At 38.1% G+C, this 72089-nt stretch overlaps 2 protein-coding genes across 2 annotated transcripts; both read left to right on the forward strand.

Annotated features, from left to right (window-relative positions):
* The first annotated feature begins 23826 nt into the window (after positions 1-23826).
* Positions 23827-45304, forward strand: LOC115269207 (ras-related protein Rab-34). Its single transcript, XM_029877681.2, has 4 exons — positions 23827-24505; positions 24572-24767; positions 24829-25042; positions 45221-45304. Exons 1-4 carry the CDS (start codon positions 24138-24140, stop codon positions 45289-45291), a joined length of 849 nt encoding a protein of 282 aa, XP_029733541.1. The 5' UTR covers positions 23827-24137; the 3' UTR covers positions 45292-45304.
* Positions 45266-59925, forward strand: LOC109398050 (dynein axonemal intermediate chain 4). Its single transcript, XM_029877603.2, has 3 exons — positions 45266-45612; positions 45746-46030; positions 58032-59925. The coding sequence occupies exons 1-3, from the start codon at positions 45358-45360 to the stop codon at positions 59820-59822; spliced, it is 2331 nt and encodes a 776-aa protein (XP_029733463.2). The 5' UTR covers positions 45266-45357; the 3' UTR covers positions 59823-59925.
* Positions 59926-72089: the final 12164 nt, after the last annotated feature.

The following is a 72089-nucleotide window of genomic DNA, read 5'->3' on the forward strand; positions in this document are numbered from 1 at the left end:
TCTTAAGATCTATATTGCATTAGTTGAATTTATCATCCATAGCAACTGTTGGGATGTCTATGACCCAAAATAAAATCCGTAATACGTCATTCAGAATAGTAACTGTTATACAATGAATCAATCGCCTCAAAACTTCATGATACAAATTGTAATATATTAAACTACCTACTTTTATAGCTATAATTATGGCATTGTAGAATTAGCAATACATGTCAGGAGAAGTAGCTTTCTATCTTGATTGTGAATAATCATATTGCCTATTGTCTATCTACCTAATGACTTCCGGCTGTATAGATATAAATAGCCTGCACCACCTAGAATAAGCCTCTTTTGTATTTCATCCGTTTAATAAACTACATCGGTAAGTTAGCAGTGCGGTCTCGTCTCTCATTCCCTCCGTCATACAGAACAGCTGGCGACGAGGTAAACGGTAACGCGTGTGTAAAAGTTGTGTCTACGTCGGTCGTTGCGCGAAAGTGAAGTCTACCACGTGGTTGTGAAGCAGTGTCTTGCGTAGTCCTAGTCGTGGAATAGTGAAGCCATGGCCAACGTCGAGGGTGAAAATTCGAAAGCCACCGTACTGGTTATAGTGAATCGTGGAGGAATGATTGGGAGCATTGAGCCGTACGTCCCCGGTGAGTGCTTCGAAGAGTACAAAGAGCGTCTTGAACTTTTCTTCGAGTTAAACGAAGTGTCCGCAAACAAACGCGTCGCGATGTTGATCACGTTGATCGGTCCGGAAACGTACAAGATTTTGAAATCGTTAGTGATCCCCGCGGAACCTAAAACAAAAAGTTTTGAAGAACTAGTGTCCGCGTTAAAAGGCCATTTTGCGCCAACAGTGAATGTGATCGCAGAACGGTACAAGTTCCACCAGTGTGTCCAAGCGTCATCAGACACCATCGCGGAGTACATTGTTGCGATAAAAACACGTGCTCAGTCGTGCCAGTTCGGAAATTTCCTAGACGATGCGTTGCGAGATAGGTTTGTTGTTGGAATCCAAAGCTCAGGTTTGCGAGCAGTGCTTTTGAAAGAGAAGAACCTAACGTTCCAGTCCGCGTGTGACTTGGCATTGAACTTCGAAATGGCCGTGTCCGGGAATACCACGTTGCAGCATTCGTCGCAGCAGTATGTGAAGAGGTTAGGTTTCAAACAGTCACGTGTTAGGAAAGAGAAACCTGCATCGCAGTCTGTGAAAAGTGAGATCCGAAAAACGTGTCACCTGTGTGGGAAGTCCCATGAACTGAAAGACTGTCCGGCGCGTAATTGGGAGTGTTTTTCGTGTGGGAAAAAGGACATACGTCGCTGGTGTGCAGATCCAAACCGAAGAAAAATGTGAAGAGTGTGCTGAAAAAGTCGTCCAGAATCCACGAGGTGAAGCAGAAAGTGTCCGATAGCGAAGAAGAAGAGAATCTATTCGCTATGAAGCTGATCGAAGAATTGGACTGTCCCGAAGAATCCGTCAGCGTCGTCAGTGAAGTCAGCAAGCCGTCCAGTAGTGCGAGCCCCGTAGCCAAGATGGAGGTGGTCATCGAGGATAAGTCGGTCGTCATGGAGGTCGACACAGGAGCTAGTGCGTCTGTCATGCAAAAATGCACTCACTCCAATGGGAAATCCCATTTGTATCTGTCATCGTGTGCGTGAAGAAGTATAAACAAACGTGTTTTGTCTCGTTTTTTCTCACGTTTGCCATACGACTCCCGCCAGGCGGCAGCACTGCGGCGCTGTCAGGGCCTAAAGCAGATTCAGCAGCTGCCTCTACACTTGATTTGTAGTTCGAATCCGAATTGAAATTGTCCTGATTCGGATTCGAGCTACTCAGTAGATGTAGGAGGCAGAGGCTGAATCTACGGAAGGCATGATGGTAAGTAAAAAGTGCGTACGAGCAAAAGTGCCGAAAAGTGCTACTTTTCAGCACTCTTAAGAGTGCCGAAAAGTAGTACTTTTCGGCACACTTGCATCAGGAGTGAAAAGTAGGCCATTTCAGCATACTTCAGCCAACTGAAATGTTCTACTTTTCACAACGTAATTACAAAAAGGTATTTATCGCTATTCAGTGCAATTCCGATCCAAAAGTGTCCCAAAACATTTGTAACTCTAACAGGAGATAAGATTCAGATTAGTGGTCAGATTAAGCTTAGGGTTAGGCTACCAGGAAGTTCACGTGTTGTCGAGTTAGAACTTGTCATTTGCGAGTGCAAAAAGTCGTCCGTCTCAAAGATGCCATTGATTGGTCGTCCTTGGCTCGATAGTTTAGTCCCGGAATGGCGACAGTTATTTGATTTTAGTGCGTCACGAATCCAAGTCGTGAGCCGTCCGTCTGTTGATTTTCCCAACATCCAGAAACGATTTCCAAATGTAGTTTCTCGGAGTCTGTCTGATTGTATCGTAGCATATACCGTCCCTTTTGGAATCCGCGAAAGAGTTGAAAATGAGCTAGAGCGAATGTGTCGTGAAGGTGTGATAGTTCCCGTCAAGTCTAGTCCATGGGCCTCTCCAATTGTAGTGGTGCCAAAGTCTGAGTCCGTCCGTATTTGTATCGATTGTAAAGTCACAATTAACAAGTACATCGAAACCGAACATTACCTCCTTCCGCGCAGTGATGATCTCTTCGCTAGTTTAGCCAATTTCAAGTATTTCTGTGTCCTTGATCTCTCCAGAGCCTATCTACAGCTCAAGGTGTCCGAGCAGTCTCGTCAGTATTTGACAATCAACACACACAAAGGGTTGTATCAGTATACACGATTGCCGTTTGGTGTGTGTAGTGCCCCTTCGATATTTCAGTCCGTAATTGATACGGTGTTGCATGGTGTACCGGGTACAAAAGTCTACCTAGACGATATAATTTTGGGAGGTAGGACCCTGGAAGAGTGCAAAGCTCGTCTTTTGGAAGTTCTTAGTCGTCTCAATGAGCATCACGTAAAGATTAATCTCGAAAAGTGTAAATTTTTTGAACAGTCAGTCGATTTTTTGGGTCATACGATAAGTTCCGATACCATTCGTCCGAATTCGGAAAAAGTTGCAGCGATTGTAAAAGCCCCTGTGCCTAAGTCTGTTGTGGAGTTGCAAGCTTATTTAGGTCTGTTGAACTACTACGGTAGATTCATCCCAAGATTGTCCGAGGAATTGAGAGAGCTGTACAATCTTCTTAAGAAAGATACCAAGTTTGATTGGAGTCCCCGTTGTCAGTCCACTTTCGAGAGAAGTAAACAGTTAATACTCGATCATGATGTCCTTACTCTGTATGATCCGGAGAAGGAAATAGTAGTCTGTGCAGATGCAAGTCCCCTGGGTGTGGGTGCAATACTATCTCACGTCGTTGATGGTGTAGAACGTCCGGTCCTCTTTGCGTCTAGTACTCTCTCTCCTGCTGAGCGTAATTATTCTCAACTACATCGAGAAGCACTTGCGATAATATTCGCAGTGACTCGATTTCACAAATATTTGTACGGGAATAACTTTACTCTGTGTTCCGATTCCGAAGCCTTGAAAGTGATATTCAATCCAACAAAAGGAACATCCGCTGTGTCTGCGTCAAGGTTACAGCGTTGGTCAGTCACGTTGTCTATGTATCAGTACAAGCTTGTCCATCGTCCGGCACGAGAGATGCGTCATGTTGATGCCTTGTCTAGATTACCATTGCCAGATCGTACATGTATTGATGATGAGTCGATACACCGTCTGTCTGAAAACTGTCCCCTTGATTTTGAAATGATAAGGGATGAGCAAAAACGTGATCGGTTGGTAAAAAAGTTGTTCGCTTGCGTCCATGAGTGTTGGTCTAAGAAAATTCCTGATTATTTGCAACCTTATTACAAGATTCGTAATAACTTCAGCATTGAAGATGGTGCTTTGTTCTACTATGATCGCATTGTGATACCCGCAAATTTGAAAAACAGTGTTCTTGTCGTTGTCCATGAGCCACACTGTGGTATAGTGCGTATGAAGATGAATGCGAGGTCGTATGTGTGGTGGAAGAAAGTCAATGACGACATTGAGAAATTCGTTGCTTCTTGTCTCACCTGTCAGCAAACACAAAATTCGAAATGCTCGAAGGATACGGTTGAGTGGCCAGAGTCGGTACGTCCGTTTCAGAGAATCCATGTGGATTTCTTCCATTTCGAAAGGTTCACTTGTTTGGTTATAGTTGATTCTTTTTCGAAGTTCATTGATGTGAAAGAAATGAACAAAACCAATGCCGCTTCTCTGATAAGTAAAATGAGGGAGTTCTTTGCGTACTTTGGTTTGCCTGATCAGATTGTATCTGATAATGGTTCGCCGTTTGGTTCCAAGGAATTCGTTGAGTTCGGAGAGGGAAATGGTATCAAAATGATTCGAATCCCCCCTCATCATCCCGAGAGTAATGAGTTGGCTGAACGAGCAGTTCAGACTGTCAAGGGAGTTTTTAAGAAGGTTTTTGTTGATTCGTCAAACTGTCGAAAGTTGCCCATGTCCGAATTGATTTGTAAGTTTGTTATTACATACAACAATACCCCCTCTACAGTGACAGGAAAAGCTCCAGATGACATGATCTACTCGTTTAAACCTAGAACGCTATTGAGTAAAATGAATCCGAAACAAAATACAAATCAGATTGCTAAAACAAATTGTAAACCAAAACTAAATAACGAGGAACTGAAGAAAAAGGTAAATGAAGAAGTATTTGTAACTAATGAAAAGATAATGTACAGAAATGTGTTTAAAAATCATGTTAAATGGATACCTGCTAGAATTGTTAAGAAAGTTAGTTTTTGTACATACCTGATTAATGTAAACGATAATATTAAATATGTCCATAGGAATCAGATTAGGAAGTCCAGGTTAGATGATAAATTTCATCCTGACTATTTGATTCACAACAATACTTTTGTTAAAATTGATAAACAAAATGAAGATTGTAAACCAAAACAGAAAAGAAAAAGAAGTAGTGAAGGAAAGCTGAAATCACCAAAAAAGGTCAGAAGGTCAAGTAGAGTTAAGAGAGCTCCGCTGAGATTTGATTTCAGAAATTATTTGAAATATTGATGGTTACAACGAAAACTTCAAAAGTGGGAGGATGTAATATATTAAACTACCTACTTTTATAGCTATAATTATGGCATTGTAGAATTAGCAATAGATGTCAGGAGAAGTAGCTTTCTATCTTGATTGTGAATAATCATATTGCCTATTGTCTATCTACCTAATGACTTCCGGCTGTATAGATATAAATAGCCTGCACCACCTAGAATAAGCCTCTTTTGTATTTCATCCGTTTAATAAACTACATCGGTAAGTTAGCAGTGCGGTCTCGTCTCTCATTCCCTCCGTCATACAGAACACAAATAAAAAAGTTATATGAGAAATTTAATCCCTCAACACCCCACCAGTTCATGAAACTAAACTTTTTTCACAAAAAATGTTTGTGTACGAAAACCACCTTAGTTAGATCAAATATTTTACCCTAGTTTCGTTTAAAATGAGTTGTAGAACACCTTACGATTAATCACATATTTTTCCTAATAATATTTCTGACCTCACGAATGAATGTTTCAATGGTAGTGAAATTCAGAGAAAGCAATGCCGTTCTATTTTTAATGTCTAGTGTCCAGTTAAAAACGTATTTTCATGAGTGGTAATCCTTATAGTATGCCTTTATTTCCTAAACACATTTGAAGCGAATTTGGAATAAGTAAATCAATTTTTATACGGTTTGGCGATTTTTCAAAGTAGTGTGTAAAGATGAATCCCTTAACACCCCATTTTACGGTATCATCGATAAAATATGAGGGTCACCTCTGACAGATGTGGTGTATTTTCCTTCCAAAAGCGATAAACCTAGTTTTTAGCACGATTAAATTCAAATAAAATATCAATTTGATAAATACCACTTAGAGGATGAACTATGCGCATGTGTGGTCCCAAAATGCCATCTGGTCCACTACTAAAAATATCTCCGCAAAAACTGGTCCCAGTTTGATATAATCACTTATGATCGCGTATGGATTGGCGTTTTATGGTTTGGACAGTTTTCTCTCTCCTTGATAACCGATTTTACAATCCTGCTTCTCGACCATTATCACTACCAAAAGCCATATCGAGATGAACCATAAAAATCCTACACCTCCCGGTTTTTGTTTTTACAACTTTGGGGGAGACTACATCCTTCCTCTCTTCTTCGCACTAAATAATCGTGTTATTAAGCTACCGCCAGGGTGAGGTGCGGCGTGGCTGCCACCCCGGAACACCACCCGAATTGTTTATGAATAAATTAATAAATAATTAAACTTCCAACTTCTTTGATCGATCCTCCGCATGAAAGATGTCACATGATCCCGGCTTGTGATCGTCGCTGCTCGTTACGAGGCTACTACAGTATGGCAGAGCGAAAAACAAGAGTGAGTTTTATTGCTTTTTAATGGTTTTCAAATTGCCGAATTAAATGTATTTTTGGAGCTTTGTTTTCCAGAGGTCCGAAACGGATGGACTGTTGGTAGTAGCATTTGGTGGCGGTGTCACGCAAGGAATTCAAAGACCTTCTGCGAGTTTCATCTTAGTTTATGTTGGTTGGTTGTGTCATCTGTTATCGACGTTTGGTTACTCAAAATGCCTTCTAATTATACAAAACAGTCGTTAAAACCCGTCAAGCCATTTCGCAACAGTCTTTTACGAGTAAGTTTCATGTAGATTGATGGAGATTAGCGCTTTTAATACTTTGATAGCAAAATGAATGCAACATTTTCTAAATAAATCGATAACGAGCTGTTATGATACCGAACATGCAAAACTGATTCGTCATTTAAATTCCTGCCAAGTTAATTGACTATCCAAGATATCTACTACTTAGACATAGTAATAATACCGAGAACAGATACACAGACTAGAACAAATTTCACTCAAAAAGTTGTTTAAAGCATACCCCAGTCGACAGCAGTATCGACAATATGTTTTGTTTATTGTCAATCATTACCGACAATACTTTCACCGAGTCCGACCTGGGTCACCTGCACTCACCCCACGTCTCCACTAGACAGAAATGTCTTGCCATTGTGCTGCCAGAAAGAGAAAACGTAACAGAAATGATTAACACCGCTGCTTTCCATGCAAACAACGAGAGAACATTTCTGTCATGACACATCTGTCCAGCAAAATGGCAAGACATTTCTGTCTAGTGGAGACGTCGGGTCAGTCACTCCACACAAAAGCCGAGAATGTTAGACGAGCCCCACACGGGCATCAATACTCCATCAATATCGATACTTTTTGTCAAACTCATGGTTTTCCTAATGTATTTTCGGAAAATCTTTCGATTAAGCTGAAGGTTTGATGAAAATTTCGACAAAAAGTACCGATATTGATGAAGTATTGATGCGGACCCTACACGAGCATCAATACTTCATCAATATCGGTGCTTTTTGTCGGAATTTTCATCAAATCTTCAGCTTAATCGAAAGATTTTCCAAATATACGTTGGAAAAACCATCAGTTTGACGAAATTTCTGACAAAAGGTGCCGATATTGATGGAGTATTGATGCTCGTCTGAGCCCGCTTATATTGATGGTTTAGGGAACAAATCAATATATTGATACCGTCTGAAGGCACCATCAATATATTATTGCAAATATTGCGGAAATCAGAAAAGTTTCGCGTTTTAATATTTTCCCTCATTTCCCTTCTATGTTCTATCGCGGTATACGAGAGCAGACGAAGCGAAGTAGGTTTTGTACTTATCACCGTGTTTAGATCGGCATCTAAAAAACAATCGACTATTGTGTGGTGCGCCTCAGTGTGGGTGACTCGGCTCGGATTCGGTGAAAATATTGCCGAAAACTGTTGACAATAAAAATATTGTTAAGAAATACTGCTGTCGTCTGGGGCCCGCTTGAGAGGAGACAATAGGGGAAATACTGAAACGCGGAATCAGACTTTTTCTGATTTTCCTTAAGAGGAAACAAGCCATCGTTTAGCATAAACTCAAAAGCAGTTTTCTCGCTGAAATCTCAACCAATGTTAATAAAAATTTATCATTGCACTCTGGCCACCATCTGGATAACAGTGAGATAATTTTCAATTACAGTTTTGTGACTTAGAGGAAGAAAACTACTTTATAATAATTGATGATTGCTGATGACTGAATGATGGTTATTTGAGCCTTATTACATATTTCCATCAATATGTTACCTTCACACGGCATCAATAAATTGATGGGTTTCTTCAAAACATGGGCGGCGCTTCAGGATTTGAATCCTTACTTGAGTAGGGATGCAAACCATATTACGAAAAAATAAATGAAGCACTACAAATGCTTATTGAAATAGAACATATTGTAGTACAAATCTATATATATAAAAATGAGTTTGATGTACCTTTGAGGCAACAAAACTCACGAACGGGTGAACCGATCAGCATGACTCTTGCACGGTTCGGTTCGTATTCGTGGTGGCTGTGTTTATATGTACAAAAAGTAACGAAAATCAACTTAAAAAGTAAGAAAATTGTTATAGTATTGATTTTCCATGAGCTGGGAAGGAAATCAACACGATCGAAATGAAACCAATCTAGAGTGCGGTGATATTTTGAACTCAACAGTTGTCAAACCACCACAAGACGGCAAGACAAAGTTTGCCGGGACAGCTAGTGCGTAATAAATTAGGACATCACAAATGGACAAAACAAACACAACACAAAACATATATTTTGCCCTGTTACCCTGGTGGATAACAATTTCCGATGTCAGGATGATGAGGTTTCATTAATGTTGTTGGTCCATCAGTCTATCAGCAGGTTGCCTTTTGTTCGCAGCATTAGTTGCTTTCATATAGCTTGAGTTTTGTCTAGGAATTTCTAATCCTAAGGGGGCATCCCGATTCGGGAGTCATCACTAGAGTTCTATGACAAGAAGTCTGTGCCAAGGAAAGGTTTACATCTCTAGTACTTAATCACGGCCCGAAATGGCCTGAATGTTGGCAATCGAAATAGGATTGCGGGCCTCTATTCTGCCAGAGCCCTATAAATGTGCATCAATACTAGGGGAATATTTACAAGTTAAAACAGCACATTTAACACAAAAATAAAACTTGTAATAACCAATATGTACAGTGTACACGTTGGCACTAGCGTTGCCAATCATCAGATTGCTATAGATAGTGGGTGAATTAAAGCATTATTGCAAGTGATGAATCACAACAGCAGGCTTGACAGAAACTCCCTCGCGAGAAAATGAGGAAGCGATTTTGGCGATTTTCTGAGGAGTGAAAATAAAACTCAGAAATCACAACGCAAATCCTCAACAGCACCGAGCGCGAGCTTGCCGCGCAGCGAGGAGTTCGTCCAACACTCATAATTTCTTGTTGTATTTCTCACGTCCACTCACACTCAAAAGCTCGCGAGTTCCACTCCCATACAAAGAAAGACTTTCGAGGCGAAAAGCGCACTCAAAAACCCGAAAAAATCATCGACTCTTTTTTCGTTCCCCTCTTCCTCGCTCAGTTTTTATTGCCTCTCTGTTTGGGGTTCGTTCGCTCCCTCGAGACGAGGCAAAACAAAAACACCGCTCTAGAGCATGTGGCAAAACTCTTTTGATTTCGAGGAGGATTATCAAGCCTGCACAACAGTACCTATAAGTAACTCTCCAATTGCACCGGCACTGTGTTGCCATTTATGATGGCGATGAAATATTCTTTACGCAAATTTCAGATTGCACTTGTATGTCTGTTCTCTGTGGTAATAATGAGCAATAATAATAATAAAAAAATAATTATTTTAAGTTATAATTAACAATGGAAAGTAATGAAAAGCAATGGCGATCGTTCTTAGGCCAGGTACTGGAATCTATCCAGAGTGCAAAGTTATAATCTGGTTTTCTCCCCAGTGAGGCTATCCAATTGACTGTGACTGTACGGGAAAGCTCGATCCATGCGTCAGATACAACACGGACAAACAGACGTAACACTTGCGAAACTTCCATCGACCACGTTTTCAACGATGATTTCAAATTGTTCATAGTTGTAGCTTTCCCAATCAGAGGCACGCGCATTGGTTTTCTTTGCGTTTGACGTTTCGCACTAGCGCCTTCTGTTGACGATATTGCAGAACTCAGTGTTTCATGAAGTGAAACATTTCCACCAGGTGATGGTAGTGTGAAGTGGGCGATGGATCACCAGATAATTAGTTATTGGTTCATACCTGATTCAATAATTACTTGGCTCGGATAAAATTTAACTTTCTGATTTACTGACTATCTTGGATACTTCCAATGGTTATTTTAACAGCAACCGACTTTTGGCGCTAAAGCGAACTACTTCCCTACTACTTTGCTCTTCGCTTGGTTCGAGTTCCAGTAGCCTGTCCCTCTTACCTTTTCCCTATTTCCCTTTGAATTTCCCTTTTTGACGTGGATTGTGTCATGGCAACTCTTCCCCTTTTTGGCTCATTTTGTGTTGTATTAGGTCTGTTCAGTGTAGGGTGAATGTGTATTAACAAATTTTGTCCTGATTTTTTTAATAAATATCTAACAACTTATAACAAATAACAAATTAAAATTGTTAGGAAATTTTACTAAAATTCTACTAACAAATACTAACAATTTAACAAATGTATTCTTAAGAACTAACAAACAGAATTAGCGATTCTAAACGGTAACATCCTTTAAGAATTTATTCATGAGTTTCTTCAAGACATCCTTGAGGAACTTTCCAGGATGTTTTTCAGAAACTTTTCATCTTATTCTTTCAGGAGTATTCTTCAGAGTTTCCTCTAGGAATTTTCCACAAGCTTTTACACAAAATTTCACTTTAAGCAATTCATAAGATACCTTCAGAAAATCTTGAGTCTGCGGCTTGTCTTTAGACACAATTAAAAAGAAGAGTAAAGTCAACTGTAGATTGCTGAACCTGGAAATCTTCAAAAGTTTCTCGTAAAGATTTATACTTTCTTTGTACACACTCGATTTTTTCCTGAAATTATATGCTTTTGCAATTGATCAATGGCATATTAGTTTTGGAATGTGCAATGATTTATAATTGTTTCTGAGATTTCTACATTTATTTTGTTTGTATTTTTTTTCTAATATTGTTTTTTTTTCAAGAAGTTTTTCGGTTGTTGCTCCTAAGTCTCGTCATTCCTTCTTAGAGATATTTTACATTTTTTTTCTTGCAATGCATTCAGAAATTTCTCATGGATTTCATTAAAAAATTGGTCTCAAGAGCCTTACAGAAATTCTCCCCATTATTGTAGGAAAAACTTCAGAAGGAATCCCACAAAGATCTCCTAGAAGAATTCCAGGAGTAATCCTAAATGATAATCCTGAAGGAATTTCAAAAGAAACTCCTGGAGGGATCCCAAGTGGCTATCCTAACAGAATTACTGATGGAGCCCATGGAAATACTAAACACTTGTAGGTAGAAAGCACAGAATGATTGCTTCTTGAGAATTGTGCGTCTGAAGTTCTGATGCAATGTTGAAGCGAGATTTCAAGACGTTTGTCCTTAAGATATACCAGCAAATCTGGTAAAATTCTTGTAAAGGGTAACATGTACATATCTGTGAACTTCTGAAAAGCTTCGGACAAAACTCGTGCAAGATATCACGGAGGAACTTTTGCAGGAAGTCTTGAAAATGCGGAAGAGTTCACGATGAAGCTTCCGGAAGAATTCCTGAACTACTACTAACTACTAAGAACTCTCGTGGGAATCACTTTGAGATATTACGAAGGAACTGTAGGAAAAATTGCTGGTGAATTTTCTGGAATATTTCTCGTAGGGACAAAAATCTTAGAAGAAGTAATCGTGCAAATTCTGGAAGAATTGCTTGAGAAAATGCTGAAAGAATTATGGAAAAATACCTGGAAGAATTCCCAGAGGTAATTTCAAATGCCAAAATATTTCCCTCAGAAATTTTCGGAAGCATTCTTGGACAGAAATTTAAAAATAATTCGCACGGGATCTTGCGTTGAAGATGCCGGAGATACTGACAATAGAATTCCTTAAAGAATTTCAACACGAATTTACGGAGAAACTTTTTTTAGAACTTCCAGAAACTTTTGACGATTTTCTAGAAAATCTTTTTTGGTAAAAAAATTAGGATGATTTTCGAAGGTATTTCCGGAAGAATTCCTGGAGAAACTTCAGTGAGAATTCGCAGGGAAACTTCTAAATTGTTCCAGAAAGAACCCAGAGCTCCTAGAGGAAATCAAAGTGGAACTTCTACAGGATTTTTTTTATCTTTATTCACGAGATTTTTAACCCGGGGCTAGTTCATCTCGGGATCCACGCTTTACTTCCCTTCGGAAGGAATGAAGCAAACACATTTAATGAGTTTGTCGGAGTGGGTGGGATGCCAAGTCCACTCCACTTCTAGAGGAATTCCCAATAGAACTCCAAATGGAATTCCCAGTTTAACTCCTATTGGAATTCCCAGTGGAACTCATAGAGAAAGTAGCGGTGAAACTCTAGATAAATTTATAACGAATTTCGTAGAAGAATTCCCAGAAGGAGTTCTAGTGGAATTCCTGGTGGAACTAGGAGGAATCAGTGGTCGGATTCTTCCAAGAAATTTCGAGTAGAAATCCTAGATTGATTCTCGGTTCAACTCCCAGAAGAAAATCCTGGTGGAATCCACAGAGGGATTCCCGGTGGAACTTCGTGAGGATTTTCTAGTGAAAGTTCTAGAAGAATTCATTGTGGACCTCTTAAAGGAGTTTCCTACAAACTTCTGGATGAGTTCCCAGGAAACCCTCTGAAAGAAACCCTAGAAGATTTCACAATAGTATTGTGTATAAAACTTCCAATGAAACTCCTGTAGATCCTGGAAGAATTTTGTTTCTTCTTAATTTGTTCCACACATTTATTGTTCTCGAATTACGAGAACACTTTTATATCCCGGAATTGCTAGTTTTCTTCGGAATCACTAGATTTTTTCCGTAATTTCAGGAACCTCCGATATCTTCGGAAATCCGATTTTTTTTTCAGAGAACAAATTTGTCTGTCTGTCTGTCTGTCTGTCTGTCTGTCTGTCTGTCTGTCTGTCTGTCTGTCTGTCTGTCTGTCTGTCTGTCTGTCTGTCTGTCTGTCTGTCTGTCTGTCTGTCTGTCTGTCTGTCTGTCTGTCTGTCTGTCTATCTGTCTGTCTGTCTGTCTGTCTGTCTGTCTGTCTGTCTGTCTGTCTGTCTGTCTGTCTGTCTGTCTGTCTGTCTGTCTGTCTGTCTGTCTGTCTGTCTGTCTGTCTGTCTGTCTGTCTGTCTGTCTGTCTGTCTGTCTGTCTGTCTGTCTGTCTGTCTGTCTGTCTGTCTGTCTGTCTGTCTGTCTGTCTGTCTGTCTGTCTGTCTGTCTGTCTGTCTGTCTGTCTGTCTGTCTGTCTGTCTGTCTGTCTGTCTGTCTGTCTGTCTGTCTGTCTGTCTGTCTGTCTGTCTGTCTGTCTGTCTGTCTGTCTGTCTGTCTGTCTGTCTGTCTGTCTGTCTGTCTGTCTGTCTGTCTGTCTGTCTGTCTGTCTGTCTGTCTGTCTGTCTGTCTGTCTGTCTGTCTGTCTGACCCTTATGCATTCGGAAACTACTGTACCTATCGGTGTGAAATTTTGTATGTGGGTATTTTTGGGGCCTGGGAAGGTTCTTAGCTTGGTGTGAGACCTCTCCGGTCTCTGCAACGGGGGGCTCCCGTACAGATAACTTTGCGGGGAACGTCCCTAAGGAGCTGTATGTCAAAAAACACAGTAGGCAGGCAGTACGATGTTTTCCGCGACAACTAGTTTGAATGTAAAACAAACACAGATGAAACCGAGTGAAAGAATTATGGCGTTCCGATTTTTTTAGAACTGTCATATCTAAATATAGCATAACATGTGAAAAGAGCCTAAGAGCTTTTTCTAAACAAACATGTTTCGTTCTCTGTAGGGCCCAATTGCATCCACCCACGACCATCAGCTACCTTTAACAGATAGTCTGAAGTTTGCTCTTACTGATAAGGGTGTTGATGTGCGTGGACCAAAACATGAAACAATCTACTAATCTAAAAAAATGAGTCTTCCTAAGCTAAAATGATGGAAAAGAAGCAATTCGAAGAAGCAGAAATAAATCAGGTCCTTACTTATCATCTAGAAACGAGTGACTTCATTTCGAACTAATGGAATAGATTCTTTTCTCAGCTAAATTGAAGAAGTAGCAAACCAGTTCAATCCATTCACTTACCCTCGGTTGCGACCCAAAGCAGAGCACTTCTCGGTCCAGTACATATGTATTAGAGTGGGTCAACGTTGTATGGAGAAATTTTAAATTTGATCGTATCAATCCGGAACAAAGCTTTTTCAATCTATATTAGCTTTCAAAACAACTGTGCAAAATTTGGGAGTGATTGGTTGCTTCCCCGTATTCCGCATTGCGATTGAAATTTGTATGGAAGTTAGTATGGGAAAACGTACTATTTCGCATTTTACCCATAACTTGAATTCTTTTGTCCAATACTATGTAACTAATGACGTAAAAGTATAGCCTAGGATATGCCGAAAAACTTTGCCGAAGACCGCAAAGTTATCCGATGCTAGTGAAAAAAGTTATTCGCCTGGTAAATTGGGCCAAAAATTGAGATTTTATTATTGATGTTATTCCTTTACATGTTAAATGTTAAGCACCACCGGGCAATCTGTACGTTATAACTTTTTTCACAAGTGTCGGATCACTTTACGGTCTTCGACAAAGTTGTTCGGCATATTCTAGGCTATACTTTAACGTCATTAGTTAGATCGGTTTAGACGAAAAATTTCAATTTATGAGAAAAATGCAAAAAAGCACGTTTTCCCATACTAAATTCCATACAAATTTCAATCGCAATGCGGAATACGGGGAAGCAACCAATCACTCCCAAATTTTGCACAGTTGTTTTGGACGCTAAAAGGAATCGAAAACGCTTTGTTCCGAAAAATCGACTTTGTTGACCCAGTCTAATATGTATGTATGGTTGAGTTGAGCTAAGAATCAATCATTTTAATTGAACAAGTTATGAAATGTGGTGGCTTCCTCCGCTCTTTTGATGCCGCCCAAAAGAGAAGTCGTGCGCGCGATGCGATGGCAGCTTGCAATGCCTAGCAGACGATACAAATGCCTTGTTCCATCGCCGAGGAGAAGATGTGAATGATTTGTTTCTGCCGAGTGGGCTGGAAATTCCGTCGGCAAGTAAGGCAAATATATCAACCTAATGTGATGCTATTTTTAACAAGCTGTTGTAGTACGGCTTAAGAAACTGGTGGCGAAGTAGCCCGAGTCTGCTTCTCGTGCCATCGAAAAGTGTCATAGATGTTCTCAGTAAAAAGGGGTGCTCTGCATTTCGATAATCTCTAACTGTTACCAAGGTCCTTTTGAGAATAAAAGTTATCGCTTGGGAACTGGGTAGCATGATTCGAAATGTTAAGTTGAAATTTTACAGAATCGAGCATTGGAGTTAACTTTACCGGTGCTCACCGAATAAAAGCAATGACGCCACCGTAAATGGGCTTTAACATTGTTACAGCAGTGGAGTTATGTCACAACAAAATGGAAATTTTTAGCAATTTTTTGGGAAAATCAAAAGTTGCTCCAGAAGTTTCCTTAAGGATTTTTTTTACAAATATTCCACAGACGCCTTTAAAAATTCCCAAACAGATTCCTTCATAAATTCTTCCAGATTTTTTTGTAGAAATTTCCCTGGATATTCCTTAAATAATCCTTATAATATTCCATCATAAATTAGTCCAAAGATTGATTCAAACTCCACAAAGATCTTTCATGGATTTCTTCCAAAATTAATTCATAGATTCCTTCAGAAATTGCTCCATGAATTCGGTATTAAAATCTACCAAACGCTTCATTCAGAAACTCTCCAAGCGATTTTTTTAAGAAATTCATCCAGGAATTCTTTGAATAATTTCAAACATTCCCTCTTGAATTTCTCCAGAAATTTCTCTAAGAATACTTTTGGGATTTTTATGGGTTCCTTTCCACCAAGAAATACTTTGGATGTTCATCTAGGGTTTTTTTTATGAACGTAAATTTCTCCTGGAAATTTCCTTCAGAATTTCCTATAGGGATTCCTTGAGAAATTATTTCGAACATTCTTTCATTAATTCATCCACTGGATTCTGTAGAAAAAAATTTCAGATAGGAATTTTTCCAGAAATTCCTACAGGAGTTCAAACGGAAATTCCTTTAAGACTTTCTCCACATTTTCCCAGGAATTTATCCGGCATTTCCTCAGAGGATAACTCCAATGATTTCACCAAAGATGTTTTAAGAAATTTGTTCAAAAATATTTCCTATGAATTTCCACGGAAATTCCTTCTGAATTATTTCAAGATTTTTTCTAGGGATCTTTACTTTTGCTTATCTATACGTTTGTTCAGATTATCGGGAAATTTTCAGAAATTCGTCCACTGATTTTTCCAGGAATAGAAAATCATCAAGAATTTAATTAAAGGTTTTCTCCGTGATGTTTCTAAAAAGTTTTTTTAGAAATTCCACCAAAGATTTCCTGGGAAGTTTTTACATGTATTGAGCATTGCAAGGATTTCGCGATGATCGTGCAAATGTTCAATCAGTGAAAGAACAATGTTCACACATTCAAAAACAAAGGAAACAGCGCGTAAACAAACCGATTATTCGGAACACCACCCCAAAATGCGCACCCGCTGTAGCGGCGACTGCAACCAATGTATGCTGAAACCGGTGTGAACATTTTGTGGTGGTACAATTATGTTTGCCTGTGCGTCGGATTAGGCGCAAGATCGTCAATACTTGAAGAATTTCTTTCGGATACATTTAAATATTTCTCCAGAAATTCGTTCAAAAGTATAATACCTAAAATTTCAACAAGGATTCTACTAAAGTTTCTCCAAAAATTTCATCAGGGTTCCTATAGAAAATTCTGGCTGCGATTCTTTCTGAAAATTTTTGAAGATATATTTTTAAAACTAGTAGTTAGTATATTTTTAAAACCAGAGACTTCTTCAGAAATTTGGGGTTTCCATCAGAAACCTCATCAAGGGATTTCTTCAAAAGTTGTTCCATGGAGTTTCTCAAAAAAAATTCTAAAAATGTCTTTACAAATTCTAAACGGATTTCTTCGTAAATTCGGAAACATCAGAGTTTCTCCAAGAATTATTGGAGAAATTCCTTCAGTAGATCCTGCAGAAAACTCTTCAAGGATTTGTTTTTAGAAATTGTCCCTGATGACACCAGCAACATCTCCAGTGATGTCTTTAGATATTCCTGCGTAATTTGTTCAGAGGAATTTCTGAAAGAATCTTTGAATTTTTGTGGAAAAAAATCTCCTGCAATTGCATTTTTTGAAAGAATTCTTTGAGAAATTTCTGGAAATGTTTATAAAAGAATTTCCCGAAACATTTCTAGAAGATTTTTTAGCAGAAATCCTTAAAAAACTCATGTGTAAATTCAGACATTATTTCTGAAGGAGTTCTTTCAGAACTCTCTCTCTCTCTCTTGTTGGCGTAACGTCCTCATTGGGACAAAGCCTGCTTCTCAGCTTAGTGTTCTATGAGCACTTCCACAGTTATTAACTGAGAGCTTCCTCTGCCAATGACCATTTTGCATGCGTATGTCGTGTGGCAGGCACGAAGATACTCTATGCCCAAGGAAGTCAAGGAAATTTCCCTTACGAAAAGATCCTGGACCGACCGGGAATCGAACCCGTCACCCTCAGCATGGTCATGCTGAATACCCGTGCGTTTACCGCCTCGGCTATATGGGTTCTTTCAGAACATTTTGAATATATTTATGAACGAATACGAGCATGTACTATTGTACTCATGTATCACCTCTTGAAGGAATTTCTTGCGATATCTCAAGATCAATTTTATTTGGAACAATGCTGTCTTCGGCAAAGTTGTTCAGTCTGTCAAGAACAATCTGATGATTCACCAAATAGTTTGTGATTTCGTCGCTAGTTGACGCTAGTCGTCAAGTAAAGTTTGAAACTTCTCTATCTGGGGACCCAGAGCAGATAGAAAAGTGTCGTATTCGGCAAAGTTCTTCAGGAAATCAAGAACAATCTGATAATTAAACATGTAGTTGGTGATTTAGCCACTAGGTGGCCTTAGTTGTCAAATAAATTTTCAAACGTCTCTATCTCGCGATCCAGAGTAGATAGAAGAGTGTAGTCTTCGGCAAAGTTCTTTCGGGAGTCAAGAGCTATCTGATGATTGAGCAATTTATTTGTAACTGGGGAAGTTTTTCGGCTTCGCAGTCATCAAACGCAATCAAACGACTAAATATCGTTCTTCATCCGACGTTTCGGTGTTTATTACACCTTCTTCAGGGAATTCTACAATTAAAACGAGACATCATGAGCCAATTATAATAAGCTAAATAACATTAGACCTCACAGAACTCGCAATCTTTCTCGTTCTGTGGGCTCGGTTTTAGCATGATCCGTCTAAAATTTCCAAAAAAGTGTTAGCAAAAATCCTACTAATATTATAAAATTACTTTTACACTTTTTTACACATTATCCACCACTTGACATACTCTCTGAACAACAAAAAAACGTTTTTTAAAAAAAATTGAATTCGGAAACAACTTCACTATCCAACCAACGGTCATTTTGTCCATGTAACGATGGTGGATATTGTTTGGACCAATTGTGGGAAATAAGTAGGGGAAACTGGTGTGGATCTAATGTGTAAATCTAGCTATTCGTGTGTGGTGGTGTTTCTTGAGTTGGACTGTTGATTTTTGAGTGTGTGTAGGATTCCAACATACATTGAACTTAAGCTGTCGATGTCAGATTTCTTGTTTACTGTATGAGGAGTGTTTATGATGCTACATACTTCTAGGATTGGTAGGGCTGACTGTCAATTAATTTGTTATTTCGCCGCTAGGTGCTAATTGCCATGTAAAGTTTTAAAATTCTATATCTTGGGATCCACAGCACATGGAATAGTACTGTCTTCGGCAAAGTTCTTCAAAAAGTACAGAACAACCTGGTGATTCAACAACTAGTTGGTATAGTTCGCCACTCCATGGCGCTAGTTGGCGAATGGAATTTTGAACATCTAGGTTTGTGTGTAACGACTGTTTGTAGTAATTTACAATTTCGGATTTCGGCTTATGCAGTCTTTGGTTTTAGTGTTGATTGTTTCTTATCTTCGCCGACGTTTAGGTCCTCGGATCGGACCTTCTTCAGGGCTCGATAAAAATCAACTGGTCAATTTATAAAAAACTTTTGATTTTTGGGACGTCAGGTCTGAAAGGGTTACAGCTCTTATGGTGGCGCATATCATATATGGTTGTTGGATTAGATTGTGGTCAAGTGGTTTTATATGCCAGTGTTTGATCGGACTAAAGTCGAACTAAAATACGGTTTGGTCACTGGATTTAGCAAGAGATCTTGGGGGTTGGCTGAACGCTATCACAACTAGTGATTGTAAATTTTGAACATCTCTATCTCGGGATTCAGATCCGATAGAAGAGTGTCTAATCAATTTTAATCTGTTCTCGCTCGGGATCCAGACCAGGGTTTACAATCGTCGTTCTCTTAACCGCCGCGCAAAGAAAAAAATCTTAAAATAAAAAATAAAGCACTCGACACTGTCGAGTCGACAGAACAACATTGACGACCAGCGTTTTTATCGCCGGCAAAGGGTTTCACGCCCAAGTAACACACTTGTCACAGAAGAGTCACTGCGGCGTAGGTTTTTGTTGCGCAGAAGTCACCACGACTTGCTTCTAGCAAGTAAGTGTTTATTTGTTAGAAGAAAGTCATAGTGACAATTCTGCGCAACAAAAACCTGCGCCACCGTGACTCTTCTGTGACAAGTGTGTTACTTGCGTGACGAACCTCAATGATAAATAATCGACCTCCAACGTTTTTGTCGTTCTCTTTGTTCCTTGTAAACGAGTGACGATCGCCCAAGCAAATGCTACCAGGTAGTAGCATTTATTGGCGTTTCAGCGCGTATGATGATGAGGCACAGTAATAGTTCTGTTAGTAAGAGTAATCCCAAGTAACACCGTTGCTACATAAGAGAGATCCAAAGCAGATATAAGAGTGTTGTTTTCGGCAAAGTTCCTCAGAAAAGCAAGAGCAATCTGGTGATTCAATAATTAGTTGCTGATTTCACTACTAGGTAGCGCTAGTTAGAAAGTAAAATTTTAAACTTCGCTAGCTCGAGATCGAGAGCAAATAGAAGAGTCTCGTTTTTTGGCAAAGTTCTTCAAAAAGTCAAGAGCAATCTGGTGAGTCAACAATTGGGGATTCCATCGCTAGGTGGCGCTAGTTAACAAGTTTAGTTGTAAACTTCTCTATCTCTATGTCCCGGAAACGTTCTTCAGGAGGTCAAGAGTAATCTAATAATTTAGCAATAAGCTTCTGATTTCGCGGTGAAGTTCATCAGGGGGTCAAGATTAAATAGATGTTGAGCTAAATTTTTCGTTGTGAACTTTCAAAGTAGGTGTTATCTGTGGAAAATTTCTGTTTTACACTGAAGTTTTCCGGAAATTCAAGTGATCCTATTTTTTCTAGATTTTGTTAAATGTAAAAGATGAACCAGCCTTGGGCTGATAACCTCTATAATAAAATAATAATAATAATAATAATAATAATAATAATGAATTTGTTAAATGTGAACCCTATTTGTGAAAAAAAAAACTTATAAAATTCTGAGAGCATTCGTACCAATTTATACGATTATAAATTTAAAAAAATCCCCTAAAGTAGGTAAAGAAATGAAAAATTTGATGGTAGTTGCTAAGGTAGGGAAGTGGAACCATCTCGGTAGGGGTCCTATTTTGGGCACTTTTCTGCTATAACTCAGTCAATTCTGAACCAATTGACACAATTTTTGGAACGCGATGAGATACGTATAATATCTAACCGTGTACGAAATTTCAAGTCAATTGGTTTGGAATTGACTGAGTTATAGCGAAGAGTGACTAAAATACCGGCCGCTGCCCAAGTGGTTCGCTACCCTACTAACACATAAGGTAGATAAAGATGCGACAAGCCGGGCTCAACAGCCGAGGTACGCTTTTCACAAAATCTGGTGTGTGCTTTGCGGACGACATGGACATTATTGCCAGAACATTTGGAACGGTGGCAGCCTACACCCGTCTAAAACGTGAAGCAGCAAAAGTCGGACTATTTGTGAATGCGTCCAAAACAAAGTACATGCTGACAGGCGCATTCGAACACGACCGGGTCCGTCTAGGTAGTAATGAGACGATAGATATTCCTTCGAGGTGGTGATGTACAAGACGCTGATAAGACCAGTGGACCATGCTCGAGGAGGACCTGCAAGCACTCGGAGTTTTCGATCGACGCGTGTTAAGGACGATCTTCGGCGGTGTGCAGGATATTGGTGTGTGGCAGAGATGGATGAACCACGAGCTCGCTGCACTTTACGGCGAACCCAGCATCCAGAAGGTGCCCAAAACCGGAAGGATATGGTGGGCAGGGTAGGTTGCAAGACAGCCGGATAACAACCTTCAAAGCTGGTGTTCTCGACTGATCGGGCTGGTAGAAGTGGGGTGGAGCGCAGAGACCACATGACCTGGCGAGCATTGGGCGCGAACGAGGATGGAGAGCGGCAGCCACAAACTGAGTAGGGGTAGTCGGGGTAATTTGGACAATGGGGCAATTTAAGCGCCACTAGAAAATCACTTAAAATCTAGTAAATTTTAAAAAATCCACGTAGGAGCTCCAATACTGGCCTGATATTGAAGCGATTGAAACATTAGAACGAAGTAATGGATCACTGAAATAACTAAAACGGCCGCTATCAAATGAACAGATGTTTGACATAACTCGACTGCTGTCACAATGTTAATGTCCATATACGGTGGCGCCTTTGTTTACATGTGGTAAACGAAAGAAAAGCTTGCTTCATTGATCCATTTAGTCTCATACCTAATTTAGAAAAATAAAATTTAAAATTGGTGGGCAAATTACCCCGACGAGGGCTGAACAAAAACACCTCATAAGACTTCTTTTGTTTAAATACCTTAGATAACTTTCAAAATAGTTTGTTTTCTGTATACCATAAACTGGGGTGTAGTTGATCTGGGGTGAACCTGATCACTCAATTACCCACGGATATCGACTTTCAATGAAGTTACCATTCCATTTAAATATTACGTCATTGACATGCGAATGGTAAAAATATAATTGTTGCTTCCTTGAAAGTCTATATCTGCGAATAATTGAGTGATTAGGTTCACCCCAGATCAACTACACCCCAGTTTACGGTACTTCAAGTTGAAACTATATGATTCAATATCAAGCGAAGCATATTAAGTTTGTATTGCATTAGGCGATATAAATTCTTCATTGAAAATAGGGTGCTCATATTACCCCGACGGTTCAAAATCGACGCAAAAACAAACCTGTTTTCAAAAAACATACTTTGGCATTTAAACACAATTAGACTATGATATTTTTATGCAACTAGTATAGTATTATCAGAAACATTCTGACCATACGATGTGCGAGAGATTCATCGTTGTTTTCTGCATCTTCAGTCGACTTTTGCTTAAGGTGGGCAAATTACCCCGATTCACCCTATTATGGAGAAATATTGTTGATTCAATTTTATCTTGAGTTTGATGTACTTACATAATACTGTATAAATAATAATACCCGGAGCTTCTATGTCAATATTGTTTTCGGAGTGATCACCATCTTTCTGCGCACTATACAAACAATAAATAACGTTCTCCTTTTCTTCTTTTTCTTTTTCTACTTCTTCTTCTTTATGGCTCTACGTTCCCAGTGGCACTTGGCCTGCCTCTCTTCAACTTAGTGTTCTCTGAGCATTCCCACAGTTATTAATTGAAGGGCTTTCTTTGTCTGCCATTGCATGAATTTGTATATTGTGAGGCAAGGACAATGATACTCTATGCCCAGGGAGTCGAGAAACTTTTTCCGTCTTCAGATTGGTGATCCGTAGCCTTGACCACTAGTCTAACTGGAGAAGTGTAAAAATTAGAGGTTGAGAGAAAATTACGGTTCAAGTTTTTCTGAGTTCTGAATAATTGTTAGGATTTCAATGTTGTTCTAGGAACGTCGAGGTTTTTGTATCGAAAATCACCTGTAGCGCATGCTAATACATTATTTAACGGGTAAAGAGATATTTAATAACGAAAGGTGCAAATTGATTGTGATGTTCTTTCTGTCTAACACCTGGCCCCAAGGTAAGACTATCGGGTTTCGAACAAAGATCCTTCTAATGTCTACATTTCCGTTTTACACCATCTTTCTTCAGGCTCTCTATCCAGGCTGTTGCGTGCGTCACCCTCCTTTGTATCAGGTTATGATCCTTTCTCACGTGCTCATCTTTGTACCCACATGCTTAGCGAAGTCCGTTTGTGCGTCGAGTGGGAAGCAACAACAGAAAAGGGAACCTCCGATAAGCGCGTCGCACTTCTCAGCCAGCAGTCTAAATTCAGCTGTTGTTACTTCGAGTATCCCTTCATCAAAGTCCCATATTATGGAGGAACCTAGGAATGAACCGATGTTTTTTTGTTCGTTTCTTTTTCATGGTAAATAAAAATGCATTTCATCAAAGCAGGCCTTGGCGGTAGCGCATAGCAGAACAGACAACATGCGAACATGCCTGCTTATGCTGTTGGCAATCGAACAGGTAACCGTAAGCGTGAGCGTATTTCCTGTTCGCTGTCTACGAATGCAGGTGATAAGCGGGTTACTAGATGTCTTTTCAATTTATAAAGTCAAAGGTGGCTTGATTGGATGATCAAATGTGTTTCAATCCATACATTGATGCTTTTGTAAATTGATTTAAAAAAAAACTTTTAAGATATGTTAACCCCAAACTCCGCTACGGTAGTAGCATGTTCCCGTTTCCCAATTCCTTTATCCCAAGTGAAGCGTGTCCTTTTGCTCCATAAATGAAACATAGAACTGCGTGCGTGTACCGTCGTTCGTCGTCACCTGGGCCGTACCCCTAGGGAACGGGGAATCGTACTTCTGAGCTTGTCCTTGGTACACAAACACCACCACCAGCGCAGCGCTTCGGTTGGGTGGTTGCCGTGGGTGATCCTTGCATTCGCGCCCGAAGGGATTCCTCGCCTGCTAGGATCAGTCGCGCTAGGTCCGTCGTGGCGACGCGAACTTTTTTTGCTATCGTTATTTTTCATCAAAAACAAAAACGAGGAACCGTGGGAAACGATGCCGACTTTCCGGAAAGCGGGCAAAAAATCAACCAGTTACGAACTGCTGAACAACAATGTGGACTACGGAACTCGGAAGGTCGATCGGATGCCCGCGGCTTACTGCGATCGGGCCAGCCCGTACCGCGATCGGGTGGATTTCGGTGACCGGACTAAACGGGTGTGTCGCAGCAATTCCGGAACGGTTACGCCCTTTTATCTGTGCGCGTGTAAAGTGATTTTCGTGGGCGATGTGGCGACAGGGAAAAGTTCGCTGGTCAATCGGTTTTGTCACGAGATTTTCGATGCGGAGTATCGCGGCACGATCGGAGTGGACTTCGAGGTGGAGAAGTTTCAGGTTTTAGGGCATTCGTACAGTTTGCAAATGTGAGTTGGGGGACTTCGGAGGTGAATCGCATCATAGTAATCTGGTGTTTTCGTTACTGTTAACAGATGGGACACAGCAGGCCACGAGCGTTTCAAGTGCATTAGCCAGGCGTACTATCGCAATGCAAACGTGGTAGTCGTAGTGTTCGATCTTACCAGAGCCGAATCGTTGTTGAACGCCCGAAGGTGGTTGGACGAGGCGTTGAAGGTCAACCATCCGGGAGTTTTGAAATTCTTGGTTGGGACTAAAAAGGATTTGCTGGTAATTCATTAAAATTTAAAATCTCAAATACCGATCACATGAACATCGTAAAACTTTATAGGGTAACGAGTCGACGTGCCTCACCGATGTGGAAAAAGAAGCCATGACCATGTCCAGTGATCTACATGCCGAGTTTTGGTCCGTATCGGCACAAACGGGGGAGAATGTCACAAAACTTTTCCAAAGACTGACTGCCTTGGCCTTCGATACGGCCGTACAGCGACTCATGGAACCGAACAATCCGGTGGTGCATCCGGGTGGAAATAGTCTTCTCAGTAAGTCATTCGTTTCATACTATAATGCTTATTTACATTATTTATAATATCAGTCTAGGGTAGTCTATACATACACAGCCATCCATAAAAAGGAAACTTCTATATTTTGTTTGTCATTATCAATGCTTGCAGCACATCGGAGATGCAATGAGCCTCTGCACGAATCTGGCGTACTGCTCAATCCACAGAAAATTTGAAAACAGCTCGCACAGTAAAAGTCAAATGTACCTTCACTGTGCGCGCTTTTTTCAAATTTTCTGTGGGAGTGAGCAGGACAGGGCAAATTCGTACAGAGGCTCATACAAGAAATGAAGCGGCCAGGCCTACTGTTTGAAAAGTTTAGCATCACTTCTAAATTCATACTGCTGTATCTCGAAATCTTGATACAGTCTTCAGCAAAGTTGTTCAGAAGGTCACTAACATCTTAAAGACAAACAGTTTAGTTCACAACTCTGCCGCTAGGTAACACTAGTGGTTACGTAACAATAAGTATTCTCAACCATATCGTTCGTGATCCCAATAAGATAGAAAGTTCAAGTCTTCGGCAAAGTTTTTCAGAAGGGCTGTGGCATCATAAAGCAAACAATTTGGTTCGCAGTCCTGCAACTAGGGGACCCTAGTGAGTATGCAAATATGTGCAATTTATATAGCTTTATCTTACCATCTTGATAAAATAGAAGATTCGGTTCTTCGGCAAAGTTGTTAAGAAGGCCGTTTGCATTCGGTCGGCAAACAGTTTAGAGTTTAGTTCAAAGTTATGTCACTAGGTGGAGCTGGTATTAGTGGTGTGTATGTAAAATTTGAGCATGTTTAACAAATTCTACAACAAGAATTAATTTAATACGAAGGGAATCAGACTTGAATCACTAGAATATGAATTGGATTTGTACTGAATCACTTGATCATGAAGCGAATCCCACCTGAACCACTTGAATATGATGTGAACCAGACCTGAATCACTTCAATATAAAGTGAATCAGACTTGAATCACTTGGATATGAAGTAAGACATGAATCAGTTGAATGTTAAGTGAATCAGACTTGGATCACTCAAATATGATGTGAACCAGACCTACTTAAATGTGAATTGAATCAAACCTGAATCTCTTAAATATGATGTGAACCTGACCTGAATCACTCGATTATGAAGTGCATCAGACCTGAAACACTTGAATATGAAGTGAATCAGACCTGAACCATTTGAGTATCAAGTGAATCAGACCTGTATCCCTTGAATATGGAGTGAATGAGACTTGAATCACTTGAATATGATAGGAAGCAAACCTGAATCTTTTGTATATGAAGTGAAGCCGACTTGAATCACTTGAATATGAAGTGAACCTGACCTGAATCACTTGAACATGATGTAAACCAGACCTGAATCATTTGAATATAAAGTGAATCAGACCAAAATCACTTGAATATGAAGTGAATCAGACTTGAATAACTTGAATATGAAGTAAATCACTTATCAGACTTGAATAACTTGAATATGAAGTGGATCAGGCATGAATCACTTGAATATGAAGTGAACCAGACCTGAATCACTTGAATATGAAGTAAATCAGACCTAAATCACTTGAATATGAAGTGAATCTGACTTGAATAACTTCAGTATGAAGTAAATCAGAGCTGAATCACTTGAATATGATGTGAATCAGACCTGAACCACTTGAATATAAAGTAAATCAGACATGAATCACTTGAATATGAAGTGATTCAGACTTGAATCATTTAAATATGAAGTAAATCAGACCTGAATCGCTTGAATATGATGTGGACCAGACCTGTATTATTTAATTATTAAGTGAATCAGACCTGACTCACTTGACCCAAGTAACCAGTAAGCATTTAAAATAGCATTCCTTCAGCATTATAGTAGCCTTTACGACAAGGCGTTTAATGCTAATTAGCCGTATATGCACCTATAGTGCTACCTCACAGCAGGTTTTGGCAAAATAACGGGCTGTCTTAGTGCTATCCCTTCAGGAACGTCGTGACGAAATGTCAAAGAAGCGTAACGCCTCGTCGAGCAAAAAAAAAAAACAAAAATAGATTGACGTCTGCTTCTCGTTCTCTCAGCCTGCTTCTCCGCTTCATCGTCCTTCCATATTCCAGCCGGTACTTTTTTGCTGATTTTTGTAGTGATGTAGGTTTGAACTTATGATCCGGAGATTGATTAATCATATCTGCTTCGGATTCTGTTGCTCCTGATCCACGATGCTAAAGCTGTCCCGGTGGCGTGCGTTGATTTAATCGCCAATATAAAGAATGATTCGATAACAGCTTCAGATTCAACATCCAAAACTTGTTTTCATTGGGATATTTCATTGTGGTAAAGCATTACGATCCCTTCTTTTAAATATCTGTGGAATAAGATTGTTTCTTCCCTCTTTCAAACAATCCTATGATCCACCAAAGCATTCACCTATTCGGCACATATTTTCCGACGAAATGATAAATAATTGGTGATTTTTGATGGACAAGTTCCCAATCCAATCCAGCTGCAGTAATATTTTCTTTGGTGCTTTTGGATGAGTAGGGGAAAATGAAGAAACAAAAAAGATGCACAAATTTGTAAACAGAAGCTTAGGCTCTGTAAGAGAGAGACAAAATGTGTTGCCAAATGCGTAACATATCTCCCAACCTTTTTGCTCCTAGCATTTAAAGAGCAGTTGAAAAGCATTCTGTATGCTCCCAAGTGAAACCACTTCAAGCAGTTGAAATGCTAATTAACAGCCGAAAGCTTTTGAGCAGCACAGCCTATGCTAACTCAAGGCAGCTATGCATTCGAACTGCTTATGTAGGGCAGCAAGCAGTTTAAATGCGTAATACGGGCTGATACACGGCTTCTTCAAATGCTTAGTGATTACCTGGGGAATATAAAGTGCATCAGACCTGAAAAACTTGAATATGGAGTAAATCAGACCCGTATCTCTTGAATATGATGTGAATCAGACTTGAATCACTTGAATATGAAGTGAATTAGAGCTGAATCACTTGAATATGAAGCAAATCAGACCTGAATCACTTGCTTATGAAGTGAATCAGACCCTTGATCAGACCTTGATCACTTGAATATCAAGTAAATAAGACTTAAATCACTTGAATATGATGTGAACCTGATGACTTTCTGAACCACTTTGCCGAAGATTTGAATTTTCTATCTTGTCGGGATCTCGGTATAGAATTGGTTTAAAATGCTTATTTTTACATGCTCACTAGTGTCACCTAGCAGCAGAATTGCGAATCAAACCACTTGTCTTTAAGATGTCAAAGACCTTCTGAACAACGCTGTAACTTTCAGTTTTCAGGTTATGCTAAACTTTTTGGGGTTGATTAATTTCATGTGAATGCTTACTAGAACTTCTGGAGAAAATGCTGGTCACACGATTCAGACTTACGTGACAAAATTCTGGAAAATCCTGACAACTTTTGAGTTTATTACAGCACCGCACTCTAGATTGGTTTCATGGCTCATACTGATTTCGTTACTATCCCAATTTTTCTTTTTTTTTTTTTTTTTTTTTTTTTTTTTTTGTGGATTTCTTAACTTTTTCTACATATAAGCACTTCCACTCCAAAGATGAAATTCTTATGCCGTTTTTCTTTTTGATCCAGTTCCAACCTGGGTTGGAACTGGATGAGATCACAGTTTCAACCCCAACCCGACTTCGGTTTCGCTTGTACTAAAGTTTGTTTGAGTTTGTTTGACGTTTGTTTGTTTACACATTTTCCGCCAATCCAGTTCCAACCCAGGTTCAAAAAGAAAAACGGCATTAAAGAAATTCTTGAAGAGGATCGTAGTGTGCCACGCTTGTTGACGGGAGTGAAAATTTTCGCTCCCGTCATTTATTTTTAGTTGTAATTTTCATCATTTTTTTCAATTTTCCTCAAATTGAATGTTCGCGTCTGTATTTGCATATGTGAAGTTCAGTAAGAAAATCAGTGTCCGGGAGAAAGGAAAAAAGTGACCGAAAAAAAAGCTCCGAAGAAAAAAAAGTTTGTAGTGTTTGTTTTCCTACTGCAAGGTTTCCAGCTTAACCCGAAAGATGACCAGAGCCGTGAAGAAGGACAGAAACTGGTGAGAATGTTCCACGTCATTATAAATATTTCAAACGTGTCCTCAATCTGTTTCCTTTCTGATAAGCCTATTTATTCTCATACGATTGTTGCATTTTTATATTAGTGGTAAGTTTCAATTTGACAATAATTAACCGTGTTGCAGAAAAGATTCAATCTTCACCGAGAAAAATTCTACTCGGTCACTGAGTTGGGCCTGCTCATAGGTCGGGGATCATTTGTTTTCCTGCTCAGTTTCAGCCAGATGTGGAAAACTCATTGCCAATGGGTTGTCGCACATTTGACGGAAGCTGGGTGGGGGACGGGGGATTTTTCGATATCTGAGTGGGACCATCAACTCGATGACTAAGTTTTTCTCGGTGTTCCCTCTGAAAGCTCTTCCGATTGTTGAGTTTCCGCTACCCCTCACCAGATGCAAATATTAAACATGCTCTCACACGGTGAATGAAACAATCACAAAATACCTTAACACCTCTCCCATCCAATAGCAACACAAAATAAAACTACTTCGAGTGAGTTATCTGTTCAGGATTTCTAATTAAAATCACACCTGGTTGTGGCAGCCCAGAACGGTATTATTTCTGTGATTCATTTTTCATCGATTTGGCATCCTTGCTGATCCAATGAGAACAGGCTGAACAGCCACATCAAATCACCCGATTCAGCTACAAAGAAGCACGATCAAAATCATTCAGGTTTGGGTTTGGATCGTATGTGGGCTCGAGATAATCGTTCTTTTTTTCAGATTTCAGCATTATTGACTAGAATACTTAGAAATCATTGCGTAGAATCCGCTCCAACACATAATCCTAATCTTTTCGAATGCTCCCGAACATGTCCTATCCATTTCTCCTTTTTTTACTTAGTAAAGTGAAGTGGAGTGAAGGAGTTGCTTTGTGTATGCTCTCACCCATGGCGAGGATGTAGGAAAAACTTTGATTTTGATACGTCTATCAAGCAACTGTTTTAAATTTTTGCAGAGTGGTACTTCGAAAGAAGATCGCTCAAATCTTATATAGTTTTATAGAATAATATTTTATTGAGACTTGATTTTTGAAATTTTAGATTTATTTATAGGCATCACTGAAATGCGATCAGTTTAGGTGAAGAGGTGACGAGGCCACATGTTGAATTTTCGGGGTGCAGGCCTGGGGAGCCGAGGAGTGGTGGTTGGCGCTGGAGGTTGGTTGATTGGTGACTACCAGCAGGTGACTAATCGATCGACTTTTTAGTGCGGGCCGTCGTTCGGTTCTTCAGATTTGTGCTCTTGTGGTTTTGGGGTGTGGCTTCGTCACATCTTCACCTTAACCTATTTGGATGTCCTGTTACATAGAATCACATATCATGGGCAAAATGATGTTTTACAGACTGTTTAACTATTTTATTTACACAAAAATAAGGTATTCAATAGAGTAACCTGGAGACTGCTCGTATTGGAACGAGATACTAACAATTTTATGCAGTTTGATTTTCAGCTTAGAGAGTATTTAAATATATTTTTATTTCATTGTACTACATATTTTATTTGAATGCAGTATATTCCATTATAAATTGATTATATATCATCTATCACGTTTACATCTTATTATTACATATAATAATGCTTTATTTTACTATCTTGGTTGTGAATCATTTAAATTATCGACAAGCTGATACTTTATTTAATTTCAAATAATATTTTATTCTTCAATTCCCAGAAAGGTTAGTCCTTCTCACTCCCCAAACCATCCCGTAGAAAGCTTAGCAAGTGATTCAAATTGCATTACGCAGTATGTCTGATGAGACTGTTGGAAGGTGCAGATAGTTTTTCTATTGCAGGAAAATATTTTCAAGTCAAGGATAATAAGAAGCAGACTCTGGCCAACCATTTTTTTTTTTAAATTATCAATACTTTTATTATTATTATTATTTTATTGTAGCAAGAATACTGATGAGTTTGCAACTGGATACGTTATTATCATTTCAATTTTCTACCCTACAACTTGCTCGTAAAATGACTTGCCAGCGATTAATATTCTTTCAAATAATCTACAGACTGATACTGATTATTACACTATATTTTATGACTACTTTCATTGCTTCTACTATATTTTACGAATACTTGAGACGATGTTTGGTGGTGTAACAAAACTGTTTATACAATGATCTTCAGCCTCAATAAAATAACACATTTTATTACTATTTTATCATTATTAATCAACTTAATTTCAAGAGTATTTAGTTAAATTAAATTATCTAATGGTTGAATTATCATATCTTCTACTAATTTTTACTCTTCCAGCGGTAACCAGGTATATGATTGAACTAAATGTATAATATAATTGTTCTACGCTTTTTCGCCAAGGAAAGCCTCCCATAAAACCCCATCCACATCCAACTCCAGATATCTATGAAGTGGGCCAAGTTCTTGGACATATTCTGAGTAGATATCTAATCAACATTTCCTCCCCATCCCTGCTGATCGTAAGGACCTGGCCAGGTGTCGAGAGTTCGTTAAATGAAAGGCTTGTCAAGTCCCAGGCAACTTTTCTGGCGCATTAAACTTCTCAATCGACAGCCACCCCAGGATGTGTACGGTCGGCTATGCTATGCTATGCTATGCTATGCTATGCTATGCTATATAAGCACTTCCACTCCAAAGATGTTTCCCAGGAGGTTAGGGTTTCAAAAAAGTTTCAGGAGGTGAGAAACACAAAAAAAAACTTCCGATCACAAATGATGTGTTTTTAACTAACTAATTCATAATGAAGAGTCAATCGAGTAAAACTTAGGATAAATTCTTGATCGAGTTCTTGAAACCATTAAAATATTTCCTCAAAAGATCGTTTGGGGAACCAGAACCAGCTATTCACTCTCTAGAAAAAATACTGAAAACATTTCTGAAGCTTTATCTGAAGAAGTTTTTGAGAGATCTCTGCAAAAATCCAGAGTTACTTACTGAAGAAGTTTTTGAACTGATAAAATATCGTGGCATTTTCTAAAACAAAACCCTTGCCTCTGTCTGATATTCCTGTTAGATTTCTCAAAGATTTAGTGCATACATCTCAGGAAGATCGTTCTGAAGAAAATATTCTTGAACAAAAAAAAATATTCTAGAAGTTATCTACGAGCAAACTGAGGAAGGATATTTTTTTAAAAGATGATTCATTGAAACTCTTTTGAACAATTCATGGAGAAATCTTCAATCAATGTAGGCACTAAACTTCAAGACATACAGGGGATGGCCAAAATGTTTGGGATAGGCAACTTTTTTTCTCCAACAAAAAAATTCAACATGCTGTTACTTTTCATAGAGTGCATCAAAAAATCTCAAATTTTGACTGTTTGTCAACCTATTATATGTGCATTTTTGGTACAAATTTGGGCTCGATTGATTAATGTTTCGCAAAGTTAGAACCGTTCGGGTAAAACACTCTTTTTTAGACAACTCATTTTTGAGCTGTCATATCTCGGAAACTAGTGAACCGAATTGAATGAATTTTGTAACGTTCATTAACAATATATTGATCCTTAATACGAGGGTGACAAACAGTCAAAATTTGAGATTTTTTGATGGACTCTATGAAAAAATATAGCATGTTGAATTTTTTGTGAGAGAAAAAAAAAATGCCTATCCCAAACATTTTGGCCACCCCCTGTATATGAAGCCATTCTCGGAGGTTGTCTTGGAAAGTAATATTTCCAGACTCCTACTTTTATTAACCCTCGAGCAGTCGCGTCTTCGACTACCTGCAACGGCACTACGTTCACGCTGTGTATCACAAGCGTGCATTTTTCATGGTGCGTGTACTCAGTACACGACGCGACCGCTCCCGGGTTAACGTAAAAAAAATAAATTTAAAAAATAAAATAAAAACAAATTTCTGAAAGAATTCCAAATCTGGTGGAATTCCTTAACTATATCCAGAGGAGGATTTTCTGAAAAAAAAATCTCTGTAGTTATTCCTGATTCATTAATAGAGAAATTGGGAAACTTTGGTAAAATTTTGAGGAGTGCTGAATTCGAACTGAAGAAATATTTTAAAGTAAAAATCTTTTTTTTATAAAGTTGAGGAGCAAATGCTACAGAAATTCTTCAAAATGTGAGAAATTATCACCATATTTATTTATTTATTTTATTTGTGATAATGAATTTCATAAACAAACCCTGTGCGAATCTCTTCTTTGGAAAAAAATCTAAGGAGAGATATAGAATGAAACTCTTGAGGAATTCCTAAAACTTGTTTAACATTCCTCATGCATCACATTTGGAACAGCTTGCTGACGTAGTTGTACGGTTTGGGTAAAAAATGACACTGATGCACAAGGAGGGTTAAGTAAATTTTACAAAAAAAAAAGTCCAAAAGAATGAAATACTGAGAAAAACAAAAAATGAAAAAATGGAAAACAAAGTTTAAAAAAATACACTGTGAAGATTTTTCATAAATTTTTTAATGAAAATCCCGAAGAAATCTCAGAAGCAATCCGTGCAGGATTCTCTGGAAGAATGAAGTTTCTTAAATCAGAAGTACAGAAACTATGAAGAATTACTGAAAAACATAAAAAATGAAAAAAATATATTTTCCCTGGTTTGAATACTCGCGGGAGTTGGAGGAATATCTGAGATCTTTTAAGAAATTTCAGAAAATATTACTGGAAAAAATGCCTATGAGATTTCGGGGGGAAATTTCTGAAGAAATATCTGAAAATTTTCTAAAAAATAAAGATTTTTTTATGTAATTATTTTTTTTTATTGATCTTCTAACATATCGTTAACTGAGGCACTATCCTTGTTAGAATATCTCATGGAGTTATCGGACGAATTATTTAAATATTTTTTTAAGGAAACTGTGGAGAAACTCTTGGAGGATTCCTTGAAAAAGTGCTGCTGGATTTTCAAGAAAAAAATCAGAAAAAAATGTCTGTTGTCTTTTATGAAGAATTTTCAGTAAAACATCTGAACGAATCTCTGGATTTGTGCACGAATTTCATTTGCCAGTTTTTTAGTATCTTTTTTCTTCGAAGAAGCCGTAGAGAAATTCTTGATAATGTTTCGAAAAAATAAAGGAAGGAATCACTATATGCTACCTGATGTGATCTTTACAGCCGTTTAAAACAGTTCATGGAGAAATTCCGTCACGAAATGCTTGTAGCGATTTCAGAAACAATTTTGATTCGAATTCTTTTAAAAAATGTAAAAGTTTTTTAAGTTATACCAGAACACTTTTGTGCAGATTTTTTTTTAATAGATTGAGGGATACTTGAAAGATAATTCAAGAAACGTTTGAAGAAATCTGTGATACTTGAACAGAATTCTGGATAAAAAAATCATGAATAAACCTTCAAAGGAATCATCTGGAAGAAACCCTAAATGATTTCAAATTATTTCTAGAAGGCTTCCAGAAATAATTATAAATATATCGAAGAGAAGCCCTCAAAAAATTTTTAAGAGCAAATTTGGCCAGGAATTCCATTATAAAAAAAAATAAATTCCTTCAAGAATACCTCCAAGATTTCTTTCAAAAATTTCACCAAGAATCTCTCTAGGAATTTCTCCAGGAATTCCTTGAAGGTTTTGTTTAGAAATTACTTCAAAAATTCCTACAAGAATACTTCCAGGAATTTCTTCAAGCACTTCTTGAAGAAATTTAAAGAGGAAATCTTGGAGGAATTCCTGGAATACTTTCTGGAAGAATTCATGTAGTAATTTGTGAAGGATATTTTAAACAATTTCCTGGGGAAATTCTTAGAGCAATTCCTGAAAGAATTTACTTGAGCAATTCCAGAAGGAACTACTAGAGGAATTTTTGAAGTTGTTTTTTAATTTGTATATTCTGGAGGAATTCCTGGAGGATCTTCTGAAGTATTTTTCTGCAAGAATTCCATAAATTGGAGGAAGTCCTAAAACAATTCCTGGAGGAATTCACGCGAGGAATTCCTAAAGTATTTTCCGGAACAATTCCTGGAGTTATTTCTGGAGGATTTCCTGGAATAATTCTTGGAAAATTCCTGGAGGAATATCTGAAGTATTTTCTGGAGGAATTCGTGGAATATTTTTTGCAGGAATTCTTGGAGTATTTCCCAGAACAATTCCTAGAGGAACTCCTGTAATAATTCCAGGAAGAATTCAATGAGTGATTTCTAGAGGAATTTCTGAAGTAATTCCTGAGGGAATTCCTGGAGTATATCCTGGAGGAATTCCTGGAGGAATTCTTTGAGGAATGACTGATGGAACTGTTGGAAATATTTCTAGAGGACACCGTGGAGAAATTTTTGAAGAAATCCCTTCGATAAATTTCTAGATTAACACTCCCGGCCCCAAGATCAAAAATTTGTTGTAACTAAATTTTTAATTGGCTATATCTCAGCAATGGCTCAACCGATTTTCAAAATTTTTTTATCAATCTCATGTCCGAATCCTAAAATTTCAGATGATTGAACAGAAATTATTCTAGGGGTGCTCAAATTTCCTCTAGAACAGTGCAACCGATACAAATTTTTTTCGACATGCTTATTTAATTGTAAACGTGCAAAATATTTCAGTAAACATCATAAATTTGCGTGGTTCACATGAATATAGTATAAAATAGCTGGATGCATATCGTGAATACAATCGAAAAATATTTTGAACATCCCTAGCGCTCTCGGCAGTGGCTAGTTGTAATTAAATTTTCAATGGACTATATCTCAGCAACGGCTCAACCGATTTTCAAAATTCTTTTACCAATCTCTTCTCCGAATCCTAAAGTTTCAGATAATTGAACAGAAATTATTTTAGGGGTGTTCAAATTTCCTCTGGGACCGTGCAACCGATATATATTTTTAAATGTTTACCTAATTGGAAGCGGTCTGAAAATTACTGTACGCATAATGGATGTGTGTGGTATAGTATAAGATAAAATATTTTGAACATCCCTAGTGCTCCCGGCACAGTGGCTAGTTGCAATTAAATTTTCAATTGACTATATCTCAGCAACGGCTCAACCGATTTTCAAAATTCTTTTACCAATCTCTTCTCCGAATCCTAAAGTTTCAGATAATTGAACAGAAATTTTTCTAGGGTTGTTCAAATTTCCTCGAGAACAGTGCAACCGATATATTTTTTTTTCAAAATGTTTACCTAATAGGAAGGGGTCTGAAAATTACTGTACGCATAATGGATGTGTGGGGTACAGTATAAGATAAAATATTTTGAACATTCCTAGTGCTCCCATCACGATGATCGAAAATTTGTTGAAACTAAATTTTAGATCAGCTATATCTCAGCGATGGCTTAACCGATTTTCAAAATTATTTTCCTTACATGTTGTCCTAATCTTCTAGTTTCAGATAATTGAATAAAAAATATTCTAGGGGTGGTCCAATTTTTTCCATATCAGTGCAGAAGAAACGATATTTTTCAGCCATTTTTTCTTCATTGAGGACGTTCAAAATATTTCCTTGAACATCATAAACCTACATTATTCAAACGGGAATAGTATAAGATCTATCTGGATACATGCAGTAAACCTCAATTAAAAAGATGTTGAACATCCCTAGTGCTCCTTGAATTATGACCGAAGCTTGACTGTAATTAAATTTTCAATCGCATATATCTCAGCGATTGCTCAACCGATTTTCAAAATTATTTTACCAATCTCTTGTACGAATTTTCAAATTACAGAAGTTTGAAAAAAACCCTTCTAGGGGTGTTCAAATTGCCTTTTGAACAGTTCAACTTGTTTCAAAATATTTATATCATTGTAAAAGTTCTAAAAATTTCGGTAAAAATCATAAATCTTCGTGATTCTAATGAGAATAGCATAAGATCACTTGATACATATTGTGAACTACATAGTAAATTGAACATCCCTAGCACTACCGGCATTGTGATCGAAATTCGGCTGTAACTATATTTTCAATGGGCTATATGTCAGCGATGACTTGACCGATTTGCCATATTATTTGACTAATCTCTTGTCAGAATTTTTTTTTTGTGTTCAAATTTCCTCAAGAGCTCTGCAATTCGTTTTTAGTGGGATATCATGATGATAAGATGTTGTCATCAATTGTAACAAATAAGAACAAAGCCTTCCCGGTCGGTCCAGGATCTTTTCGTAAAGGAAATTTCCTTGACTTCCTTGGGCATAGAGTATCTTCGTGCCTGCCACACGATATACACATGCAAAATGGTCATTGGCAGAGGAAGCTCTCAGTTAATAACTGTGGAAGTGCTCATAGAACAGCTGAGAAGCAGGCTTTGTCCCAGTTAGGACGTTACGCCAAGAAGAGGAGGAAGAACAAAGCCATTATCTTTCTAACCACAATCCACGCCTGCAGTTGGCAACCAAAGCCAATAATGGGAAGCTACCGGTTTATGAGCATTATAATAAGACCAAGGCGGGGGTTGATCTCCTTGATAAAATAACGAAAGAATATTCCTTGACCAAGCCATGCAACCGTTGGCCGTATACCTGCTTTTCTAATATATTGGAGATCATGCTTCACAATGCATTTGTATTGTTCGTTTTACGGCATCCTGAATGGCAGAGCAAAAATAGACAGAAGCGACAGCTCTTCCTGAGTACCCTGGCATACCAGCTAGCATTGGAGCAGGTGGAACAGGTTAGAAAAAGCCAATGGAAAACACTACCAGAAGCAACTGACTGACGACATGCTCCGGTTCATCAAATACGCGCGGAACGATGATCACCAACAACTTGCCCGAAATGAATGTGAGGCCTGCTTGGAAAAGGCTAGTTTGATCAACTGTAAGAAATGCAGCCGAATGTTCTGTGCCAGTCACATACTGACACCACAGAGAACAGACGTCTATCTTTGCTCTCTGCCTTGTGTAAAACTTTGTAACGGTCATTTCAGAGTATGTGGTTATGCTCCCGTTGCGTGGCGCTAGCGTTCCATCTCTTACATTGTTGTGCTGTCATTTTTGTTTCCAGTGCTTGCCGTTTTTGGTCGTTTGGCGCTCGTGTCGTTTAGTGGGCTAGTGTATTTTAACGATGAACACTGCCATCGTGGGGTCAAATCGACTTTATATGTGGGGCAGTCTCCGTTGGTGGCGTTGAGGTACACTTAAATCGTTTACACACGATTTCGACGTATTTTTGTTCGAGCTTAAATGTCTGTTCTCTGTGCTGACACGCTCAGAATATGTGTGCCTTGCGTGTACTGGAGAGCCGGCTTCACATCGAAAATCTGCAACGAAGTCAATATGCTACTACTGTGTACACGGAAAAATAAGGAGCAGCATATTTTGTGCTACATGTGCAGCATGTATTTGCAAAACACATAGAGCAAAAGTGTTCCATAAATATTGCGAGAATTGTTCCAATTGACACAGATTTGAATTGTTGATTTTTTTTTTATTTTGATGAACATTTGGTTTACACTGAATTAGTGTGAATGAGTCATGAATATTTTCACTACATCAATGTTTCAAAAACCGTCAAGCCGTTTCGTTGAATTTCGTAATAAAAAAAGAGAAATTAAACTGGTACAAAACTGATTTTTATGATGGAAGGAAAAAACTTCGTGTAAAAAACTTTGACTACTACTAAAGAGAATCTTTGTGGCCTTCGTGGCCGTGCGGTTAGAGGCGTCAGTCGTCTAGGCGTTTCGTAAGCCTCGCAGTTTGGGTTCGATTCCTGCTCCAGTCGGTGAAAACTTTTCGTGAAACGGAAAATTCATCACTGGACGACTACTGGGTTTTTCGTGTGTTGTCCGTTGTCTCATATTTGTGATCGTTCAGTCTGTACAACCTCTGGTTGAAGACGGTGTAGTCTTTTCAAAGAGAATCTTCGTGCATGTCACGTGATATATTAAGGCAAAAATGGTAATTAGTAAAGACAACTCTTAGCTACGAACTGTGGAACTTAAGAATTTAACGTACTGGGAGTGCTAGTATGCGAAATATTCAGAATGATTACAATGAGGCAAATATGTTGAAAAATATTTTTTTAGGTTGCACTGTTGCTGTTGTTGTTACACAGCAACCATAGAATAATTTTTGTTAAACTGTCTGAAAATTGAAGGTTTGCGCAACATATTTTTAAAACAAACCCTGAAAACCGGCTGAGTTATGCATGCAGTAATGTTATACAATTTTCATTTGAACCACGTAGATTTATGTATGATGTTTGGGGTAAAATTTTGAACTTTTGCAATGAATGAGCAAATTGAAAAAATGTAATGGTAGTAATGGTTTGAAGGAAATTTGAACGCCCTCATAATGATTTTTTTTTTCAATTGTTTGAATCTTGAATAACTGCTGAACATGTTACTAGAAGAATTTTGAAAATCGGTTAAGCCATCGCAGAGATACAGCTGATTAAAAATTTTGTTTAAACTATTTCGATCACCGTGCCTGGAGCGCTAGGGATGTTCAAAATGTTTATTCTTATGCTATTCTAATATAAACCACACACATAGATTATGCCTACGGAAGTTTATAGAACGTTTAAATTGGTAAACATATCGAAAAAAAATATATCGGTTGCACAGAGGAAATTTGAACACCCCTATAATGTTGAATTGTTTGAACCTTGAAGATTATGATAAGAAAGTTCTAAAAGCATTTTGAAAATCGGTTGAGCCATCGCTGAGATAAGTAAGATTCAAATTTTGGTTGCAGCTAAAATTTGATCTCAATTTCGGGAGCTCAAGAGATGTTCAATATATATTTCTGTGAGATTCACTATAAGCATTCGGTTATCTAATACTATTCTCATTTGAATCACTTGGATGTTTGATATTTACGGAAATATTTGGAAGGTTCACAATGAAGAAAAACTGGTCGCAAAAAATCGTATCTGCTGCACTGGTATGGAGAAAATTTGACCAGCCCTAGATTATTTTTCATTCATTTATCTGAAACTAGAAGATTAGGACAACATAGGGGCTGTCCATAAACCACGTGGTCATGGGGGGGGGGGGGGGGTTTCGGCCAATGAGCATTTTGTATGGACGAATAAAAAAATTTGTATGGAAAAATGACCACGCGGGGGGGGGGGGTTGAGAATTTCCAAAAAAATGACCACGTGGTTTATGGACAGCCCCATATTAGTAAAAAAATGATTGAAAATCGGTTAAGCAATCGCAGAAATATAGCTGATTTAAAATGAAGCTTCAACTAATTTTCGACCATCGTGCCTGGAGCGCTAGGGATGTTCAAAATATTTTTTTGTAATTGCGTTGCGAATTCCCCTACTTTTCACTCGCGGTAACAATGATAAAACGGCCTACTTTTCTTCACTGAAGCAAAGGTGCCGAAAAGTACTACTTTTCGGCACTCTTTAGAGTGCTGAAAAGTATCACTTTTCGGCACTTTTGCTAGCACACACTTTTTGTTTAGTACCGCTACTTCCGTAGATACAGTTGCTGCTTCTACATGCACTGATCAGTTCGAATCCGAATCAGGACGATTCAGATTCTGATTTGAACTGCCAATCAGGTGTAGAAGCAGAAGCTGAACCTACTTTTGCTTTTGCTCATGATGCTGCATGACGACGACGGGAGCTTGAAAACTTGCGACAGTTGGCCCACCATAGCCTACCTGATCGAAGAAAATACTATGCACTACGTCCTGTCCGTGCGAGCATGGAGGCTCGCACGTGGTTGCTGCTGATACACGTTTGTGTGGCTAGAGAGATTATACTGTACGGGAATTTTTGCAATTACAAAAAACTTTGTATGCAACGCGTTGCAAAACTCGATTTTTTCAGCACTCGTCGTATTTATCCAACTCGGCAAGCCTCGTTGGATAAACGTACAACTCGTGCTGAAAAAATCATCATTTTGCAACTTGTTGCATAAATAACTATATTGAGTACGATTCCCATTTGAACCATACAAATTAATCATGTCTACGGAAGCGCTTGTATCGTTTATAATTAGGTAAACATGTCGAACAAATTATATCGATTGCACTGTTCTAAAGAAATTTGAACATCCCTAGTATGATTATTGTTCATTTGTTTGAAACTTGAATATTCGAACAAGAGATTGGTAAAATAATCTTGAAAATCGGCTGAGCCATCGCTGAGATATAACCAATTGAAAATTCAATTGCAACTAATCACTGTGCCGGGAGCGCTAGGGATGTTCAAAATATTTTTCTGTTAGAATAACGATATGTATCGTTATCTTATACTATTTTCATTTGAACACCTCAGATTTATGATGTTTACTGAAATATTTGGAACGTTTACAACCAGATAAACATGTTGAATAAAAAGTGTATCGGTTGCACTGATCTAGAGAAAATTTGAACACCCCTCCGATAATTTTTGTTCAATTATCGGAAACTTTAGGATTCGGACAAGAGATTGGTAAAAGAATTTTGAAAATCGGTTGAGCCATTGCTGAGATATAGTCAATTGAAAATTTAATAGCAACTAGCCACTGTGCCGGGAGAGCTAGGGATGTTCAAAATATGTTTCTGTTAGATTAACGATATGGATCCAGTTACTTCTACTATTTTCATTTGAACACCGCAAATCGGTCAAGTCATCGCTGACATTTACCCCTTTGGAAATATAGTTACAGCCGAATTTTGATCACAATGCCAGTAGTGCTAGGGATGTTCAATTTACTATGTAGTTCACAATATGTATCAAGTGATCTTATGCTATTCTCATTAGAATCACAAAGATTTATGATATTTACCGAAATATTTAGAACTTTTACAATGATATAAATATTTTGAAAAAAGTTGAACTGTTCCAGAGGCAATTTGAACACCCCTAGAAGGGTTTTTTTATTCAAACTTTTGTAATTTGAAGATTCGTACAAGAGATTGGAAAAATAATTTTGAAAATCGGTTGAGCCATCGCTGAGATATAAGCGATTGAAAATTTAGTTACAGTCAAGCTTCGGTCACAATTCAAGGAGTACTAGGGATGTTCAACATCTTTTTAATTGAGGTTTACTGCATGTATCCAGATAGATCTTATACTATTCTCGTTTGAATAATGTAGGTTTATGAAGTTCAAGGAAATATTTTGAACGTCCTCAATGAAGAAAAAAATGGCTGAAAACTATCGTATCTTCTGCACTGATATGGAGAAAATTGGACCACCCCTAGAATATTTTTTATTCAATTGTCTGAAACTAGAAGATTAGGACAACATGTAAGGAAAATAATTTTGAAAATCGGTTAAGCCATCGCTGAGATATAACTGATTTAAAATTTAGTTTCAACAAATTTTCGATTATCGTGCCGGGAGCACTAGGGATGTTCAAAATATTTTATCTTATACTATACCACACACATCCATTATGCGTACAGTAATTTTCAGACCCCTTCCTATTAGGTAAACATTTTGAAAAAAAATATATCGGTTGCACTGTTCTAGAGGAAATTTGAACACCCCTAGAAAAATTTCTGTTCAATTATCTGAAACTTTAGGATTCGGAGAAGAGATTGGTAAAAGAATTTTGAAAATCGGTTGAGCCGTTGCTGAGATATAGTCAATTGAAAATTTAATTGCAACTAGCCACTGTGCCGGGAGCGCTAGGGATGTTCAAAATATGTTTCTGTTAGATTAACGATATGCATCCAGTTATCTTCTACTATTTTCATTTGAACACCTCAGATTTATGATGTTTTCTGAAATATTTGGAACGTTTACAGCCAGATAAGCATGACGAAACAAAATTTGTATCGGTTGCACTGTTCTAGAGGGAATTTGAACACCCCTAGAACATTTTCTGTTCAAGCATCTGAAATTTTAAGATTCGGACATGAGATTGATAAAAAAATTTTGAAAATCGGTTGAACCATTGCTGAGATATAGCCAATTAAAAATTTAGTTACAACAAATTTTCGATCCCGGTGCTCCGCGTAACTTTTTTGATCTCGGTGCTCCTAGTGTTAATTAACAGTTATTCCTGGAGCAAGTCGTGGAGAAATTTCTGGAAAAATTATCTGGGAAAATTAATCGGAAAAATTCCTTGGAGGAATTCCTGAAGGAATCCCTGGAAGTATTCATGGTGTAAACTCTGGAGGCATCCCTGGAGGAATTTGTGGAACAAAACTTTGAGGAATTCCTGAAGAAATGCCTGGATTAGTTGTTGACGGAAATCCTGGTTGAATTCCTAAAGGAGCTCTGAAGGAATTCCTGAAGAAATCTCCGAAAGAATCCTTTAAGGAATCCCTGGAAGAATTTCTAGCGGATTCGCTGGATGAATCCCTGGAGGAATTCCTGGGAAAATTCTTGGAGGAACTCCTGGAAAGCTTCCTGGAGGAATCCCAGGAAAAATCACCTGGATGAGTTTTCAGAGAACTCCTGGAGAAATCCTTCGGGGACACCACAGGAATCCTCGGGGAACTACCGGAGGAATTCCCGCGGAATTCTCGAAGGATTTCCAGGGGAACTCCTTCAGGATTTTTCGAAAGGTTCTTGAAGTAATTCCTGCGAAACTCCTGATAGAATTCAAGCATAGCTCCTGAAGAAATTTCCGAGATACTGCCGGAAACTCTTGAATGATTTCACGGGAAGTCCGGGGGCATTTCTTAGAAACTCGTAATGGAATTCTCGGAGAACATCACTATGAATTTCCGAGGAACGCCTGGAGGAATTCTTGGCTAATTTCAGACGCTTCAAATGAGATACAACAGAAATTAGCGTGCAAGAATTACATCGATAAAGTAAAGAGATTCAAGAGCAGAGCTTGTAGACGTTGAAGCTTGAAGGTCTTCATTCCAGAATACTTTGGATGACCTAGATCACCATGCGAATGTTGCTTAGTTATCAGAATTGCATTCTGAGGCTCTAGAATTAGCGTAGGTTAGATTCCGCGAGCATTCGCTGCAATAAAAATATCCTAAGATTTACAGATATTAGGCCATATGAATAAAGCTAAGTAAATACTCTTTACTCAGATCTCTGTGAAGATTCACAGAGATTTGCTCTACGGCTTCACATAGATTTAGTAATATGTAGTTATTTATGTGACGAGTTGCAAAAAGTTGATTTTTTCAGCACGAGTCGTACATTTATCCAACGAGGCTTGCCGAGTTTTGCAACGTGTTCCATATAAAATTTTATGCAATGATTTTTTCATAATGCAACTATTTCCCATTATGCAACTCATTTCAGTTGCATTATGAACCAGTACGGAAAAGTTAGTCTTTATGATACTGAAATGAGCAGTATAAAATAGAAATTATGACACTGAATTGCATAAAGAGTATTTACTCAACTTTATTCATATGGCCTATTGCGACCCGTACTTCAAAATACATTGTGTCCATTTGTATGCCAGTGGACAACCAAATAGCAACACATAGAGATACTCGTAACAATATGAGGTGCAACAGATACAATCGTGAAAGAATTATGCTGATACAGTGAAGAGAAACAAGAGTAGAGCCTGTAGACGTTGAAGGTCCTAATTCCAGAATAGTTTGGAAAGCCTGGAAAGTCCCATGAATGCACCAAAAGCAATATTGTTGTGCACTAAGATTCCATCAGCAGTATAGACTACATTCCACGATTGTTTTTACAATTAAAGCATGATACAGTATGTACATAGGTATTGTAACCCAAACTTCAAAGTGTTTTGGAGGCCATTTGTATTTCACGGAATGTCCAACTACCTCAATATCGAGTTGCTCGTAGCATTGCCATGTCTAATGGACATCAACGTGACTACATTTCTTGAACAGAGTGAACACAAATGATGGTAGATGTTGTAGATCTTAAGACAAATATATTCCAGAGTAGTTTGGATGACATAGAGCACCCAATACCATGTACCATGAATTTTCTAGGGCTTTCTGATTATCGTAGACTATGTTCTGTGATCAATCATCGTATATATAATTTGGTTACATTGTTGGATTTGTGACACAAACTTCGGAGTATTTTGGAGGCCTTAGAATAGCTCTGGGATTAAGGCTCAATTGAGCATGACAAATGTTTCAGAACTTTAAAAGCAAAACGTTGAAATTTTAGCAAAAACTTGTAGAATTTATTTAAAAAAAAAGCCACGTATTATCAGCTTTCAGCAAAAGGAGGTAGGGTGCAAACGTGGGAGGTACCATGCATGAAACTATGCGTATTCCCAATAGATGTAACACAATTTGAAATTAATGACCTATTTCACTCAAATATTACAGATCTCTACTTTCTCAAAAAGGACGAAAAGGACAAAAAGCTGAAAAGATGTTCCTTCTGTAAAATAAACTGACTTGTTAATCATAGTTCACATTGACTTGGTTTATTGTAATCCGAATAATCCGAAATTCCTCCCGCAATGAAGTCCTCAAGAACCTCACTCAAAAAGAAAGAATCTTCCAAGTTCGAACAGATCTCCACCCAACTTGCCTCCTTGGTGTCCATCCATTGGGACCCCGAAGCGCTTCAAAGTGAAATCCTGCTTGAAGATGAGCGAACATCCGACAGAAAATCCGTTACGTTTCAACAGCAACAACCCTCAAAGCCCTCCGCCGATCCAAGCCCTTTCACATTGGAACTACGGGAACTGCTCAGCTGTCGCGCGCAACAGGAAGTAAGTGAAATTGATTCCAACATGGTCGCATGGTGACGACAACAGTTGGTCACAATTCCATTCTTCATCCACCCCTCTCTTCCAAACTGTTTTTTTAACGTTCACGCACTTGTGCACCATCACCACCATCCAGGTCGTTATCGATGAAATCGATTATACACCGCGGGGTCTTGCGCCGACGCGCTACGGCAAAGACAAATACAGTTGGGATCAGTTGCAGTCACGGTGGAGTCCTGATGGTGACGGCGGCGGCGGCGGCGGCGGCGGTGACAATGGTGATCAGGATCAGAAGCAAGCGGAAGTTTGTTCGATTTTGAGTTTGGATTGCAGCGAGGCGGAGTTCGGGAAGCAAGTGAAGTCCGTATCGGAAGCGAAGGGAATAAAGACGACGACGACGAAGATGGAAGAACCGGCACAGGTAGGTGGCATGTTTTAAATATTTAAAGTTGGAACTAATGTTGCGGACAGCTCTTGGGCCTCTGTAGTACACAGGGTCAAATATTTTACAAGGAAAGAACTCAAGAAACAACATCACTGTTTGACACTAATGAAAATTCAATCGAGTCAAACAAGACATTTGAGTATTGGTTTCTTTGTGGGCATATGTTTGTCCCTGTGTACTAACGGCTTTAGTGTTGATTGAACCTAATGACGGATTTCAACCAGGCCATTCCAAATGCTCACGTGCATTAGAGGCCACTATGAATCTGCTATACAGGGCAACATGTCGGACATGTGATTTTGCCAGTTGTTGTGGAATACTGAACCACGTTGATGGATATTATTTACGGCAAAGTTGCTCAGAAGACTAAGATCTCTCACATAGAAAACCATTTGATTCGAGAATCACTCACTACGTGGCGATAGTGTTGCAATGAGATACCAGTTTAGTCTTCTAAACGTTGTATATCTTGCGACCTGAACCACTTAGAAGGGTACTGACTTCGGCAAATTTACTCAGAAGACTTAAAGCTTGCATATAAGAAATAATTTAGTCCGGATTTCACTAACTACGTGGCGCTAGTATTGTAATGAGCTAAACTACCAGTTCAGTCTATGCGTCGTATATCCTGCGTTCTGAACCGCTTTATAAGATACTGTCTTCTTCAGAAATTTCTACGGCAGTTTTTTCATATTCATTCTGTTATTTCTTTCGGACTTCCTTTGACATTTGGAAAATCCTTTAGTAATTACTTTAGGAATTTTGTCGACACTTCTGGAAACTTCTTTGTCAATTACTACGGGAATTTTTTGAGTTATTCTGTCGGCGTTTCCTTCAACCCTTCTATATCTATAGCATTGAGTAGCAATAGAGACATTTCGGGCCCAATTTTGTTTGATCAGCACATTTTGGGGCCGATTGCAGGATTGGTCATGGAAATTGATATCCACTAAGGTAAGAGGGCAAAAATTTATGTTGTGCTTGGTGTATGTCCACTTGTGATGTCCTATTTTATTACGCATTGGTAATGTTCCGCTTTAATATTTTGTATATTAATATGTATTGGTAGTACTTCATTAAATTTCGTAATATTAAGCATTTCCTTTGAAGGAATTTCATTGGCAATTTATTTGGAAATTCTTTCAGCAAGTTATACTTTTTTAACTACATCAATGATTCCGTCAGAACTTTTTATGCTGTCGTGTGCAGTATACTGCCAATAATCGCATAGTAACCACCATTGACAATGTCAGCACTCACAAGCTAATATATATCAAATGTGCATAATTGTGACCAGTTTTATTCAATAGAGCACAAAATCTAATCACTAGCTAGATATCAACGTGAAAAAAAATCATAAACTTTTCATTTATCATTGTTAAAATTTCAAAAGTGTGCTGAAAACTACAGTAGCGCTTACGTCAACTATGCGATTATGGGCAGTATAGTTGTTCCATTTTCTTTGGTAATCACTATTAACACAGCAGTTCGGCAACTTGATAGAAAACTTCTGCGACAATTATTTTGGAAAATGACTTCGAATACTTTTTTGAAAATACCTTTGGGCATTTCTTTGGAAACCCTCCAGGCAGTTGCTTTGAAAATTTGTCAGTGATGCGGGATTTTATTTATTATTTCCTCCAGCAATTTCATTGGAAGTTTCTTCGGCAATTTCTTTGGTAATTTATTTTGGCAACTAATTGGGTATTTTTTTTTTGATAATTTGAAGAAACTACCGGAGGACTTTCTAACAAATTGCCAGTAAAAATGACAAAGGAAATCCCGCAGGAATTGCCGAAGAACATCCCAAAGTGATTTCTATCAAAGAACTATCCAAGTATCAATGTTCACAATAGCACAGCATTTCAAAAGAAATTGCCGACAGAAATTTTGAAGAACTATGCTAAAAATTCCCAAAAGATACATCTGAATATTTCTTCAATACCATAGGAATTTACAAAGGAAATTACAAAGAACTTGTCAGAGAATTTGATAATGAATTTGATGACGGAATGGCAGAAAGCAATCAAAAAGAAATTAACGGAGAATATTATGAAGTAATTGTCTGATAAAACTGTCAAAGGAATTCTTGACATAGGTTTTGCTGAACGAATACTCAAATAAAATGTTAAAAGAAATAGCTAAAATATTTCCAAATAAAAACAAAGAATTTGCAGAGCGCATTATCGAAGGAATTACCTAGGAAATTTTCGAAGCGAATGATCGCAATTACCGAAAAAGATTACAAATAAATTGCTGAAACAAATCAGAAAACAAAATTGCTCAAGGAATCCCCAAAATCATTTCTGAAAATTTTTGAAAATAAATGCCCAAAGAATATCAAAAACCCATTACCGTAAACCGGGGTCAAATTGATCAGCGAACTTAAACTTTTACGTCATCTGGTTCGTAGATGTCTAGAGATGAGTGTAGACTTTAATTTTTTTTTAGAAAAAAGTTAGTTTTGCCTTATTTTTTTAGGAATTTGCAATGTATTTCCCATTTAGCTGAAATCATTGCTACTAAACAATCGATTGCTAATAGGACGTCCCGTAAATATTCTGTTTTAACATTTTTGTGGAGCCTTGGTTGGGAAGTTATGTAGCTAATCAGAATATGAAATACAGTCGAACCTCCATGAGTCGATGTCCCTTGACTCGATATCGACTCATGGAGGTAAATTTTTCCATACTGAAAAAATATTTCTGGGTTACTATGATGGTCCCTCCAAAATGCCTCCCAAAGGATTTTTGTTCCACTACTCGATATTTCCATGAGTCGATGGTCCCTTCAATATCGACTCATGGAGGTTTTACTGTAGTTAAAAAAAAGTTCATTTTATGATGAAATAGTCATTAATTGTGATAGAAAACACTTATTTCAAATGGAATTGCCTACCTTAAGGCGTTTAGGGGGAAATTTTAAAATTTAAATTTGCATTCAAAGCATTAAATTCACTAGTTGTAAGATTTTAAACGCGTTATTCGGTTTTAAAAGAGCAAAATTAAGTGGAAAAGTAAATTTTCCTTTCCATCCGGTGCTTAATTGTATACTGATCAATTTCGCCACAAAGTAACCTTTCCAATTTTTTGATATTTGGAGTTATTTAACTTAAAGTTTATATTTGTTGAACAAAATTCTGTCACATAGTTCCATGGAGCTCCACTGGGTACTGGTTTTACAGAAATTCTTTTGGCAATATTTGAATTGGCACTGATGTTATCCGCAAAAGTTGTTTTAAAGTGATCAATTTGACCCCGGATTACGGTACTGAAGATTTTTTAAAGAGTCGCGTGGAGAATCACCGAAGCCACTATGTAAGAAATTTTCGAAGATGTTGCCAAAAGAATTGCCTGATAATTTCTCAAAATATTAGCCGAGGAAATTCATGAACAATATTCTGAATAAGTCCTTAAATGAAATGCAGCATAACTTTCCGAACACAATGCTGAATCAATGGATTGAATGCATCGGCTGTTTTCCTACTCACCGCATCGACCAATTTGGTAGAAAATCACTATGTATGCGCGAAAAATTACTAAAAGTAAATAGAAAAAATAAAAATCTTGCAGAGTTTCCTCAGAAAATTCCTTCAGGAGTTGATTGATGCAGTAGTTGTGCGGATACTTCGGGGTCAGCTTTGAGCATCTCAGCTGATATGCGATCCACCCCTGCAGAAAGCTTTGGTAAATTCCTGGAGAAATCCCTGCTGTAATCCTAGGAGGAATTTCTGAAGGAATCCGTGAAGGAATTTCCGGATACATCCCTGGAGAAATTTCGAGAGAAATCTCTGAAGAAATCCTAGAGAAATTTCTGGAAGTATCCCGGAGGAACGTTCTCCTTATCGACTCACCGTTTTGCAGCCCAGGAACATTCCCTGGAGGAATTTCTGGAGGATTTATAGAGAAATTCCTGGATGAACTCTACGTGGAAATTCTGTATAAACTTTATCTGCTTCCTGGAGGAATGATTGAAGGAACTCCTCAAGGAATTTCTGAAAGAATTCCTGGAGGAATTTCTGGAGGGATTTTTGAGGAATAACTGAAGAAATAATTGAAGAAATAACCGAAGAAATTCCTGGAAAAATTCCTGGAGAAATCCATGGAGGAATCCCTGGAGAAATTTCTCGAGGAATTCCTAGAGGAATCGCTGGAAGAGTTCCAGGAGAATTTTTTTATTTTTCTGGAGATATCCGTGGAGAAATCTCTGGAGAAATTCGTAGAGGATTTTCTGAAGGAATACCTAGAGGAACTCCTGGAGTTATCCCAGGAGAAAGTTCTGAAGAAATTCCTGGAGAAATTCCAGAAAAACACCTGAAAAAAATCCTGTAGAAATCAATGGAGGAATCCCTAGAGGAATTTCTCCATGAATTCCTGGAGAAATTCCTAGAAGAGTTCCGGGAGAAATTTCTTTACATTTTTTTGGAGAAATTCGAGGAGGAATTCCTGGAGGAATCCCTGCAGAAATTTTTGGAGAAATCCCTGTAGAAATTCTTGGAAGTATTTCAGAAGGAATTTTTGTAGGAATCCCTGGAGTAATTAACGCAGGAATTCTTTGAGGTATTTTTGGAGAAATATTTAAGGCTTGCTGGAGAAATTCCTGGAAGAATACCTGGAGAATTTCCAGGAGAAATTCCTTAAGATTTTCTGGAGGAATTCCCTAGAGAATTTTCTGGAGGAATTCCTGGAGGTATTTCTGGAAGACTTTCTAGAAAAGTTCCGTGAGAAATTGATTTAGGATTATCTGGAGGAATCCGTGGAGAAATTCTTGGAGGAATCCTTGGAGAAATTCCTTGAGAAATTCCTGGAAGAATCCATGGAGGAATTTCTGAAAAATTTAAAGGATAAATATATGAGGCCTCCTGAATGAATTTCTGGAGGAATGTGTGAAGGGATTTCTCGATGAATTTATGAAGGAATTCCCGCAAGAATTTCTGGAGGAATTTTTTGAGGAATTTCTGAAGAGATTCATTAGTGAATTCCTGGAGGAATTCATGAAGAAATTCCAGGAAAAAATCCCGGAGAAAGTCCTGGAGGAATCCGTGGAGGATTCCCTGGAGGAATTCTTAGAAGAGTTCCGGGAGATATTCCTTAAGGATTCTCCGGAGGAATTCTGGTAGAAAATCCTAGACGATTTTCAGGAGGAATCCCTGGAGAAATTCCTGGAGGATTTTCTGGACTTCTTCCTCGAGAAATTTCTGAAAAAATACAGGAGGAATTTTTGGAGGAATTTTTGAGGAATTTTTGAAAAAAAATATGGATGAATCCCTGGAGAAATTCCTGAAGAAATTCCTTGAGAATTTCTTGGAGAATTCCCTGGAGGAATCCTTGGAGGAATTTCTTGAGGAATTCCTGGAAAAGTTCCGCAAGAAATGCCTTCAGGATTTTCTGGAGGAATCCGTGGAGGGAATATTGAAGGAATTCTGGAGGACATTCCTAAAACATTTTTTCTAGAAGAAATTTCAGGAGGAGTCTCTGGAGGAATTGTTGGAGTATTATTTAGAGATTTTTTGGAAAAATATGTTAGGCTTCCTGGAGAAATTTTGTAGCGGAATTTCTGAAGGAATTCCTGGAGGAATTTTTTGAAGAATTTCTGAATAAATTTATTATTGGATCCCTGCAGTTATTACTGAAGAAATTCCTGGAAAAATCCTGGAGAAATTCCTGGAAGATTCCGTGGAGGAATTTCTCGTGTAATTTCTCGAGGAATTCCTGTAAGTGTTCCGGGAAAAATTCCTTTAGGATTGTCTGGAGCAATCCCTGGAGGAATTCCTGGAAAAATCCCTGGAGGCATCTTGGAGTAATTTTTGGAGTAATATCTGAAGGAACTCCTCGAGAAATTTATAAAGGAATACCTGAAGGTATTTCAAAAGGATTTTTTTGAAGAATTTCTGAAGAAATTCATTATTGAATCTCTGGAGGGATTCCTGAAGGAATCCGGGAGGAATCCGTGGAGCATTCCCTAGAGGAATTCCTCGAAGAATTTCTGGAGGGATTCTTGGAAGAGTTTCGATAGACATTCTTTTAGGATTCTCTGGAGGAATTCTGGCAAAAATCCTAGATGATTTTCTGGAGGAATCCCTGGAGGAATTCCTGGAGGATTTTCTGGACTCCTGAAGAAATTCCTAGCAAATTTCCTGGAGGAATCCTTGGTGGAATTTCTTGAGGAATTCCTGGAAGAGTTTCGTGAGAAATTCCTTTAGGATTTTCTGGAGAAATCCGAGGAGTAATTCCTAGAGGAATCCGTGGAGAATATATGGAAGGAATTTTGGCAGACATTCCTAAAATATTTTTCCTAGACAAAATTTCAGGAGGAATCTCTAGAGGAATTCTTGGAGTATTTACTGGAGGAATTATTTGAGGAATTTCTGTCTGAAGGACCACCTCGAAGAATTTCTGAAGGAATTTTTTGATTCGTGATTCTGAAATTCTTTCAGAAAATCATTAGTGAATCACTGGAGTAATCCCTGAGAAAATTCCTGGAGGAATCCGTGGAGGATTCCTTGGAGAAATTCCTCGAGGAATTCCTGGAAGTGTTCCAAGAGAAACTCCTTTAGGATTTTCTGGAAGAATCCGTGGAGGAATTCTTGGAAGAAACCTTTGGAAGCATCTTTAGGGATATTCTGGAGGAATGTCTGAAGGAATACCTGGAGGAATTTTTTGTTGAGTTTCTGAAGAAATTCTTTAATGAATCTCTGGAGGATTTTTTGAGGAACATCTGAAGAAATTCAGTAATGAATCCCTAGAAAATTTCCTGCAGAAATTTTTGGAAAAAATGTTGGAGAAATCCTTGGAGGAATCCGTGGAGGATTTTCTGGAGAAATTGAATTATTGGAAGAGTTCTGAGAGACATTTTTCTAGGATTCTCTGGAGGAATTCTGGCAGAAGTTCCTAGAGGATTTTCTGGAGTAATTCCTGGAAGAATTTCTGGAGGAGTTTTAGAAGGATTTTATGAAGAAATTCATGGATGAATCTTTGGGGGAATTCCTGAAGAAATTCCTTGAGAATTTCTTGGATAATTTTCTGGAGAAATCTTGGAGGAATTTCTTCAGGAATTCCTGGAAGACATCGATGAGAAATTCCTTCAGGATTTTCTGGAGTAATCCGTGGAGCAATTGCTGGAGGTATCCCTGGAGGAAATTTTGGTGGAATTCTGGCAGGCATTCCTAGATGATTTCTCCTAGAAGAAATTTCAGGAGGAATCTCTGTAAGAATTCTTGGTGTATTTGGTGGAGGAATTTCTGGATGAATTATTTGAGAAATTTCTGGAGAAAAATATGAGGCTTCCTGGAAAAAGTTCTGGAGAAATTACTGGAATATTCCCTGGAGAAACTGCTCGCGAAATTCCTGGAAGAGTTCAGGGAGAAATTCCTTTAGCATTTTCTGAAGGAATCCGTGGAGGAATTCCTGGAAAAAATCACTGGCGGCATCTTGTAAGAATTTCTTGAAGAGTTTTTGGTGGAATTCCTGGAGGAATTCATGCACGTATCCGTGGAGGAATCTCTGTAGATCGCAACAATGATTCCAATCGGAATTTTCGATCTAGGAATTCAGACTCAATCTGTGCAGTTTGCTCTGATTCTAACATCACTAATTTTCCAAGATTGAAATTCTTTCACAACGACATTTTTTTTTGTATAATTGATAATTTTCTCGATTTTTTCCATTGTATGTGATACGTTTGTAAAATTTTATAAGAGTCGAGATAAAAAAAAATGATTTGCAAAAAACCCAAGAATATTCTTGGGAAAATATTTTATAACTTCTTCTAGGAATGCCTGATATAAGCCGTTGAATTCATAGACGAATCTTTGGAAAATAGACCGACAGAATCCTCTGAAGAATTTCTAGAGAATAAAGTTGAATGAATTCTTGGAATAATTCTTTAAAAATGCTGGGAGAATTTTAGTAATCCTTGTTAGTGAAATCTCTGTAACAACACCTGGAGAAATTAAGAGAACAATTCCGGGAGAAGTTCTCTGAAGAATTGCTGGGAATACGCTTAGGAAAAATAGCTGAATAGAAAAAAAAATATTGATGAAATCTTTAAATAATTTTTTGGAGAAATCACGGGGATTTTTTTTCGAAAAATCCTTAAAGAGTTACCTCGAGAGTGACTCAAGATACCCAAGAATTATTTTGTGTAGGAATCTATACTTATGAAAATACTTGGACTCCTAGAGGTGTCCTTTGAAAATTTCATGAAGGGGTGGTTGGAAAAATTTTTGGAGAAAGTTTTGTAACAGTTCCTATAAGAATCCTTGAAAGATTGTCTTGAGAAATCCTTGAAAGAATTTCTTGATGTTTTGCCGGATTTTTTTTTTCAGAATACCCTGGACGGGTAATTTTTTATAACCCTTAGAGTTTTTGGATGAGTTCTTGGAGGAATCATATTCGATTGTCCGGATTAATCCTTTAAATATTTACCAGAGGCTTTTTCGAAAAAAAACGAGAGTAGTTTTGATGATTTATAGCTTCAGAATTTCTTGGAGGTATTCTAAGAGAAATCCTTAGATCCCGCTGAAGTCTAGATGAATTATATAAGAAAATTTGTAATTAACGGAAATTTTAAGTTATGTTATAATTAAAAACCTGAATTAATCCACCTATGGTGAACAGAACCCTTCTTACACTTATTAAAAATATTATTCGTATGTATGATTGTGAGTTTTGGTCATTCTAGAAAATATTGTAGATTTGGCATCAAGTTGATTGCTTTCCATAATAGAATCATCGACCATAGGCTCAACTACCAGAAATGACAGCCAGAATCTCCTAGAATCTTGTATGGAATGTTTAAACAATAGCTTACATATTCTGGAATGTTGTATCTCTTGTTTACTGCCAATCTATTAATATTGTCTATTCGGTTGGAATCAAGACAGACATGCAATCAAAAATTGCCATTTTCTCGGCACACAAGTGTCGCAACTGTTTCGCATCTAGTGCGCTGTGTTGCTGACAGCAACGGGAAGGATGCGCACTACTTTTGACATAATTCAAAAACGTCGCAAGTCGGGTCGCGTCGCGACTTGATTGAGCGACGTCCGGTTTGGTGGCGGCCCGACAATACATGGGTAAGAAAATCATCCAGATACAGCTAGTATAATAATAAATAAAAAAGTAATTTATTGAGATTACTCCCAAATACTCTTCAAAAGAAATCTCGGTAACTAAATGTCCAATCAAAATAAAATTCAATTGTACGAGGATGTTGTAGCTTTCATTTGATGCTAAGAGAACCCGAATCGGTTGACAGACGGCTGAGAAATTTATTATGATACATTTTATCAAAAATCTCTCAATAGCGTAAATTTTATTACTCCTAACTACTCCTCCAAAATATCTCGGAAACAAAATGTCCAAACGGAATGAAATTCAATAGCATACTACTAGGATGCTACACCTTTCATTTGCTGATTAGAGAACTCAAGTCTCGATTGACACACGGCTGGTCAATTAATTATGAAGCATTTTTCAAAGACTTCTTAAAAAGTTAAGTTGCATTACTCCAAAGTACTCCTCAAAAGATATCTCGGTTACAAAATGTCCAATAGGAATGAAATTTAAAAGCGTTCTTCTAGGATGCAGTAGCTTTCGTTTGGGGCCTTAAAAACCCAAATCGATTGATAGACGGCTGAGAAATTTATGGTGATACACTTTGTCAAAAATCTCTAAAATAATTAAGTTGTACTACTCCCTAGCACTCTTTGAAAGATATCTCGGTAACCGAACGTCCAATCAAAATAAAATTCAATAGCGTTCTACTAGGATGTAGTAGCTTTCATTTGCTTCCAAGAGAACTCAAATCGGTCAACAGACGGCTGAGAACCGTGAGTGACATTTTTTGTAACATACATACACACACACACACACACACACATACACACACACACGCACATACAGACATTTGCTCAATTCGTCGAGCTGAGTTGATTGGTATATGTGACTCGGCCCTGCGGGCCTCGGATCGAAAGTCGGTTTTCCAAGCGGTATTTATACCCTTCTTATGGGTGTAAGAAGGGTAAAAAATAAGAATTCCTGAAATGAGTCCTTGAAAAAAATCCGGATAATATGTATTCCAAAAGAGTTTTGGAATAATCTTAAAGATTCTTTGAAAGAATTACTGAAAGAATGCTGCATGAATTCCTCAGGAATTTTCCAATGATTTATATGATATTTTTGTTGGAATTCCACTTTGAAATTTTTCGACGATTTCCAGGAGAAAGCTTCGAAGGGATTCCTAAAACAACTCTTGAAGGAATCCTTGAAAGAATCCCTTAAAATTTTAAAATATATCATTTTGCATGCATGCATTTTTGGATCATTTCTGGATAAGTTTTTGTGGAATCCTGGGTATTCATAAAAAGCCATCTTTGGAATAATTTATATTGTAGAAATTTATGACAAAAGATCATGTAGGGATCCCTATATGAATATGTAGAGAAATACAAGAAAATATAAATTGAAAAAAAAATGGATGAGCCTAGGGATAAGCTACTGTACGAATCCATAGAAGAATACATGAAGGAATTCCTTCCTAGAAAAAAATTTGGTAGAAGTTTTATAAGAAATTTTGAGGATTTCTGGGACGCTTTTTTAAGCAATTTATGTGGGGAATTCTCGGACGAAGTTTTGGTAGAAATATGCCTGAAAATCTTTGGAAAATTATTTGAAATTTATGATGAAATTTCAAGGAGAAAATGTTAAAGGCCATGGTCGGTATTGGCAGATAGTTCTGAATATTTTAGGAGTGTTTCGAATTATTTCTGAAAGAAAAAACTCAGAGAATCCTTGGGGAAATTTCTTATTCGAAAAAAATATCCAAAAATATTGTTGAATGATATTTGAGAGGTTGATAAAAAAATTAAAAAATATTTGGAGAATTTCCTGTGAGAATCCCTGGAATAATTCAGGAATGAAGTCTAGGAATTTTTTGTGTCTCTGGATAAAAGTTATTGGAAAAAAAATTAGGAAGAGTTTTTAGAAGTACATTGAGAAAAATATCCTAAAAAATGTTTAGAGAAACTTTTGGATGACACCTAGAATTTCAAAACATCCACAGAGAAAACATTAGGGAGATCTTGCATGAGATCTTGGAACATGTCTAGAAGGAATTTTCGCTGTAAACACCACCTTATTCTCTTGCTCGCAAATGGTATTCATTAAAAGCAGGTTAGTGGCTAGATCAGGAACTTTCAGACCGCTTGATGGATACATTTATCCGAATTTGGTCTCCATCACATCCATTCCCTTAGCAACCGTTTTCATGTTGCAGTTGTTCGCCATGCAGATGTCGTGATGGTAACCACACTTACAAATATGTAGTTGATCCGCACGTACTACGTGCATTATGGCACCGGAATCGGCTTCCGCTTCTGCATATGTATATCTTTTCACGTTCTACCGGGTCCCATGCTGCAGTATTGCAGCCCGCGCTCTAAAATCGCTTGCACTCATTGTCAAACCAATTGTTTTGCCGATTCCGTTTCACGTACCCGATGATGCTCTCAGCTGTGTCGTTAATGGCTGCTTTTACTGTAGTTCATAAAAACCGCTCAAGGATTTCATCGAAATCGCTCTCGCTCAGCTACGCTACCTCGAGATTCTGCTGGTTTACTTAGGTGACTTATATTGCTTAAGTCACTCCAGATCGCACCGAGGTTGTAATTGATACAATACATTGCTGATGGACATCACTAGGTAGTGGCCATAGCGGATGTTAGTGCCACGATAGTTTCTGAAGTCGATATTATCATCGATATTATATCCGTTCATTAATCAGAACGTGGGCGATTTGCAATTCCGTCTGCTATGGTAAACATCAATTATCGAGTATGTATGTCCTGATAATATAATCCTGCGTAAAACTAATCTTTAACCCATCTCTATCGTCTCTATATTCTTCACCAGTTGTCTCACGCCTATTGATTGGCTATCCAATCATCTAACAATCCTCAATCTCTGAATCATTCCAGGCCCCAGACAAGGTGGAAGCCTTCGACCTGGACCAGGAACCGGACTTCAGCGGAGTGATCGACCGCCGTAGTCCATCGCTGGAGAAGGACGCCAAGACGTACCACGTCAAGATCCTGCTCACGGAAACCGACAACATCATTCTGTATGAATCGGCCAGTCACACCGTGGCACGGGACTCGGAAGAGGCGGCTGCCGTGCTGGAACAGAACGCCTATTACGACAACAAGAAGAAAAACCGCCGTACGGCAATGGCGGCCGCCGAGGCGCAAACACCCGAAATGCTACTGAAGTCACGTGGCGTCAATACAGAGCGGATCAGGAGGCAAGAGGTAGCCTCGTTCGTGTCGAACTACGACATGTACGATACCTATAACGATTTGGAGAGGCACACGAAGGAGATCGATCTGGCGGAGGCGTCGTCTAAGATCGAGATAACGACGTATTCGCGCGAAGGAATGGAAGACATTGACGACATGCTGAACAAGAGTGAGAACTTCCACCTGTCGTCGATGATCCTGGAGCGGTTGTTGGCTGGGAACGTCTACCGGGAGAAGCAGAAACGGTTCCGAAACATGTACATGCCGGATCCATTGGACGTCGATGCTAAGTATTTGTACCGATTGGAAACGCTGTGGACGTACAAGACGGTAGAAACTTCTGGGAAAGCTGTGGCAAGTGCGAGTTGGTGTCCAGCGAATGGGGATATTGTAGCGATTGCGTATGGGATATATCGGTTTACCAAGTTCGACGATCGCAGCTCGGGGTATGTGTGCGTCTGGAGTATCAAGAATCCGGTCAACCCGGAAAGGCGGTATCAGTTTTCGGTGCCGGTTACTGCGGTGGCTTTTTCCAAGAAGACGCCACAGCTGTTGGCCGTTGGATTGTACGATGGATCGGTGCAGATTTGGGACATCATGGATAACTCACAGAGGCCTGTCGGGGTGTCGGAGCGGAAGTCGTCGCCTGGGTTCGAACCGATTTGGGATATTGAGTGGATCGAGTCGGACGACGATAAGGATGAGATATTGACGGCATCGCAGGATGGCACAATCATGAAGTACACTTTAAACATTGGCCACTACCTAATTGGGTACACGCAGCTGAGGCTGGATCGAGTCGAATGCGAAACTGAAGGGATCGAGGTGGAAAAGAAGAAAGATGGCATTGAAGCCGATCGTCACCCACAGGCCTTAAGCTTGAAGATTCATCCAGTTCGAAAGGACATCTATTTTATCGGAACGGATGAAGGATGCGTTCACAGATGTTCGATCAACTACTCGTACCAGCATTCGGGAGTATCTCGGATGCACAGCGGAGGAGTTTTCGGCATCGAGTACTCGCCCTGGAGTCCGAAGGTCTTCCTGACTTGCGGCGGCGATTGGTGCATTCGGATTTGGATCGAAGACATCAACGAACCGATTCTAACCCTATCCACCGGATTCGGTCCAATCCAGGCCGCCCACTGGTCACCGGTCAACTCGACGATCATCATCAGCGTGACTCAGGACTCCGTTCAGCTGTGGGATCTCAAAAGACGGATGCTGAAGCCGGCTTCGTTCACCACGTTTGGAGATTCCACAACCGCTCTGACGGTGGTCAAATTTACAAACTGCGGGAGAAGTGCGTTGGTTGGCGATAGTGAAGGGCGAACGTACATATGCGCCCTGGAGGACATGCCCTTTCCGCCGCACTTTCAGTACAAGGAGCTACAGTCGGCTCTGTACAAAAACCTGATTTGCAAACCGGAGCTGCTGAAGCTGGTCAAGCGGTGCGGATATTTGGGCTACTGATGTGGACTTTTTTTGATTGATTGCGATTTAATGTGTTTGAATTGGTGCTAATTTGCCTTTATATGTTTTCCGAATTGGAGGTTTGTGGATTTTTTAATGGAAATATAGTATGAGTACATCTCACTTCTCTGACATTTTTGTGTCGAATCTTTATTAAAGAGATAAATAACCATTTTATCATCAATTAGGTTTAAAGCTGGTTTTAAATTTAGCTATCAGATGAGCAATACAATGCGTGCGTGACGTTAAGTCCTATGCATAGTTTAAGGGAAAAATCGATTTAAGTGTCCAAAGAAGTCCGGTTTTCGACCGCATTGAAAATAATAAGCTTTTTTAATAGAAGTAAAAAAAATCTGTTTTAGTTATCCTAAGTTAGCCATAAATGTTCCTTGAGAAATGTTTTTAGCGATTCTTCAAAAAAAAATCTAAAGTTCCTCCAGAAACTTCTCAAAGGGTTTCACAGACTTCTTCAGAAATTCTTCCATGAATTCTTTTAGAAATTTTCCTGGAGATTTCTTCAAAAATTATCAAGAGATTTCAACATAAACTGAGAATCAATAACATGTCTGTGGTAATAAGCTATTTTACGAGACGTTCCACCGGTGGGCCGCTCATTGTTATTGTTTACATTTGATGTTTTTGTTTTCGCGAAAAGTAGCATAACATGTGGTGAGCGCCAATTCGATTTTTGCTGGCAGAGATGTTTCGGTTTCTAATGTGGCATGTATCAATCCCCCGAGCTGCATGATGTCACTAGCAGATGGAAAAACATCCCCATGGTCTACTGATATTAATCCTAGTGGGCGGATTGACGCATTTTTGCAGATGAATGAACCCCGTTTATTGGATGGGCCTGTATCACATGTTATGCTAGCGAAAATGTAAATAAATGGGCCCACCGGTTGGGCTTCAAAACTGGTAAACATTGAAAAAACAGCTGATTTGAAACGTCTCATAAAATGCCTTATTCGATTCGTTATTCTTATGTTTATACTTTTCCACCATTATTTATTTCTTGCAAATTCAACCACACAGTTACCCAAACTTTTGCTCAAACAGCATTAAATTAGGCAAGAAATCATATAACCCACGCTGTTTGCACCATTTCATTGCAGAAATGGAGAATCGATCATCTCACCATACAAAAATCCAGGTCACTACTTTCAATCTAGTACTTCACTGATTGCGTCCTATTAGGAGAAATAAACGACACCAGAAAATTAGCACTTCTTGGCATTTTGACTACACACTTTATTCTGCCTGCCTAACAACCACTTCTAGACTACTTAGATGTACTTAGATGTATTTATATGGCTATCACAATGTCCAAGGACTTTGCTAAAATCCTTCAAGGGTTTCTTGTGAAATCCTTCCAAGTGTTTGTACAAGAACTCCTTGAGAACTTTTTTTTAGGGATTCCTGCAGCAATTCTTACAAGGATTTTGCGGTTCCATCAGGAATCTCTGCTGAGATATTTTAAGGACAGACTTGTTAGAATCCCAATATGGCCACCACAATGGCCGACTTTGGCACCTTCTCACGATTTTGAGGGCACACATCTCTTCGTAAACAAAACCAGCGCACCTGAGCTTCTTATTTTAAGCTTATTACAAGTGAGCAAGAACAGAATAATAAAATGCATTGTTGTTTGAAGCTTGCTTCTTGAGATTAGTGCGTCTGAAGTTTTGATGCACTGTTGAACCGGGATTTCAAGACGTTTGTCCTTAAGCTATCATCGCAGTATTTAGATATTTCTCCACGGATTTTCCAGAAATGCCTCCAGAAATTGCACAAAAACTACAGAAAATTCTTTAAGGAATCCCTGAAGGAATTTATAAACAAATGTCTTAAAACCCCGTTGGAAATTTCAAGAAGAAATTTTTGAAAAAAATTCGGAAGATTTCTTGGACAAAATGTCTGAAACAACATCTGAAATTATCTCTGTAGCAATTCCTGGACTAATGCGCAGGTCAATACCCAATAGTATACCTAAAGTTCTTATCATACCGCCCTAAAAATTCCCTAAATTGAATCATAAGACACTTCTGGAGGAACTCTGCAAGTAGTTGCAATGAAAAATTTGCTTGAGATATTTCTGTAGGGATTGTTGGAGGAATAGTAGACAAAGGTACGGGTGGAATTCTTATACAATACTCCGACAACTTATACAATTTCAGAAGAGATGTGTAAATCCTAGAGAAATTTTGGAATGAAATCCTGCAGTATTTTTTAGAGAATTACTGAAGAATTTAAATAATAGAAGAATTTTGTAAGGAATATTTGTAAGAATACCTGGAAGAACTGGAGAACCCGCCTCAGTTATTAATAGAAAAAATTCTTGAAAACTTTAGGGAAAAGATTCTGTAGTAATTTCTGCATTTTTGTATTCAGAATCTTTGAAAAAAAAACATGAATGAAACCCTGAAGGGAGGTCACGAGGAGGAATTTCTAACTAAATACACGGAGATTTTTTGTATTAATAGAGCCATACTTCTGGAGATACAGAAACAATAAGATTCTGTTTTGTATTACTTCTTAAGGATAAGAAATTAATTAATTTCTTAAGGACAAAGAAATTTCTGAAAGAATTTCCAAATATTTGTGAAAAAAAGTCTTCTGAAATTGCATCTTTAGAAGAAATTCCTGCAGAAACTGCTGGAGAAATTTGTAGAATTGATGAAGGAATCTAAAAGAAAAACTCCTGAAGAATATTCATACAATATTTCTGGAAGAATTCTTTCATGCTTGAAGAAATACGAGAAGAAATACAAGCATGAATCCCTTCCAGTTCCTTTCCAAGGATTTCTGAGAAACCCGTACACAAATTTCAAGATGAATCTCTTGAATTTTTTTTTTGAGAAATTCTCTAGGAAACTTCCTGGAGAAATTTCTCAAAGAATCTTTGGATGAATCCCTAGGGAAATTTGCAAAAAAAAAACACATGAACAGGGGTGCATTCTAATTCTTTAAATGGTTCCAGGATTTTCCTTGAAATATACTCAATATATAACTACTCTGCATGAAAGTTTTTTTTTATTTCGTTGTATTCGTGAATTTCATCTTAGAGCTACTTCATAACACAGCCTGAAAGTGGTTCAAGAGTTCTTTTATGATTTTTTTACAAGAAATATTACAGAAACTCTCCAAAATATCTTGCAGGTAATTCTTCCAAGAATTTCTCCTCGAACACTTCTAACTTCTCCTGAGGGAATTCTTGCAAAGATTTTTCCTATAATGTCTCCAATTATAGAAATTCTTCCAAGAAATATTTCCAAAGTCTTTTCCAGGACACCTCCAGGAATTCTTCCAAAGATTTTTGCTGGAATTCTTTAAATAGTACATCGGGACAGCCTTCTAACATTGCTTGAATAGAGATTATTCCAAGATTTCTTGCATTAATTCCGGTTTATAACATGCATTATTCCGCAAATTTCTCCAAGAATTTTTCAGTGATTCTTCCAAAGCGTATCATAAATCCCAGCGTATCATAAATTCCAGAAAGTCTTACAAGAAACCTGCCTAGAATTTCGCTAAAATTCCTCTAGGAGTTAATCTCTGTTAAAAAACCTCCAAAGGACTTTCACAGAAATATTACCAACGATACCAGGTATTCCTCCGGGATTCGGGGATTCTCAGAGGAAATTTATTGAAACTTTTGCCCTATGTCTTTTTCATGAACGCGTTGCCACCTATTGGTAGAACCACACGAGATACTATCGAACATGATGGTTTTCGATTTGACGTTTGTCTAACACGCACACCAACACACTAATCTCTTGTAATTTTCGTTTGCATCATTCAGCAACGTGTACACTAGCAAACGTCAAAGCAATCCAACACTAACGCCTCTGGTGGAAGGATCGCGGAAATCAAATGAAATTTGAATCCATTTAAATCATAAATATGTTAATCTCTTTTGAAGAGTGTTACGTCGATTTGTCTGTGACTACACAGATAAAAATCAGAGCGTTCATGATTAACAAAATTTTTAATCATGATTAATCATTGATGATTAAAATTCTAATTTCGGTGATTATTGATTATGATTAATGATTAATTTGATTTTTAGGATGATTAAAGATTATGATTAATGATTAAAATTGGTTTTATCTGTGATTATTGATTAAAAACGGCCCAGTGATAAAAATCATGATTAATAATGATTAATCAATCACAAAAACTGGAAATGATTAAAAGGTATTTGCTGTTTAAAATATTTTTGAAGTTTCAAAAGTTAAAGTTACTTTGTCTATGAGATTTTTGAAAAAAGAATCAGACTTAGAGCAGCATTTGAACCAATTCAAGTTGGATCATATATTTTATATGGTGAATCATTTTTGGTAATGAATGATTAATGATTGATTAATTCTTTTTTCTTATGATTATGATTACTGATTAATGATTAAATTGCGAAATCAGTGTGATTAAGATTAATGATTAATGATTAGTAAGAAATTGAAGTGATTATGATTAATGATTTTTGATTAATCTTAATCATTAATCATTAATCATAGTTAATCATGATTAAATTTATGATTAATCATTAACGCTCTGATAAAAATAATGACATTTACACGTCATGTAAACTTAATTTTGGTAATGTAAACTTAGTGTTATGATGGTTTACATGATATATCATGTAAATTTACGTTATATGTCATGTAAAAACTCAGAGTCATGCTGAATTACATGACATATAATGGAAGTTTACATGATATTTCATGAATTTTACATGATATGTCATGTAAACTTTTGTGATATCTCACGCTCCAATTATGTGCATCATATGTCACAGAATTTTACACTCTTTTTTCGATCTGTGTAGGCAATGGACAACACCAGGACATCCAGTGGAGAGTTTTTCATTATTTGATGAAAAGTTGTCCCCAACTGGAGCATGAATCAAGCTCACACTACACTCCAAGGCTTACGAAATACCTAGACCTATGATGCCGCTTGCCGCAGGAGAAACAAGACCACCTACCTAAAGAAATTCCTGAAGAATTCTTAGAAGCGTTCTTGGAAGCTTTTTTCGGAGTCCTATTACACTCTCTTGCTGGAAGGGTTTCTGCAATAGATCTGAAAAAATCTTGAAGAAATTCTTCAAAGAAATTTTTGGAATTCCGGAAACAGTATGTATTTGGAAGAACAATAGGTAGAGCAGACCATGAACGAATTTTTAATTAATCTTTGAAAGATTTTCTAGAGAAATCTTTGAAAATTCTGAAAAATTCTTTGAAAATCATCTGAAAGGAATCCTTGAGAAATTCCTGGGGACACTCGTAGAGAAAAAAATCTGGTTGAATCCTGGTAAGAGCCACGTATTACATATTACCCCCATTCAAAATTCCCAAATGACTCCAGAGGAATCATTGGAAAATTTTCAGAATTTGTCCCATTGGAACAACTTGCCGCCAGACGTAAAACAAAAGCCCTCTTCAACAACCTTCAAATCTGCTGTCAAAAGATTCGCGCGAAACTAAATTTGATGGATATGTAATTTGACACTAAACCACATAACATTATCTGCAATACATATTAGGATTAGGTACCGTTTCAGTAATTTCGATTAGAATCCTTTGTATTTTTATATGTTTACTTTCCTTGACCTGATAAACAGTGTAAACTAGCAGGCTACCGTTAATAAAGATACAATTACAATTACAAAAAAAAAAATTCAGAAGAAATTGTTGAAAATTTGATCAATCAATTAAAAGAACTTCTGTAAGATATTGTAAGATCTTCTGCAGAAGTTACATAAACATTTTTAAAAGAAAATCGTTGGTGGAATCACAGATAAACAGACGTAACATTCTTCACGTAACACTCTGTGGAGGAATCTTAGGAAAAAAGTTTGGAGAAATCCTCAACAGAATTTCTAGAAATCATTGAATAGATTTCTGAAGAAATTCTTATAATATTTTCAGAAAGTTTACTGAATAACGAAACCTTCGAAAAAAACCTTGTAAAAATTAAGAATTTTTCGAGGAATGCTTGTTTATATTCCATTTGGCTTCTCTACCTTTTTTATCTGTATACGACGAGCTAGTTTTTTGGTATTGTTATGGTATTGGTAATGTTGTACGCAGGCCCCTGACACGGCCTATATCGCGGTATAACCGCGCAAGACACTGTCGGCCATGATGAATTTCGATTTGACGTTTGCTTACATGCACACTACTACACAAATCATCTGTAATTTTCGTTTGCATCATTCAGCAATGTGTACACTGGCAAACGTCAAAGCGATCCAACACTAGCGGCAATCAGATAATCATGGCTCACACAGTTCTTTAATCTATTTAGTGATTCCCCTAATAACAATAATTCAGCATTATCAATTATGCGCATCAAGGTGTTCTTCTATTTATCCACTTATCCGCGAACGGTAATGGCGGCGGCGGGCATAACCAACCGATTCGAATTTTGACGTTTCTTGGGGATCGCAATCGGTTGGCGCCACCGATCGGTGGGTGAAGGGGTGAGGAGGAGAATGAAACTGTTTTGACTTTCCCCCAAGAAACGTCATCATCCGAACCGGTTAGTTATGCCCGCCGCCGCCATTACCGCTCGCGGATAAGTGGATATACAAAGACAACTGCCATGACAGTAGAATAACTAGCCACAGAAGTCCAATGTCGCGACTATTCATGTGACTAACATCTAGTTTGCCACGCCCTTACAGCGTCAGCAGCGGTACTAGAAGTGTCAAGTTAAGTTTGTTTACCAAAGCAAAAGGTCCTCTACAAGATGGCCTCTTAAAAATAGTAAGTTATTGCAATTAAAGTTGTTAAAATAATTGAATGAGAAAAGCGACTACAGCGCCATTGGAGTTCTAGTGTATTTCTATTGCCATGACTGAGATGCGCAATTCGGTCTTCTACGCTACGAGAAATTTCTCATCAGTAGGCAGCGGTTTCAATTTGGATCACGCTAAAGAAAGGCTTGTTAAGGGCCGTCTATAAAATTCGTTTACTCTAAGGAGATAGCCCAAGTAACCACGGCGCTGAAGCCTTATTGCATGCAGATATACGGTGTATTTAGAGCAATCATTACTTTACATGCAAACTTAAAGTTGATTTAAAGTGGAAATGGGCAATTATGCGACTGCTTCAAGATTATACCAGTATAATCCTAATTTGATTCTATAATTGCCCACTTCCACTTTAAATCAACCTTAAGTTTGCATGTAAAGTAATGATTGCACTAAATACACCGTATATCTGTATGCAATAAGGCATCAGAACTGTGGTTACTTGGGAGGCGTATGACCTAAAATGAGTCTATATGAGCAGCACCAAGTTTCATGGGTATTTCCTTTCCTCCCTCCAGTTAGACCTCAATCTAACGCCACGTCCATTCTTTACAACTCCTGTTGTAGAAATTATTTGCTTTTCAGTCGCCAACATTTGCATAGAAAATTTATCCTTCTTTTGTTCATAGGCTGTTCTTTCAAGAAATACTCCACAGAGTGCTTATTTATTTAAAGTAAGTCACAGTGACTTATGTGTAATCAAAACCTGTGCTACCGTAACTCTTCTGTGACATGTCCCTGGAGGATTTATTGTAAGAATCCCTGAGTAACTCGTAAAGAAACTGCTGAAGAGATGCCTGAAGGAATCCCTGGAAAAAATAATGAGCAACTCCCAAGCAGAGTTGCTCTCTGTCACTATCAATGGTAGGCAAACAGCCGATTTTGATAGGCTGACTGCGATCCAAGTCAGCGTGTGCTCTGTTGAGTCACCGTCACTTTTCTTTTCCCATCACAACTGGACTGATTACGATGGCGGGTAGATATCACTGATATGTGGTACAGAATAACAAGTTTTGTATGTTAGTTATTAAACATTTTGAGTTTTGGCTAAAATCGCAAAAATATCAGTTCAGTTGCTATGATAGTGCTCTGGAGTACGGGTCAATATCAAGTCGTTGCCGATCACTATCGTTTTGATTTTGATCGGCCTACGGTGATGTGATAGTGACGGTGGTTCAAAATCGGAAGTCAACTGACAAGACTGATATTTCGCAGCTCTGCTCCCAAGTAACAGAACTAGCTAAATAACAGTTTAAAGTTTGCTAAGAGTGCTTTCTTCCACTCTTGTGCAACAAAAATGTTTGTCGGGCTTATTTGAGAAATACCACGAAAAATTTCTCGTGGAATCCACACACAAAACTCGGAAGGATATCTCTGGTGAAGAAGTCCTAGGGTAAGTCCTAAAACAATCGTTGGAGGAAACCCTTGAGGCCTTCACCCTTAACACCCTTAAGACCCTTAAAACATCCTTGAAAAAAATCCAAGAGGAATCTGAGGAGGAATTTTTGGAATAATCAATGGATGGTCTCATGAACAAATCCGTGGATGGACTCCTTGAAGATTTCTTGGAGATACTTGTGAAAGAATCCCTGGATGCCCAAGTAACCACGGCGCTGAAGCCTTATTGCATGCAGATATACGGTGTATTTAGAGCAATCATTACTTTACATGCAAACTTAAAGTTGATTTAAAGTGGAAATGGGCAATTATGCGACTGCTTCAAGATTATACCAGTATAATCCTAATTTGATTCTATAATTGCCCACTTCCACTTTAAATCAACCTTAAGTTTGCATGTAAAGTAATGATTGCACTAAATACACCGTATATCTGTATGCAATAAGGCATCAGAACTGTGGTTACTTGGGTGACTACTTGGAGAATTTCCTGACACCTGTATGAAACCCACTAAAACTATCTTAAAGTAGCTGTTGAAAATCGACTGTAAGGTTGATTCTAAAGATTAACGACTACGCAGTCTTAGGCTTAAAAAACGAGTTTTATTATTCACCCGACGTTTCGATACGGGGATAGCACAGACAAACAGACGTAACACTTGCAAAATTTCCATCGACCACGCTTTTAACGATCATTTTAAATTTCCATAGTTGTGGCTTTCACACGCGCGCATCGTTTTTCTATGCGTTTGACGTTTCACACTAGCGCCTTCTGTTGACGATATTGCACAACACAGTGATTCGTGCAACTTTTCCACCAGGTGATGGTAGTGTGAACTGGCCGATGGATTTCCATGGAAATCGTTCAAGGTGTTACGTCTGTTTGTCTGTGGGGATAGTGTCTTCCTCAAGGGGGAAATAAATATTAACGTTTTTGGTCAAATGTTTTGTCGTTTTTTTTAAGCCTTAGACTGTGAAGCCGTTAATCTATAGACAATCTTAAAGAATTCCTAAACAAATCGCTGGTGGAATTCCTCTAGAAATCCTTTACCCAAGTAACACTCTTGTCACAGAAGAGTGACGGTAGCGCAGGTTTTTGTTGTGCAGAAGTCACTGTGACTTACTTCTAGCAAGTAAGTATTTATTTGTTAGAAGTAAGTCACAGAGACTTTTGCGCAACAAAAACTTGCGCCGCCGTGACTCTTCTGTGACAAGTGTGTTACCATTTTTGAACAAAATTTCACAAAAAAAATGATTTCTGCAAAAATGGAAAACATTTTCCACCTCAAAAAAAGTCAGAAGATACCTTAATTCATACTCTACATGAGTACGAAAACCGATTTTGAAAATATTGCTTCGTTATTTAATAAAAAATCAAAACCCGAAAAAATCAGAAAATGCTTCCAGTTTTGCCTTAAGTGTGAATACCTGGAAAAATTCAGGATAAATTTCTGGAAAAATCCTTAGAATTCTAGGAGAAATTCATGGAAAAATTTCTGAAAAATTCTCTTGTAAAATTCCTGGAGGAATTCCTAGAAAAATATTTAAATGAGTTCCTGGATGAATGCTTGGTGGGATTTCTGGAGAAATCCCTGTAGCAATTCCTAGAGAAATCTTTGGGAGAATTCCAGAAGGAACAACTGGATAAATTCCTGGGGAAATTTCTAGGGGGATTTCTTGAACAATTTCTGGAGGAATCCCTGAAAAAGGTCGCGTCTACTCGGTTCAATCGTTATGCTGGAAATGCTCTGTGTGTACCTCCGATAAATTCACTAGAAAGCGTCACTTACAGCAGTTTTTGATAAATAAAGTGCATCATTTCATTTTCTGTTGCTTATGTAAAATAAAATATATAGTATCCCGGATAAAGGAAATAGAGCTCGATATTAGCATATTTTGATATGGACATCAAAAAATTATGTTGGTTTGATTGATACAAGAGATGAAAGATCAAAAAATAATACAGTAGACGTTCGATAACTGCAACATGTTTACGTTTCACTTAGCGAACAAAATTCAATAACTGCAACGTCAGACAGGCGTCAACAACCCATCAATTGACATTTGGGCTAACTTGGCGCACCGTTTTGACGGATAGCGGTGCCACAGACAAACAGACGTAACACTTGCGAAATTTACATCGACCACGCTTTTAACGATCATTTTAAATTTTCATAGTTGTGGCTTTCACAACCAGAGGCGCGCGCATCGTTTTTCTATGCGTTTGACGTTTCACACTAGCGCCTTCTGTTGACCATATTGCACAACACAGTGATTCGAGCAACTTTTCCACCAGGTGATGGTAGTGTAGACTGAGCGATGGATTTCCATGAAAATCGTTCAAGCTGTTACGTCTGTTCGTCTGTGGCGGTGCGATAATTGCAAATTTGTTGCACACCGGACTTGCAGTTAAAAAGCATTACAGTTAAACCGTTTCAACCGACCGAACGTCTACTGTATCAACAATTTATTCTTGGCCATGGGATGCATCCTTGGAGGCATCTTGATATTAAGCTATCCCACGATAGAATAGTTATTTATGTAACGAGTTGCAAAAAGTTGATTTTTTTAGTACGAGTCGTACATTTATCCTTTTAGGCTTTGTGAGAATCTTTCTCTGTAATGATTATTCAACAACTGTATTCATTATTTGTGTACACTTTATTACCGATACTTCAATATTACATACAATGATTCACATTCCAGACAACAATAACAACATCTCCACATATGACAGATACTCAATGTAAACATACACGCTAAACGTAATAGAGTAATACAATAATTTATTATGTGCATACCACAAGGTACCACAGGCTTGTCGAGTTGGATAAATACGAAGAGTGCTGAAAAAATCGAGTTTTGCAACGAGTTCCATACAAAATTTTATGCTATGATTTTTTTTATTATACAACTCATTTGAGTTGTATAATTTTCATAATGCAACTCAAATGAGTTGCAGAATGAACATTATGCAACTATTTTTCATTATGCAACTCAATTCAGTTGCATACCCAACTAACAATCACTCATTTAACAGGCACCATTATGACGAATTTATTCAGCATAATGTTGAATAACATTTGAATTATTTTCACGTACAACCTATGTTCGGGTTTTGTTCACACAAATTTGGAGAAGTTATAAAGCATCATGTTGTGCACCAACTTATTTTTTTGTTGTTCAAAGCGTTTTACAAATGCACAGGAAAGTTGTTATTCAGCTTTGGCAAAAATGATAGAAAATAAATAAAATGCAAAAATGTTGAACTCTCACGAGAGTAATTATTTGCTTTCATGTTGAGAACATCTATTAAGGAACTAAGAATTACGTATAAAATTACCTAAATCCGGATTAGAACTCGAGACCTGTCGATTGCCAGCCGCATGCCTTCCTATCTGCGCCATCCTAGAGATGGCGAGATGCAGCACCCAAAGCAAAACATAATCTTCCCATGACTCAATAATGATCACTCCTGAACTTGTGTTCAGCAGTGGTGAATTAGCACAGCACGTGGTAATCAACTGAACAACGCCTTATACTCAACAGCTGTTCAGCCCAAAACACGTGTTTTCCATTCTGATTCCGCGGTTAGTATTTTTATCGCACGGTGAGAAAACTTGTGTCGAATGCGGCCAAAAAGTTTTGGTCCTTATTGAAGATATTGTTTCCAGACGTACTAATTGCGATATGAATATGTTTTTATTTTTATTATTAAATATCGATCTTTAAAAATGTATGACAATATGTGGTGCGGTATGGTCTTGGACATGGTGCATTCACAGCATCTGTTCAGGTAATCTACCCATGCTCAGTCGAAGATTCCGTTAAGCAATTTTTTTATTTATGCTTTTGTCATGGAATCTTGATGTTGTGTTCAATAAATAGTGCATAAGGATGTTTAGGGATACTTGAAATGTGTCGACTTCTGAATGCTGTTTGGTTGTCTAGGTGACTGTGGGAACAATATTCAGTAAACAGACAGCACTGAAATGTCAAATGCATCGATCCAAGCGTCTCGTACAATCGAACTGCTGCGGAAGATAAAACATATAA

Source organism: Aedes albopictus, chromosome 2 (genome assembly GCF_035046485.1).
Source record: "Aedes albopictus strain Foshan chromosome 2, AalbF5, whole genome shotgun sequence".
Classification (NCBI taxonomy): domain Eukaryota; kingdom Metazoa; phylum Arthropoda; class Insecta; order Diptera; family Culicidae; genus Aedes; species Aedes albopictus.

What these genes read in the sequence shown, in the direction of transcription:
- LOC109398050 (XM_029877603.2), top strand. Translation starts at nt 45,358, where the DNA reads ATGAAGTCCTCAAGAACCTCACTCAAAAAGAAAGAATCTTCCAAGTTC. An exon ending in GCTGTCGCGCGCAACAGGAA is followed by an intron (nt 45,613 to 45,745) that starts GTAAGTGAAATT and finishes ACCACCATCCAG; the next exon opens with GTCGTTATCGATGAAATCGA. An exon ending in AGATGGAAGAACCGGCACAG is followed by an intron (nt 46,031 to 58,031) that starts GTAGGTGGCATG and finishes GAATCATTCCAG; the next exon opens with GCCCCAGACAAGGTGGAAGC.
- LOC115269207 (XM_029877681.2), top strand. Translation starts at nt 24,138, where the DNA reads ATGCCGACTTTCCGGAAAGCGGGCAAAAAATCAACCAGTTACGAACTG. An exon ending in GGACTAAAAAGGATTTGCTG is followed by an intron (nt 24,768 to 24,828) that starts GTAATTCATTAA and finishes AAAACTTTATAG; the next exon opens with GGTAACGAGTCGACGTGCCT. An exon ending in GGGTGGAAATAGTCTTCTCA is followed by an intron (nt 25,043 to 45,220) that starts GTAAGTCATTCG and finishes CAAATATTACAG; the next exon opens with ATCTCTACTTTCTCAAAAAG.